We start from the raw sequence: 63,186 nt of genomic DNA, 5'->3' as shown, positions 1-63,186 counted from the left end.
AGGCAGGAGGAGCAATGTGCCAGGTCTCAGAGATAAGTGGCCTGTGGTGATGTGTGTTTTGCTATTAGGTATCTCTTGAATCTAAGTAAATTGATATTTAATTATGATTGATATGACTGTGTTTGATAGTGTTAACTCCATTTTGAGCTCTGTGCCTGTCTAATCCCTTGTCCCCTCTGGGCTGCCAGGGACCTCACTCTAGAGAAGAACTCCATCTGCCAAAGCCCAGATTTCCAGGAGGAGACGAGCATGAGCATCCCAGTTTGTTGGTGAGACAAGAAATAATTCCTCAACCAAGCACCCTGGCCCAGACATAGTCCCAGGGGACAATGTGTTTACATCTATATTCATTGTATGTAATTCTGATGGAGAATGTGGATATGGGAAGCCCAGGATTGAGTATCAAGGAGAGAAATGAAAGTAAGACTCATATGTGTGTACCATAGAGCACTAAGCAACATAGTGAGGAGGAGCCTGGTGCATGCATGCTGGGAGGGACAGCAGGATCACCTGAGAGCAAAGGTTGGGTCCGTTGGCTTTCTCACCTCCCAGAGCACTGAGCCCATCGTTGACCCGATAGCTTTGATACTGAATAATAAAATACACTTTCTATTATTGTATCAGAAAGATTTCATTATGTCATTCCTCAGAGTGGAAAGTATATCCTGGGGATACATGAGACTTTCAGAGGTAGATTTTTTTTAGAAAACTTTTATTTAATAATTATAAATTTCAAAAGTACAACTTTTGGCTTATAGTGTTTTTTTCCCCCATAACCACCCTCCCACCTGCAAACCATCCCATCTCCTACTCTCTCTCCCATCCCATTCTTCATTAAGATTCATTTTTAAAGAGGTAGATTTCTATAGTTGATTCTTTCACAGACCATATGCCAGATATTGTCAGACAATAGTGGAAAAGTTAAAACAAATAGTTTGCATTGTTTTCCCCTGAAATATTAATTCCAACCGAGACAGAATTGAAAATCTTATTTCATATCTGATCCTAATGAAAAGGAATAAATTTTAGTTCCGTGTGCTCAGAGGTGTTTATTTTGTTATCCATGTGATTTGAAACTATTTATTAGTTTTACAATAGCCAGGATCAACACACAGGGGATGTACTTCATTGGTGCAAAACTTCAAAAGACTGGTTTGGAAGACTTACATTCCGCACCTGCCTTATTTACATGAAAATCTTCATTCATCCACAGGCGGCTTCCTCTGGCTGCCAGGCTGCAGGAACTTTTTCATGGTGGGGAGGCTGCTGATTCTAATTTTCAGGACTTGTAGTGCATAAATCACAACCTTAGAGAGGAGCAAAAGTCCACCCCATCATTAGCACAGCCCAGGAAGTCTGATCCCTCCTAGACAAAGACCAACCGAACCCCTCCATTAGCACCAGTGTGGAGGGTGGGATACAGGTGGCAAGGAGAATGAAGATAAAAGAAAGAAAGTATTCCCCAACACATCATTAAGACTTTGCATTTCAGTTGTTCCTAAATTCCTCCTTACGCAATAACTCTGTACTTTCATAGCTCTTTTATAATAAAGATCAATGTGTCAGATATCAGCACATAAAAATCCCCAACATGACAAATGGAAAAGTTTGACCAACCCACATTCTAAATGTGACCTTTCAAGTGGGAAATGTGAGCCCTGCCCTCCAATGGTTATGAGATACATCACCTTCAGCAAGGGAAGTTGGTGATTGTGGTGGGGTCTCTCCCACATGGTACTGAAGTTCAACCAGGTGGATATCAGCCTTGTTCCATATGTTACCAACAAGGTAACATTTACCTCTGGTAAATTTCAGCTGAATTTTCTCTCTGAATTTCAAACACTGTAGTAAAATGTTAAGATTATTCTAGCTTTAAATAATATTTATTTATTTGAGAACTGGAGTGACCCAGAGAGAGAAAGAGAAAGAGATCTTCCATCCTCTGATTCACTCCCCAAATGTCTGCAACTTCCAGGGGTGATCCACGATGAAGCCAGGAGCCTTGAACTCCATCTAGATCTCCCACATGGGTCTCAACAGCCCAATTAGGCCAGCTTCCACTGCTTTCCAAGGACATTAGCAGGATCAGAAGCAGAGAAGCCAATACTTGAATCCACTTCACCACAACACTGGCCCCAAGATTATTCTTAAAAACTTTCATTGTTGCTGAGTTTGGAATGGAAATATACTTATACTTGTCTTTCCAAACAGATTCACTTTTTCAACAGTATTGTGAGTTGAATTTTAACACTAAAATGTTCAAATGTCCACATTTTTAAACATGGAACTCAGGGCAATTGTTATATATTACACGAAAAATGCCACTGGGACTCCCATATCCTGTATTGGAGTGCCTGAATTTGAGTCCTGGCTCTGCTGTCAATTGTAGCTTCCTATTAATGTGCACCTGAGGAAGTAGTAGGTGATGGCTGAAGTACTAGTGCCTCTGCCTCCCATGTGGGAGACTCTGATTGAGTTATGGGATCCTGGCTGCAACCTGGTTCTGCCCAGGCAACTTTAGAGCCCTGAAAGTCCGAGAGAGCTAGCAACTGCCCACACCACATGCTGTGTGATGCTGGGTCAGTGGGAGCTCCTCCTTCTGATTCCAGGTCCAGGGCTTTTCTGCTCCACCATGGAACCTCACCCACCCTCTGGGCTTCTCTCTCAAGAACTGTTTATGTTTTATGATCCAGAGTCTATTAGCAGCTGAAGGATGGAAGGGGAAGGGGAGCGAGAGGGGAGAAGATCTAATTCATGAGTTCCCCTCTGTTAGGATCCCTTTAGAAGGTGAATTGAAAGAAAAAAAAAATTATCATGTCTTGCTTTGTCTTGACAACCTAAAAATCTGTAAATTAAGGACTAATAAGAATGTAGTTAACTCAATGTGAAATGGGCTTGTTTTGAAAGGTATATAATCTATGATAATCTCAGCAGTAATTTAAAGAAGTTATATTGCCAGAATGATGCTAATTGCACTATTAGCAGAGAGAAGGGAGGCTTACAGATAAATCACAACTCCTTCATTTAGGAAATGCATAAACTTGGTAGATTGTTTAATATGAGTCTCATTTTCTCTGTTGAAATAAGACATGATTATATCTCCTTTTTTTAAAGACTTTAACATGCAGAGAGAAAAGAGCACTCCTATCTTTTGGTTCACTGCCAAAATGACCATATGGCTAGGACTAAACCTGGACAAAGCCATAATCCAGGAACTCAATCCAGAGTTCCCAAATGGAGGTAAGGACCCAACTACTTGTGGCACTGTCTGCTACCTCCAAAGGGCTATATTTGGAAGAAGCTGGAATTTGGAACCACATCAGGCTTCAAATCCAGGTCCTCTGACTCTGGATATGAACACCTTGACCAGCATCTTACCTTCTAGGCCAAAATCCAGCTCTAATATTTACTTCTGAGTGAAACTGAGAACGTTTAATGAGATAATGCATGTAAAATTCACAATAGTGACTGAGCAAAAAGTGGTCCCTCTTGCTCCATGTCCTGGGAAATTGATGAATCTCTGAACACATTGGATAGCATGTGTGTCCTCTGTGTCTATCTGTCTGTCTGAACATCTTCTGTCTATAATTCTATCTCTTCATCATTCCATCCATCCATCCATGAACCCATCCATTTTTCCATTATTTTTCTATCTACCTATCTGTCTAAGTACCTACCTACTTATGTATCTATCCATCCTCCATTAACCCCTATCTTTCTCCCCGTAATTTTCCTATAGAACTCCAGCAGGAATGAGATTTACTTGAACCTGGAGTTTTTTCAATGAAATTGTATACTCACTATTCTTTTATAGGTCCTGTAAATATCATTAGCAGGAGCTAATGATATTCATTAATAGCAACTTAGATGAGGAGATTTTTTGCAAAGGTTTGTAGAGGTCTGACACATATTAACACAGAGCTGCTTAACTCCAACACTGCACCAGATCCTTAATTTGGATTCCAAACATCCATTTGGCCAAATGTTCTTTTCAGGCCTGCTCTCTGCTACCACTGATCCTCTCTGCCCACATTGAACCATTCTTAACGGTTCATTAGTGTGGAGTCTAGCCAAGTGACTGGGAGGCTCACTGCATATCTTCCTCTAACTAACCAAAGCTCCTGTGCAGGGTCTCACATTCATCACCTGATTAAAGTGATCACTTCTCTCCAACACCTGTTCCTTACTCGAAGAAGCAGACATTTCATTAATCCTTCTACAATTATTTTTTCTGCAGTACATGTGAATACAATTCTTTCTTTCAAAGTGCCAGTCAAATCTACTAAGTAACACTCACTGTCTATCAAGTAACTTTCTGTCTATCAAGCCATGACAAAGATTAGTAAGGAATAGGATACCAATCTAATCTGAGCCCTTTCCTAAAGGGATTTAATCTGGTCAGTACCACAGGCTTGCAGACAACTGTCTGCCGTACAGCAACTTTACTCTGTGGGTTCCAGAAAACTCTAGTCCAAGAATCATGATTCTTTAGGAAAGCAAATCAGAGCAAGGTAGCAAGGTGAGAAGGCTTCCAGAGTAGGAGGACCTACCCTACCAGACTTACCAGACTGTGCCCCATCTGCCCAGATGGTTCTAACCTTCCAGGGTAGCTTTGCAAGCTCTAGCATCAGCGGATTTTTGCAACGCCTAAGCGTTGCCTTCCTCCTCTTCAAATTAGGATCTCTCGTCATCTTCAACCAACCAATTCTCCCCTAAGTATTTTACAACTGTTTTTCTTCATTGTCATTTCAATGTCTCTATTCTTTCCTGTGAATTGTCAGATTTTAGTTGCTCTGACACTTAAATTTTCAGAGAATTTCATGGATACCCACAGTGTTTTCTTATAAGAAATTTTTTTCACAATATTATCAGTTATTTTAAGATATTCTAATCCTATAAACTGCACATTCCAGCACAAGTTTTTTAATGAATTTTAAAAGTAGTTACATGCTCCAGTAGTTTTCTGCTTCTCTTTTCAACTATTCTGAGTCTGAGCACTTGAGTCCTATAGTCCGGTGATTCTCAGCAAGGGGTGACGTTTCTCCCTGATGCCAGAGAACATTTGGCAATGGCTGGAGATATTTTTTATAAGGCAGAACTACAGACAGAAAGATAGGGAGAGACAGAGAGAGAGAGAGAGAGATACATGCCTTCCATCTAGTTTACTGCCAGGGCAAGGCCATGCTGAAGGCAAGAGCCAGAAATTCCATCTTGGTCTCCCACAAGAGTTGCAGGGGCCCAGATACTTGGGCTATCTTCTGCTGTCTTTCCAAGAATGTCAGCAGGGAGCTGGATCAGAAGTGGAGCAACTAGGGCATGAACAGATGCCCATAGAGGATACTAGCATGAGACACTATGCCTCAACCCAATCCTCCTGAAGATATTTTTAGTTGTCATAACATGAGGATGGGCATGAGTGCAGCACTACAGCATTAGGGGAGGAGAGGTCAGGGAAGAACTAAATATCCTACAATGGACAGGTCAGCCCTCCACACAAAGAATTAACCAATCAGATAAAGGTAGTAGTGCCAAGCTTAAGAAACACTGCCTTAGCCATTCTCCAGGTTTGCCCTGAGTTAACTGAACCTCAGAGAGAGGTTGTGATTTGTTGTCTAATTAATTTTAGTATTAAAGCTGAATTTGAATCTAGTTCTTCAGAAATTTAGGCTACTTTATTCCTATTAGAATTAATTTTTTTTAAACTTTTATTTAATGAATATAAATTTCCAAAGTACAGCTTATGGATTAAAATGGCTTCCCCCCCATAACGTCCCTCCCACCCGCAAACCTCCCCTTTCCCACTCCCTCTCCCCTTCCATTCACATCAAGATTCATTTTCGTTTCTCTTTATATACAGAAGATCAGTTTAGCATACATTAAGTAAAGATTTCAACAGTTTGCTCCCACACAGAAACATAAAGTGAAAAATACTGTTTGAGTACTAGTTATAGCATTAAATCTCAATGTACAGCACACTAAGGACAGAGATCCTACATGAGGAGTAAGTGCACAGTGACTCCTGTTGTTGACTTAACAAATGGACACTCTTGTTTATGGCATCAGTAATCACCCTAGGATCTTGTCATGAGCTGCCAAGAGTTCACTGACTCTGATAAGTTTTAGACAAGGCCATGGTCAAAGTGGAAGTTCTCTCCTCCCTTCAGAGAAAGGTACCTCTTTCTTTGATGACCCGTTCTTTCCACTGGGATCTCAATCACGGAGATCTTTCATTTAGGTTTTTCTTTTTTCCCCAGAGTGTCTTGGCTTTCCATGCCTGAAATACTCTCATGGGCTTTTCAGCCAGATCCACATGCCTTCAGGGCTGATTCTGAGGCCAGAGTGCTGTTTAGGACATCTGCCATTCTATGGGTCTGCTGTGTATCTCACTTCCCATGTTGGATCATTCTCTCCCTTTTTTATTCTATCAGCTAGTATTTGCAGACACTATTCTTGTTTATGTGATCCCTTTGGTTCTTAGTCCTATCATTATGATCAATTGTGAACAGAAATTGATCACTTGGACTAGTGAGGTGGCATTGGTACATGCCACTTCGATGGGATTGAATTCGAATCCCCTGGTATGTTTCTAACTCTACCGTTTGAGGAAAGTCAGCTTGAGCATGTCCCGAATTGCACATCTCTTACCTCTCTTATTCCCACTCTTATATTTAACAGCGATCACTTTTCAGTTAAGTTTCAGCACTTAAGAATTGTGTATTGATTACAGTATTCAACCAAAAGTATTAAGTAGAACAAACAAAAAAAATACTAAGAGGGATAACATATTAAGTTGCTCATCAACAGTCAGGGTGAGGGCTGGTCAAGTCACCGTTTCTCATAATGTTCATTTCACTTTAACAGGTTTTCTTTTTGGTGCTCAGTTAGTTGTCACCTATCAGGAAGAACAAGTGGTAATTGTCCCTTTGGGATTGGCTTATTTCACTCAGCATAATGTTTTCCAAATTCCTAACAGGGATCACTTTTCGGTTAAAATTTAAACACCTAAGAATAATTGTGTGTTAATTACAGAGTTCAACCAAGAGTACTAGAACAAAAAAAATACTAAAATGGATAAAGTATTACATTGTACATCAACCGTCAGGACAAGAGCTGATCAAGTCACTGTTTCTCATAGTGTCTATTTCATTTCAACAAGTTTCCCCTTTGGTGCTTAGTTAGTTGTCGCCGATCAGGGAGAACATATGATATTTGTCCCTTTCGGACTGGCTTAATTCACTCAGCGTAATGTTTTCCAAATTCCTCAATCTTGTTGCAAATGACCAGGTTTCGTTGTTTTTGACTGCTGTATAGTATTCCATAGAGTACATGTCCCATAATTTCTTTATCCAGTCTACTGTTGATGGGCATTTGGGTTGGTTCCAGGTCTTAGCTATTGTGAATTGAGCTGCAATAAACATTAATGTGCAGACAGCTTGTTTGATTGCCAATTTAATTTCCTTTGGGTAAATTCCAAGGAGTGGGATGGCTAGGTTGTATGGTAGGGTTATCTTCAGGTTTCTGAGGAATCTCCAGACTGACTTCCATAGTGGCTTAACCAGTTTGCATTCCCACCAACAGTGGGTTAGTGTCCCTTTTTCCCCACATCCTCTCCAGCATCTGTTGTTGGTAGATTTCTGCATGTGAGCCGTTCTGACCGGGGTGAGGTGAAACCTCTTTGTGGTTTTGATTTTCATTTCCCTGATTGCTAGTGATCTTGAACATTTTTTCATGTGTCTGTTGGCCATTTGGATTTCCTCTTTTGTAAAATGTCTATTGAGGTCCTTGGCCCATCTCTTAAGTGGGTTGTTGGTTTTGTTTTTGTGGAGTTTCTTGATCTCCTTGTAGATTCTGGTTATCAACCCTTTATCAGTTGCATAGTTTGCAAATATATTTTCCCATTCTGTCGGTTGTCTCTTCACTTTCCTGACTGTTTCTTTTGCAGTACAGAAACTTCTCAATTTGATGCAATCCCAAATGTTAATTTTGGCTTTGACTGCCTGTACTTCTGGCATGTTTTCCAAGAAGTCATTGCCGCTATCTATATCTTGCAGGGTTTTTCCAATGCTCTCTAATAATTTGATGGTGTCAGGTTGTAGATTTAAGTCTTTAATCCATGTTGAGTGAATTTTTGTGTAAGGTGTAAGGTAGGGGTCTTGCTTCATGATTCTGCACGTGGAAATCCAATTTTCCCAGCACCATTTGTTGAATAGACTGTCCTTGCTCCAGGGATTGGTTTTGGATCCTTGATCAAATATGAGTTGGCTGTAGATGTTTGGGTTGATTTCTGGTGTTTCAATTCTGTTCCATTGGTCTATCCATCTGTTTCTGTACCAGTACCATGCTGTTTTGATTACAACTACCCTGTAGTATGTCCTGAAATCTGGTATTGTGATGCCTCCAGCTTTGTTTTTGTTGTACAAGATTGCTTAAGCTATTTGAGGTCTCCTGTGTCTCCATATGAATTTCAGCATCATTTTTTCCAGATCTGAGAAGAAGGTCTTCGGTATCTTGATTGGTATTGCATTCAATGTATAAATTGCTTTTGGGAGAATGGACATTTTGATGATGTTGATTCTTCCAATCTATGAGCATGGAAGATTTTTCCATTTCTTGGTATCCTCTTCTATTTCTTTCTTTAAGTTTTTGTAATTTTCATTGTAGAGATCTTTAATGTGCTTGGTTAATTTTATTCCTATTAGAATTAATTTTAACTTTGAGTCTTCCCCACTTAGGTACTATTACAAAATTAGAATTCACTACAATATGTGTTGACTATGCCTTCAGAGAACTCAATTTTAGTATAAACTGCCACAGTCTTCTTGTTCTGGTCATATTCTTAGTTGTCTAAAATGCTGCCATCTCTTTTTCTCCTTCTGATGTTAATATTCTCATGCTATTTACTGCCCGATGCTCTAGTTTTATAACTTTTACATATTTACAATTCTATTAAGGTGTATTCAACAGAGTAATAAAAAAAGCAATGCTTTAACTATCATCAAACCACATCAAGAGGATACAAAGTGAGTATAAAATGACTTTTTCTTGTGCTAAGAACTTATTTTAAAGTATTTTTCCAAAGAGGAAATACTGGAAGATTCTATGGTCAGTTCTCACCTTGTAATAATGAGTGTCTCCCTCTTGGCCCAAAAACTTAATACCAGTTCCTGATGTACTAATGGGCTGTTTATTCATTTCAATAACTCGTTTCCTCTGAAAGCAGTGGATCCAGTTAGGTTACAGCCACTTCCACAGAGTTCAGAGGCCACAGAGTTCCTCACTGGACTAGAAGGAAAATGCTATCCATGCTCCTATTGGGATAAAAGTCATTAATTGTTTCTTCAAAAGGTTGGCAGTAAAAGCTGGGACAAAAATTTCAGATAGATTTTGCAGCTTTTTCCAGTTAGAAGGGAATTGCTTTTTTGAAGAAACTTACTTTGGGTTTTCATGAGTTGGATAATTGGATAAAGGACAAAGATGAAAAATTACAACCATGAGGTAGCTTGGGAGGTGGAGGTCTGTAAATAACAACTGACCCATTGCTGGAGAACTGATCGTGCTGGTCTCCCAAGTGAAATGACAGACACTCAGCTGTAGGTTATATCAGCCATATGATGAGACGTTTTTTAGTATAACAATGTCCCTAACCTTGCATGGCAAATGGTTACACTGAAGGCTACTTTATGTTTAGTTCAATTCAGATTCCCTAGTGGCCTCTATTTGTCTGCTAAATCTAGCAGTATTGCTTACATGGTTTGTCTTCCTGCCTCACTCACACTGGCCTTCCTAGTTATTGGGCATTTGCACATGTTCTTTATTCTGATTAGAATACTTTACTTACATCTCCTGTTATATTTTCTCTATTATGACTTTCCAAGCATTTTCTTGCCTTTATGTATTTCATATCAGCCTCTTCCACAGAACTTGAGCTCCCAAGAGCAGAGTCTATCTTATTTGTGGTCCGTCCTCACGGTCTGAACACAACCTGAGAATAGTAGTAACTCTCTATATACTTCAATACTTTTAATAATAAATTTCTAGAAAATGTTAGGAAAAGAGTTGTAGATTGGTGCCTCCTCACACGGGGCAACAAAATGTTAGGAAAAGAGTCGCAGGATAGAGAGGAGGCAATGCATGAATTTACAGCCAGACTGAATTTATTCAGCGAAAATAAATCTGCAGAGGTGGGTGACCAACTGCCTGTGTGTACAAGATGGAGCAGAAGGCCCTGACCCCCAGGGGCCAGGCCTTTTTAAGGAGGGCTAGGGCTGGGGTGGGGGTAGGGGGCAGCAGGGAGGGGAATTCCAGGACCTGGGCAGGGGCCTTGGGAACCTGAAAAATAATCAAGGGTGGGGTATGAAGGCAATAGGGTGTGAGACTCAATTGAGTTTCAAGGTCAAGGAATACATCCCAATGCTTATCTCCTTTAGGCAATGAGGGAGAAGGGCTGAGGCTTATGTCCTTGTTCCATCAGAAAATACAAAAGTGGGGAAAATGCATAATACCTCTAAACTACTCATTAATCTACATCAGCAGCTGCAAAGATATTTTTTCATTATATTATGGGGTGGGCTCAATTATAGTAATCTCTTAAATGATAGGTCCATGTCAAAATTCTTTGATGCTTTAAATGTGACCTCATTTGGAAAAAATCTTTTCATTTTATTTATTTAGAAAAATAAGATAATAGCATCCTGGATTTGGAGTGAAGATAGTAATTCAAATAACATCCACAATCACTGTAAGCAGATCTCATATAGAATCTGTATCAGGGAAGCTCAGGCTTCAGTGTCACAGACAATACGACTCCATTACCAGGGCGGCACCATGGCGCACTAGGTTAATCCTCCACCTGCGTTGCCGGCATCCCATATGGGCGCCAATTCTAGTCCCAGTTGCTCCTCTTCCAGTCCAGCTCTCTGCTGTGGCCTGGGAAAGCAGTAGAAGATGGCCCAAGTGCTTGGGCCCCTGCACCCGCATGAGAGACAAGGAAGAAGCACCTGGCTCTGGGCTTTGGATTGGTGTAGCTCTGACCGTTGCGGCCATTAGGGGAGTGAACCAACGGAAGAAAGACCTTTCTCTCTGTCTCTCTCTCACTGTCTGTAACTCTACCTGTCAAATAAATAAATAAAAATCTTTAAAAAAAATGCTCCATTACCCCCCTGAGCATTAAAGGGCATGATGAGGAGGAGCAAGGTGTACACCCACCATGACAGACAGCAGGATCAACCGGAAGCAAAGGTTAGGTGTGTTTTGTTTCTCACCACCTTGAAGAGTTCATGGTTGCCACAGTAACTTTTTGAAACTGAATAAGAACATTTTCCTTATCAGTAATAAGATAGCTCTTCAAGAAAAAAAAAACTTCATTATGCCATTCCTCAGAAAGGTAAGTATGCCCTGGGCGCATCTGAGAATGTCAGAAGTGAATTTTGGGGCCACTTATGTGGCACATGGATTAAAGCCCTGGCCTGAAGTGCCAGCATCCCATATAGGTACAGGCTCAAGTCCTGGCTGCTCTACTTCCCATCCAGCTCTCTGCTGCAGCTTGGGAAAGCAGAGGATGGCCCAATTCCTTGGGCCCCTGAACCCACGTAGGAGACCCTGAAGAAGCTACTGGCACCTGGCTTTGGATTGGCCCAGCTCTAGCCATTACAGCCATCTGGGGAGTGAACCAGCAGATGGAAGACCTCTGTCTCTATCTCTCTCTGTAACTTTGCCTTTCAAATAAATAAATAAATCTTAAAAAAAAAAAAAGAAGTGAATTTCTAGACTTGATGCTTTCTTAGACCATAAGACAGATAAGACAGATACTGTCAGACAAAATTTTGAAAAGTAAAAACAAATAACGTGCATTTTCTTTCCTCCTTCAATATTTAATTCCAAGATAGAAAAAGGCTACAAGGACATTAGAAATTTAATTTCATATGAGATCCTAATGAAAAGGAAGAAATTTTAGTGGTCGGCTCGGAACAGTGTTACTACTTCATTATCAATATCATTTGAAACAGGTTTATTAGTTTCACAACAACCAGGATCAGAATATAAGGGATATACTTCATTCAGAAGACTGGATAACATGGGCTTATTTCTACACCTGCTTTATTACATGAACATCTTCTTTGCTTCCTCTATCGTTTTCTCATCTGTAGGAGGCTTCCTCTGGCTGCCAGGCTGCAGAAACTTCTTCACGGTGGGGAGGTTGCTGATTCTGGTTTTCAGGGCCTGCAGTGCACAAATCACAGCCTCAGAGAGGAGCAAAGACTACCTCCTAATTAGCACAGCTCAGGAAGTCTGAGCCCTCCTAGACAAAGATCAACTGAGCCCCCTCCATCAGCACCGGTATGGAAGCTGGGGAACAGACCCTAGTTAGTATGAAGGTAAAAGAAAGAAAATATAGTTCAATAACATAGTCCCCAGGACATTATTAAGACTTTGCATTCCAGTTATCCTCAAGTTTCTCCTTACACCCTAACTCTATACCTTCTTGGGTTTTTTAGAATATAGTGACGATCAATATGTATGTCAGGTATCAACTTACAGAAGTTTCCAACAGGACAAATGAAATGTGGGGAAATTGATTAGCAATTGGAGATACAAAAGATTAAAGGCTAATCAAGGGCCAGTCACAGTCAATTTCCACACTATGATATAGCAGCAGGGGTTGTGGGAGAGGAGGGTGGGGAGAGAACTGTGCAGATAGCAATACAAAGTCTGACAGTTAGAGGCAGAGCTGAGAAAGGGAATTCACACGGAAAGAGACCTGCTCAGGTGGACTCAGTTTGGACAAACACAGACACACCTGGGATGAATGGAATCACAGAGAAATCAGGAATAGCACAGGAGAAGAGGGGACTTGAGAGAGAGGACATGATGGGTTTCGGGTCCTTTTCTAAAAATGCAAATATTCTCCAGTGGTGTTTATCTGTGATTTTCTTGCTTAACAAGATGATTTTTAATGTACTAGATCTAGAGCCTGGAAACCCCTGACCCCAAGGGAGGGATGAAGAACTTGAGAAGGCTCAGACTCAGAGCACCTTCAGTCCAGAGTATAAATATTAGATTCCAAGTGGGACACATGGGTTGTTCCCTCTGAGGGCTGTGAGTAGGTCACCTGCAGCTGAGGGAAGCTGGCGATTGCACTGGGGTCGAGCTCTTCCACGTTGTAGAGAAGTTCAACCAGGAGAATGTCAGCCTTGCTCAGCTTGTTGCCAACAAGGTAGTCTTGTCCGTGGCTCTTCAACACCTGGTGAATTTAAGGAATTAGATCATGGTCACAGGCAGTCAGGCTGGAGCCCTGCTCCTCCCTGAGCCTCTCCAGTCCAACTCTCCCAGCTCTGCTGTCTTGTTGTGTGTGTTGGGGTCGGGGTGGTGACATGAAGAGAAGATTCAAACCTTCTTCCAAAACTCTTGGGTCATGGAGGAGAGCATGAAGTGTGGATCTGTGTACTCCTTGGTTAGAGCCCGGGCTCCCATTTCCCTCTCATCCCCACATCCCTGTGGCATCCACACCATCCACTCTCATTTGCAACTTCACCATGTCCCAAAGGCTTAGCCCCTGCTGCCCCATATTGCCATGTGCCCCACACTCTGAAGTGTGCAGCCCTGGCATTTCCAGTTGTGCTTCTCTACTCTGCTTTGTCTCAACTCCAGATTTGGGCAACAGCTCCACCTTGATGACAGCTTTCTTCCAAGGAGGAGACTATTTCAGCCTCTACAGTTCTCGTCTTCCTACTCTGTGTGTCTGGGATCTAAAGTAAACTTGGCTGAACTTGAATTCATCATCTCTTTTGAAGCGTTGGTTATGACTCCTAACTCACCAGTGTTATAATCTTCAGTTGAAGTATCTACATTGGGGAGAACTGCACTGATGTCTGCAACCTACTTTGTAGCGCATGAAAGAAATGACATTTGGTGGACAGAGGGGTTGAGAGGTGAACAGGTATGACAAGCAAAGATAATAAGATATCAAGCTTGATATCCTGGTGGTAAGCATATATATATGTTCATTTTATATTTTGTTCATCTTTTGTGGATTTATGAAATTTTGTATACTAATTTTGTGGCTGTTTGTGACATTAATTAAAATATCCCAGTAATATTACAATAATAAATAATGAGGAGAAGAAGCACATGTGGCACATCAATTAAGGATAATATCTTGGCAAATATTCTCTAAGATATACATATATTTACATATACATGTAAAAGCTGGATGACTACCTGGTACAAAACAATATATCAAACACTATATTATTGTAATAAACTTTGCTCATGTATATTCATGAGCTTTTCAATTTCCTAGGAATTAAACAGATCAAATGTCTGTGTCAACCTACAAATCCTTATGCTGAGATCCTAACCCTTAATGAGATGCTGTAGTAGGTGGAATCTTTGGGAGGTGACTGGGTTATGAGGATGGAACATCCATGAATGGCATTAGAGCTACTATAGAAGGGACCCCAAGAATCCCCATAATCATCTGTCATGTGGGGACACAGCCAGAAGAGGGATGTCTGTCAACTAAAAGCAAGTCCTCATCAATTCCTGGATCTGCCATTGCATTGATCTTGTACTTTCCATCCTCTAGGACTGTGAAAGACCTCTGTTGTTAGACTCCCTCACTTTATGGTATATTGTTACAATAGCACATTCAACTGCTAAGATTCCCTCCATATTTTTGTGCCCTTTGTAAGTTAAAAAGCAGAGGGGCCAGCATCTTGGGACAGCAGGTGATGCCAACATCTGATATGAGGGCTGGTTCAAATCCCGGCTGCTCTGCTTTCTATCCAGCTCCCTGATAATGCACCTGAGAAAACAGTAGATGACGCCCCTAGTACATAGTCCCCTGCCACCCTCATGGGAGACCCGGATGGAATCCCTAGCTCCTGGCTCTGGCTTTGACCTGGCTGAGTTCTGGCCATTGGGACCATTTGCAAAGTGAACCAGCGGATGAAAGATGTCTCTCTGTTTGTCCTGTCTCTAACTCTACCTCTAACTCTGACTTTCAAATAAATAAATAAATCTTTTTACAAAAAACTTTAAAAGCTTCCACTCACCTTTTCAAAGGCAGGAAAATAGCGATTCTTTGCTTTGTCTTTGATCTCAGAAAGCTTTGTTTCTTTTACCCCAGGTGGATGCACGGGGAAAACAATGGTCATTTCATTCAAATCTGCCACACCTTCCACATACATATCAATCCTGGGAGACACAAGCAACCAATGGTCAAATGCTCCTGCCTTAGATCTTTTAAATTTTTTTTAGAACTATGGATTTAAATAATTCATTAAATTCTAATTTTTCTAAAGTGTTGAAATTCTGTCTTCCATTTAACTGTTTATAAGATAATTCTATTACTTGTTAGCCCTTAAGGTTCTGACAAAGGCACCCCAACTTTACTCATGTTTCTCTGAGTCTTTTTCTCAAGTGGAATTTGTCTTTGGGACAGACTTTGGTCAGCCTGTCTTGTAGCATGAATCCTCTTGAGTCATTTCTATGAGAATCCCCTCTCCCTTGATATCTGCTCACATTTGATATTTAATCCTCACCCTCCACACTAGATATATAATCATTCTGGCCTGACTTGAACAAGAATTCTGTTAAGTTAGGCTTGGCAAGGATCTTCATCTCCTGGATGTAGTTCTAAGTAGCTTTTTGAATTTTGCATTAACATATAATACTTATACAATGTATGGGGTTCAGTATGATATTTTAACAGAAATAAACAGCATAAACCAAGCATATGGCAACTAGCCATTCCAATTCATCATCTTTTCTTCATGTTTGGAGTCTACCAGCTCCTCTCTACCAAATCTTTAGACAGCATACACCATTGTAAATTATAGTTGCTTTCACTGTGCTGCAGAATGCCAGAATCCATTCCCTTCACCCAAATGTTGGTATATATCCTCCAGGTTCACTTATCCCCCCAGCCTTCCCACATCTCCATAAGACTTTGCTACCATGGACCTCTTCATACCCATGTCACGGTCCTGCTCACTCAAAGCAGGACCCACATCATCCCTGTGTCATTTGCTGATGTGAGAACAAAAAATATACCGTACAGGGCTCTCTCTTTCATGTCTTTCCCATAGAGGTTGTGTTTGTTGGCAATGTAGTTGATAATAGCCCTGGTCTGCACCAACTTCATCCCATCAATCTCAACCATGGGCACTTGCTGGTACATCAAACTCCCATCTTTGGATAGAAGAAAACAAAAAGAAGAATGAAATGTCTATGATTCCCACTCTTTGAAGATTTAAAAAGTGCTTTGGAAATGACTGAATATGTAAAATTAAACTAAAATTTTTAGTTGTTAGCTTTGAAGCAAGCTAACATTTTTAGTTTCCTGTAATCCTTTCTCTTATTGATTTTCCTTTAGTTTCTACCCTGACATTCAATAGACATTTTTTCCAACCAGATATATTGCACATCCTAATATGTTTTGTGCTTACTTTGTCTTCATGGATATTGTAGAAAGAATTTGGTGGGGTCTTTACTGGAGCAGCCAGGTACCATTTAAGGTCCCACATTCCCAGTGTCTTGTGATGTTCATGACACAAAGAATGGTTTTGAGAGAGATTTCTGTGTAGGGTCCTTTGTGTTCTCTTTGGATAACACCATTGGACAATGTGGAAGGCCTGTATGCTTGATCCCACAGATGTTGGTCCTTGCTCTTCCTCTCCCTTCTCCCCCATGCTGTTACCTGAGCTTGAAAGTAAATCAGCACCATCTCATTATCAAACCCACAGTATTGCTGGGCAATCACCTTGTCAAACCAGGGAGAGGAAAGAACACAAGAAAGTTGCCTGACTTGAGGGAGTTGCTTCCTGCTCCAGGAGTCTTGCCTTTTGCAATATAAACACTCTCTCTGTCCCACCACCCATAAAACCACAGTAAAAATGGATAGGCATTGCCTGGTATTTAAACTGGATACCCTCATCAGAGTCATTTAAATAGATGGTCTTACCTTTTCTTATCCTATCCCAGTCTTCTCGAGTTTCTATAAACTTCTCTTCAAACTGAATATAGAAAGAGTAAATGAGTTTGTGTTAGTTCATGTCATAGTATTACCAGGTATTACATTTGAATAGGCCCTGCGTGGTACATAAAGAGGAGAAGGTAAGATTTCTGAACTTGGCAGGTCCACAGAGGAGTCGGGTGATGGTCATTTGGAAAATTAGATCAATCAAGAAAAGGGTCCTAGAACACAGTTGCTCATTCTTTTAAGTTCACTTTGTTTGCACCTTTACCTTATACCCTTATATGCCTTTGAGGGAAGGGACTGTGAAGTTTTTCTAATAATTTAGTTGTGGTACCTCAGGAAAGCTTGTGTGTCACATGAGGTAAGAACAGACCTTGGTGTGCCCCCAGCAGATTTGCCAGGGGCTATTGACCATTTAAGATTCTGAAAAAAGGGGCAGCACTAAACAGAGTCACACAAACAACTGTTAGCATTTCATGTTCAAACACAAAGAAAAATGGCCTTTTAATCCTTGAATCTTTCAATTCAGCCACAGATTTACTTGTCTGCTCCTCATAGATATACAGACAAGCCAAGGGCATGGACTGTGTCTTTCTTGTTCACTGTGTATCCCTGAGACAGAACATGGGACTTACTAGGGACTCAACAAAATAATTGCAAGTGAATGATTTCCTCCTTAGAAGGCAGTTTATTACAACCCATTCCTCCTGCTTTTCATTCATGATTTGTATGTTAACTTTAATTTCCTCTGCTGCCTTGTATTAAACATTTCTGTTCACTTATTAGGGAAAATTTTAACATGTACAAACAAGAAAGAATAATGTTGATCTTTGTATCCTTACCTACCTTCAATTATCACAAAAGTCAATTTCCTTTCACCTAGCTGCATACCCAATCACTTCTCACTTGTCACAGTTTGATGGGCATCCAAGATATTCAATATAGTCAAGTTCTGAACAGCAACATTTCTGTCGATCACAAACTATGTCTTCAATAAGTTCATGGAAAATATAGATCCATACTTCAAAAATTTTTTGGAGTTGAAAAATTTTTGCACCAGAATAACTTATCTCTTAATTTTGATTTTCCATATGGTTTTTGAAGTTTGCTCATACAGTGGTTTTCCCATAAGATTACAAAGCAACTAGAAATACCTGTCTCTTAGGAGCAGGAGACTGGTGCTGAGCCATGAGGAAAGAAAAAAATGCAAAGAAGAAAAAGATGAAGAACCTTCAAGAAAATTCACAGTAAAGGACTTAGTAGAAAGTTGTGCAGAGGTTAACAAGTTCTTTAAGAAGTTTATAAACATAGAACTCAACACTAAAATATTTTCATTAGTGGAGAGGACTGATCATAGTGCACTGTTTACAAGCAGATTTATGACAAAAAATGAAACAAACCAAGCAAATCAACATGGACATGTCCAAAAGAATGGCACATCCTCAAGAAGAACCTCAGAGGGCCCTTCAGAAGCGACCCAGGAGAAGGCACTGTAACCACAGAGGCGACTGCTCCACGAGTGTGCTGCAGTTGGAGATCTTCTAGTGGAAAGAGATGTGGAGCTGCCGACAGTGATGTTGATAATCCTGACCCTGGGTACACCTGCCCCAGTGTACGTGTTTCTGTTTCAGGTTTAAAAAAAATTTTTTTTAATTGAAAGGATACAAATACCTAAGAATATTTAAAATAAAAAAAAGCTTACAGAATTGGGATAAAAGGAAAAATATTTTGTATAGCTGTACAACTGTTTATGTTTTAAGCTTAGTGTCATTACAAAAGAATGAAAAAGTTTATAAAGTTATAAATTTTATAAAGTTATAAAAAAGTTAAATTAAGTTGAGGTTATTTTATTATTGAACAAAGAAATATTTTAGTGAATTGAGTGCAGCTCAGATCCAAGTGTTTGTAGGTCTACAGCAGTAGATAGCAATGTCCCATACTTTCACACTCACCCTCTTCTACTCACTCACTGACCCACCTAGGGCAGCTTCTAGCATCAAAAGATTCCACTCATGGTAAGTGGCCTTCATAGGTGTACCTTTTTAGTCTTTAATATAATATTTTACTGAATCTTTTCTATATTTATAAATGTTTAAATACACACTTTCCGCTAATTTCCAATTACCTGAATGATTAAGCAAAGTAGCATCCTGGACAGATTTGTGTCCTAGTAGCAATAGACTAAATTATATGGCCTAAGTGTGTAGTAGCTGTGCCATCTAAGTTTGTGTGGGTACACACTACCATGTTCTCCATATGAAATCACATGATGACACATTTCTCAGGATGTATCTGCTACTAAGAGACACATAACTGTATTCTATCCTTAAATATTCAATGTTTCTACAAACTATAAGAACTATTTCACACACTATTATCACATGTTATCAATAATAATTCTCTAATATCAATAAATATCCAGATTATTTCTAAGTGTTGTGTCAATGACATAAATTATTCTAATGGTTTTTAAAATCCAAATACACATTATGATTAGTATCTTAAATTTATTGTAATTATTATGCTTTTGTAAGAGAAACATTTTAACAATTTATTTCCACGTGCAGAATCATGAAGCAAGACCCCTACCTTACACCTTACACAAAAATCCACTCAACATGGATTAAAGACCTAAATCTACGACCTGACACCATCAAGTTACTAGAGAACATTGGAGAAACCCTTCAAGATATTGGCACAGGCAAAGAGTTTCTGGAAAAGACCCAGGAGGCACAGGCAGTCAAAGCCAAAATTAACTATTGGGATTGCATCAAATTGAGAAGTTTCTGTATTGCAAAAGAAACAGTCAGGAGAGTGAAGAGACAACCGACAGAATGGGAAAAAATATTTGCAAACTATGCAACAGATAAAGGGTTAATAACCAGAATCTACAAGGAGATCAAGAAACTCCACAAAAACAAAACCAACAACCCACTTAAGAGATGGGCCAAGGACCTCAATAGACATTTTTCAAAAGAGGAAATCCAAATGGCCAACAGGCACATGAAAAAATGTTCAAGGTCATTAGCAATCAGGGAAATGCAAATCAAAACCACATTGAGGTTCCACCTCACCCCGGTTAGAATGGCTCACATTCAGAAATCTACCAACAACAGATGCTGGAGAGGATGTGGGGAAAAAGGGACACTAACCCACTGTTGGTGGGAATGCAAGCTGGTCAAGCCACTATGGAAGTCAGTCTGGAGATCCCTCAGAAACCTGAAGATAACCCTACCGTTCGACCCAGCCATCCCACTCCTTGGAATCTACCCAAAGGAATTTAAATTGGCAAACAAAAAAGCGGTCTGCAGCCTAATGTTTATTGCAGCTCAATTCACAATAGCTAAGACCTGGAACCAACCTAAATGCCCATCAATGGTAGACTGGATAAAGAAATTATGGGATATGTACTCTTTAGAATACTATACCACAGTAAGAAACAACGAAATCCAGTCATTTGCAACAAAATGGAGGAATCTGGAACACATCATGCTGAGTGAAATAAGCCAGTCCCAAAGGGACAAATACCATATGTTCTCCCTGATTGGTGACAACTGACTGAACACCAAAAAGGAAACCTGTTGAAGTGGAATGGACACTATGGGAAACGGTGACTTGATCAGCATAGCCCTGACTGTTAATGAACAACTTAATACATTATCCCTCTTAGTAGTTTTTTTGTCTGTTCTACTTAATATGACTGGTTTAATTCTGTAATTAATACACAGTTATTCTTAAGTGTTGAAATTTAACTGAAATGTGATCCCTGTTAAACACAAGAGTAGGAATAAGAGAGGGAAGAGATGTATAATTTGGGACATGCTCAAGCTGACTTGCCCCAAATGGTAGAGTTAGAAACATACCAGGGTACTCCAATTTAATCCCATCAAGGTGGCATGTACCAATGCCATCTCACTAGTCCAAGTGATCAATTTCAGTTCACAATTGATCATAATGAAAGAACTAAGAGTCAAAGGGAGCACATAAGCAAGTCTAGTACCTGCTAACACTAACCGACAGAATAAATAAAGGGGAGAGTGATCCAACATGGGAAGTGAGATACTCAGCAGACTCATAGAATGGCAGATGTCCTAAATAGCACTCTGGCCTCAGAATCAGCCCTAAAGGCATTCGGATCTGGCTGAAAAGCCCATGAGAGTATTTCAGGCATGGAAAGCCAAGACATTCTGGCAAAAGATCTCTGTGAGTGAGATCTCAGTGGAAAGAACAGGTCTTCAAAGAAGGAGGTACCTTTCTCTGAAGGGAGGAGAGAACCTCCACTTTGACTACGACCTTGTCAAAACAAGATAAGAATCGGAGAACTCAGAGGGCTTCCATAGCCTTGGAAACTCATGACTGGAGCATAGGGAGATTACTGATGCCATAGACAGGAGTGTCAATTGGTAAAGTCAACAACAGGAGTCACTGTGCACTTACTCCTCATGTAGGATCTCTGTCCTTAATGTGCTGTGCATTGAAATTTAATGCTATAACGAGTACTCAAACAGTATATTTCACTTTGTGTTTCTATGGGGGTGCAAACTGTTGAAATCTTTACTTAATGCATACTAAACTGATCCTCTGTAAAAAAAAAAAAACAAAAAACTATCAACTCCCAACTTGACTCTCACTGGGATTAAACATGACAATAGGTCTGATCTGATTTCATCATCATTAAAAAAAAATCATCTATTATTTTTCACTTTATGTTTCTGTGTGGGAGCAAACTGTTGAAATCCTTACTTAATGTATACTAAGCTGATCTTCTGTATATTAAGATAATCGAAAATGAATCTTGATGTGAATGGAAGGGGAGAGGGAGTGGGAAAGGGGAGGGTTGTGGGTGGGAGGGACGGTATGGGGGGGAAGCCATTGTAATCCATTATTCGTACTTTGGAAACTTATATTCATTAAATAAATAAATAAAAAAAATAAAAAAAAATTTATTTAATCAAAGTTGTTAATCTCTTTCTTCATAACTGGCAATTTATATTTAAGGGACCACTTTTTTTCAGGTCATCCAATAAGACACATCTTCCAGTTTATTTGAGAAAAGCATCTGATGCAGTCAATATTAGATTCAACTGAAGATGATCTAATACAGAACCTACCTCTACCCCAGCTGCAGCCAAGAGCCACCGGATGGACTCCATCCTTCCCCTTCCATTGAAGTAATGAAGCTTGGGCTTCCCCGCCATTGTAGTGGTGTCTTGGTTTCTCTAAACATGAATAAATGGATCAATGAATGAAACCATGAAATAAAAGCATGCATTTTATGATGTATGGCTAAATAGCTCTAAAATACTAAAGAGGTATCTTCTTTTATTTCTAAAATTTTGCTTATTTGAAAGTCAAACAATTACACAGAGAGACAGACATCTTCCATTCGCTGATTTACTCTCCAAATACCTGCAACAGCCAGGGCTGGGCCAGGCAAAAACCCAAAAGTGCGAATTCAATCTGTTTCTCCAATAATCATGGCAGGGACCACCTACTTGAGCCATGACCTACTGCTTCCTAAGGTGAACATCAGCAGGAAGATAGATTCTGAAGTGAAACTAGGACTGGAACACAGGAATTCTGATAAGGGATGTAAGCATCCCAGATGGTGTCTTAACTTCTGTGCCAAACACCAGCCCCAGTGTCTGCCTTCTTTATGGCAGGATTAGAAAAGCTCCTGGAAGGCCTTATTTGGCTAAAATTGTTACCTATCAGTAGTCATCTTCACAAGCACCAAAACCAGTCTCAAGTCCCCACTGGCTAAAATGTGACTGCTCTTGGCAGACTAATAATGAGAATTCATTGTGCAAGGTCTATATGGAAGTTTTTGGGAGGAGGAAGAACTAGAGAATGAGACTGATTGTGCATCTCTTTAATGATACTATACCAACCCTAATTCTTCTTGGTGTATTATGTGTTTAATCCTCATAATAGTTCCTGAACTCATAATTATCTCAATTGTTGTTTATACATCCAAGTGTAGAAGAATCAAATGCAATGTGCATAGTCACCCTCCATCACAGATGGACGTGAGAATCCACATCAAGACTAACAAGAGGGCAAGTTTGGAACCCACATAATAAAAGGCCTTGGGACTTGAATGTGGCATTGGAACTAGAGGACATCACTAAATGGGAGGATCAGAAAGGGAACAAAGTTTCACTTCAGCTCTTTGTGAGGTTACATATGACCAAAAGCAGAAATTAGGTCCCAGAATGGTTTAATAATTTATAGCTCAAAAGATGCAAAAACTTTCCATCAACAGAGGATTCTGATTACTTGCTTCTTCTGGTATTATATATTCTACTCTGCTCTGGGCATTTTATTTTGTTATCTGGAAACAAAATGCTGCTGCATTTGACTTTATAGCAAATGAAAAGGAGCTAACTTTTGATCAGTGTCTGTCACACATTGGCAGTCTCAAAAATGTAGAGGTAGAATTCTGCTGCAATTCTCATTTTAGATGTGGGTACTAATGATTCAAAGGTGGTTTGCTCAATGTAAGTTTTGTACCAAACCCACTTCTATTTAAAATCAAAGATTGAGATTTATTTTCTCTGCTAGTATCTTCCAAAGTATGTATGACCAGTCTTCAGTGTATTGTAAAAGCCATTATTTTTAAATAAAATAGAAAATAAATTGTTCATTACATATAGAAAGAGTAAGTTATGTTTCACAAATGTTTAGTTTCAGTTAGGAGGATTTGTGTATACATGTGTGAACCATACACATGTTGATTTTTTTTAATTTTTTATTTAGTAAATATAAATTTCCAAAGTACAGTTTATGGATTACAATGGCTTTCCCCCTCCCATAACTTCCCTCCCACTCGCACCCCTCCCATCTCCCGCTCCATCTCCCATTCCATTCACATCAAGATTCATTTTCAATTATGTTTATATACAGAAGATCGATTTAGTATATATTAAGAAAAGATTTCATCAGTTTGCACCCACACAGAAACACAAAGTGTAAAATACTGTTTCAGTACTAGTTATAGTATTACTTCACATTGGACAACACATTAAGGACAGATCCCACATGAGAAGTAAGTACACAGTGACTCCTGTTGTTCACTTAACAATTTGGCACTTTTGTTTATGGTGTCAGTAATCTCCCTAGGCTCTTGTCATGAGTTGCCAAGGCTATGTAAGTCTTTTGAGTTTGCTGACTTCGATCTTATTCCGACAGGGTCATAGTCAAAGTGGAAGTTCTCTCCTCCCTTCAGAGAAAGGTACCTCCTTCTTTGATGGCCTGTTCTTTCTGGGATCTCACTCTCAGAGATCTTTCATTTAGGTCTTCTTTTTTTTTTTTTTTTTTTCCAGAGTGTCTTGGCTTTCCACGCCTGAAATACTCTCATGGGCTCTTCAGCCATATCCGAATGCCTTAAGGGCTGAATCTGAGGCCAGAGTGCTACTTAGGACATCTGCCATTCTATGAGTCTGCTGTGTATCCCGCTTCCCATGATGGATCGTTCTCTCCCACATGTTGATTTTTTGATTGTCAATGGTAAGAGGCATACTGATTGTGCCTGGTCGGTAAAGTCTGATGCCCTTGCTCTATCCCAGGTGGGTAGAACATAGCAGAGAATAAGAGGATGTGACACAATCAAATTAAATAACCAGTTCTATCATGGGTATGAAGGAAAACATGCAGGAGTCATTAAATGTAGGAGTCTCAGTGCTAGAACTTAGGGAAGAATGGTTGCATTTTCTCTCTAAATATCAATCTCTGTTATAAAATTGCCCAGATCATGTATTGTTGTGCTTGGATTTGAGTCCCAGTCCCACTCCCAATTTTAGCTTTCTGCTAGTGTGCACTCTGAGTGGCAGCAGATGATGGCTCAGGTAGTTGTGTACTGACAACCCATGTGTGACATGGTTTTGCCTTGCCCAGTTAAAGTTGTGGCAGGTATTTAGGGAGTGAGCCAGAGGATGAGGAATGTCCTGTCTTTGTGCCTGTCTCTGCCTTTCAATTAAAAAGGGGGGAGGGAGACAGAAATTTAAACAGAAACCCAATGTGGGGTTTAATAATTTGGCTTTTAGAAAGTAAAAAGCCTTTAAGAAGCAAACTTACCTAACTCATTTGTCTTACAATGGATGTGGTGTATATTGTGTTTTGCTGTTTGGGAAACAGAGGTGGCACAAACCAGCAGAATGAAAAGGAGAGTGAGGCTTACACCAGGGAGACAGATGTGTAATTGTTAGGGTCCAGAGTGCACAGAGTTAAGTAGTTTTGATCCTCACCTTAAACTCCCTTAGCTGTTGACGTAGGATCTCATTTCAATGAGAAATGAACTTTGATCTCACACAGCATTTGTGATAATGCTCTTCCTGGTAAACAACTTTCTCATTCTCTTTAATACAAAGTTTCCAAGACTGAGGCAAAGGTCACCACAAAGCCCTGCTAGGTCAACAGGGAATGAGAATAAGGGAGACATGATGACTTGCCGTGGGGTCACCCACCTGTGTTCCTCCTTCACATTTAGCACCTAGGGAGGGGGTCTCATTTCTACCATGGCCCTGGGAAACAGCTCCCAGTGCCCTCCTAACAGAGGAGCCCTGAAGGCTAGTGAGAGAGCAGCTTCCCACGCCCCACTCTGTGAGATTCAGGGTCAGTGGGAGCTCCTCCTTCTAATTTCAGATCCAGGCTTTTCTGTTCCACCATGGAAACTCACCTATCCACTGGGCTTCCCTTTGTGGACCTGTTTTATATTTTCTCAGTGTCCATTAGTCAACTAAAAGTGGAGGTGAGAGATGAAAATATCTAATACATAAGTTCTTTCATGTTATGAGCTCTTTAGAAGCTTGTTTGAAGTTATCAAATTCATAAAAGTATGCCTTGCTTTATTTAACTTAACAACCTAAAACACTGGGAAAATTTTCAGGACTGAAACCCAGGCACGGTAGTACAAAATGAAGGTACCCCAAGTAGAACCTTAACTGCTACATTGAGTAGATGTCCAAAAATACCCTACATTAAAATGTGAATACTTAAACAATATTTAATTCAACTTGTAAGTAGGCTTATTTTCAAAAGCATTTAATCCATGACAGTTGCAGTGATAGTTTGCATTGCCTGGGTGGTTCTAATTAGCCTCTCTCTTGGCAGAGAGAAGGAGGGCCGAGGGCCGGTGCCATGGCTCACTTGGCTAATCCTCCACCTGTGGTGCCAGCACCTGGGTTCTAGTTCCGGTTGAGGTGCCGGGTACTAGTCCCAGTGGCTCCTCTTCCAGTCCAGCTCTCTGCTGTGGCCCAGGAGGGCAGCAGAGGATGGTCCAAGTGCTTGAGCACCTGTACCCGCATGGGAGACCAGGAGGAAGTACCCAGCTCCTGGCTCCGGATTGGTGCAGCACTGGCCGTAGCGGCCATTTGGGGAGTGAACCAATGGAAGGAAGACCTTTCTCTCTCTCTCTTTCACTGTCTAACTCTGCCTGGCAAAAAAAAAAAAAAAAAAAAAGCAGGGAGAAGGAGCACTTAGAGGTAAATCACATCCCTTTTTAGGAGGTACATAAACTTGATAGGCTGTTTAATCTGAGTCTTATTTGCTATATAGGTATACCTCCTTTTGCTATATAGGTATACATCTTTTTGTTTTAATTTGAGAGTCAGAGAAAGACAGACACTGAGAGCACTCCCACCTGCTGGTTCACTTCCAAAATGCCCACATGGACCACAGCTAGTCCAGAAAGCCAGGAACTCAATCCAAGTTTCCCTCATGGGTGGCAAGGACCTAACTACTTGTGATGTCATCTACTGCCTTGCAATGTGTGCATTAGCAAGAAGCCAGAAATGGGAGTTGTACAGGGTTCAAACCTAGGTCCTCAGATATGGGATGTGGGCATCTTAACTAGCATCTTCCATGCTAGATCAAATGCCTGCTCCCATATCTATTTTTGAATGCTGTTGAGAAAGTTTAATGAGATAACCATGCAAAATTCACACTCAGGCTCAGCAAATGAATGTTCATTTTTGCCCCAGATCCAGGGAGATCAGTGAGTCTCTGAGCACACTGGTAATATATGTGTTCTCCCTTTTCTTTCTCTCTGACCACATATCTGTTTGTCCATTTTATCTATCCATCATTCCATCCACGATCTTTCCATAATTCCATCTATCATGTTTCTATCAATAGTATACCTAATTATATATCTATCAAGCCATCCATCATTAGCTCTCTCTCCTTTCATAATGTGCTCATAGAACTCAAGTAGGCATGAGAGTTTATGTGGAACCTAGATCTTTTTGATGAAATCATGTCATGACTCTTCTTTTGTAGCTTCAGTGCTCAGGTTACTGATATTCATTAATTGGCAACCCAGATGAGGACAAGTTTTTGGTGAAAGTTCAGGGAGACAGGGCACAGATTAACACAGAATTGCTCAGACCCTAGATCGGTTTCCAAATCATCCACCAGACAGGGTTTGTACTTCTGGCTAGGTCTCAACTGCTTCTGTTTTCTCTTTCCCTCCTTGGAACCAGAATCCCAGACCCCCTTTTTCTGGATCCCAGCAAAATGACTGGGAAACTAACTGGATCTCTCCCTCCAGCTTTTCAAAGCTCCAGTGTCGGGTCTCACTGAAAGTGATCACTTCTCTCCAACAACCTGTCCCTTACTGGGAAATGCACCATTTCATGGACCCTTCTACAATTCTTTGTTTCTGCTGTACACACGAATACATTGTCTTCCTTTATGAAGTTCCAATCAAACCTCCTAAATAACACTCATTCAGTAGTTTCTGTGAATCAAGCTTTAATGAATATTGGTAGGGAACAAGGCACCAGTCTAATCTGAACCTTTCCCTAAAGGGTTTTAATCTGGTCAGCGCCACAGGCTTGCAGACACCTGACACAGAGTGTGCCTTCCAGTGACATCACTCTATGGGTTCCTGGAAACTCTAACCCGGAAATCATGATTCTTCAGTAAAGCAATTCAGAGCAAGGTAAGAAGGCTGCCAGGCTGAGAGAATTGAGGACTCTGCCCTTTGTGCCCAGATGACTCTTACCTGCGAGGGGAACATCTCAGTTTGCAGCTTCAGCAGATTTTGCACCCTCTAAATATTAGCTTTTCTTCCTTTCAGGTCAGAACCTCACCTCATCATCATCCATTGCTCCCTGAGGCATCTTACAGCTACTTTTCTTCATTGCTATATCAATGTCTTCCCCCATGGGTGCTCTCTTTCAGAGAATTTCACTGATTTCCATGGTAGTTTCTTGGTAAGAATTTCATTTTTTCCCATTATTACCATTCTTTCAGGGCATTGTTGACACCAACATTCTAATCTTATTAGCCTGTATACTATAGCTAGATGCTTGCATGGTTTGTAAAAATAGTTATATGTTCCATTGACTATTTTTAATTCTCATCAACTATTTTTTTTGGACAGGCAGAGTGGACAGTGGAGAGAGAGACAGAGAGAAAGGTCTTCCTTTGCCGTTGGTTCACCCTCCAATGGCCGCCGCAGCCGGCACGCTGTGGCCGGCACACTGCGCTGATTTGAAGCCAGGAGCCAGGTGCTTCTCCTGGTCTCCCATGCAGGTGCAGGGCTCAAGAACTTGGGCCAACCTCCACTGCACTCCCGGGCCATAGCAGAGAGCTGGCCTGGAAGAGAGGCAACCGGGACTAGAACCCGGAGTGCCAGCACCGCAGGTGGAGGATTAGCCTATTGAGCCGCGGCACTGGCCAATTTCTCATCAATTATGATGAGTGAATGCTTGAGTTAGCCTCTAGTCCAGTGATTTTCAATCAATGCTCCCTGATGCCAGAGAACACTGAATAATGTCTGAAGACATTTGTGGTTATGAGTATGAGTATGGGTATGAGATTAGGTATAGTGCCAGAGCATCAGGTGGGGAGAAGTATCTAAACATCTTACAATGGACAGATCAGCTCTCTACACAAAGAACTACCCAAACTTGAGAAACCCTGCCTTAGCAGTTCATTAGGTTTGCCATGAATTGATTGAATCCCAGAGAGAGCATGAGGTTTGTAATCTAACACATTAGTAGCTAAAACTGAATTATAATCTAGTTTCCTACATTCAAGTTAATATTTTTCCTATAACAATAAAGTTCAAGTTTTCCATCACAATTCACAACAAATATATGTTAACTTCTCTATCAAAGACAACAATTTCAGCATAAACTACCATATTCTTCTTGTTTTGATTATATTCATAGTTGTCTAAAATGCTACCATCTCTGTTCTCTTCATGCTATTAATTTTTTCTTATACTACTGCTATCTCATGCTCTAGTTTTCTAGATTTTTCATTTTTACATTTCTGCAAAGGTATGTTTAAAAGAGAAAATAAATAAGCTGAACTATCAACTAAGTACAGAAAGAGGGTTAAAAGTTAGTATATAAAGGCATTTTCTTATCCTAAAGTATTTTTTCCAAGTATCTGAGAGGGAAGTATAAGGAAACATAAGATCTGTAAGATCAGTATTTACCTTGTAAAGTGTTGTCACCTCTTAGCCCAAAATTCAGTACCAGCTCCTGATGTGTTATCAGCTATTTATTCGTTTCAATAACTCATTCCCATTGAAAGGAGAGAGTCCAGTCAGGGAAAAGACACTCCCACAGAATCCAGGGGCAACAGAATTCTATACTTGATTAGAAGAAATTGCTTAGTCATAGGCCTGTCAGGACACAGTTGGTTAATATGTTACTTTTTAAGGTTGGCAACAAAAGATTAAACAAAACTTTCAGATAGGTCACTCCTTTTGCCAGTTAGAGAAGAACCATTAAAAAAAAACTCCAGGGTTTTCATAAATTGGAGAAAGGACTAAGATGAAAAATGCCACTGTGAGCCAAGCCGGGAGCTGAGGGTGTGTAAAAAGCAGCTCATGGCTTGCTGGAAAATTCCATATTGGTTTACCAAGCAAAATAATGGGCACTTGGTTACAGGTGAGTTTCAACAATATAATAAGTAGCTTTATGGCATAATTGTGCCCTTACGTTGCATGGTAAATAGCTGCACAAAAAAATATACATACTTTATTTGAAATTCACATTTACCTGAGTGTCCATTTTATCTACTAAATCTAGCAATACTACTTGCATGGTTTAACTCCCTGACTCACTCACATTAGCCTTCCTAGCCTATGGACCTCTTTTCACACACTTTGTTCTGATTGGAATATTCTATCTACATCTCCTGTTATGTTTTCCCTAAGCTGTATTTCCAAACATGTCTTTGCATTATGTATTTCCTATCAGTTTCCTCCATAAGCTTTTTTTCAATTTCTTCGAACTCCACCTTTAATTTGAAAAACATAGTTGCATATATATATAATAAAAAGAAATACGATCTCAGAATAGATGAAGACTAGACTTCTGAGAGTTGTATATTAAAAATTATACATACACACTTTAATTTTATATTTTTGTCACTTTTGTTTTATTAATTTCTAATTTCAGAATGGTTTTAAATTTAGAAAACAAAAATTGTGAGGTAGTACAGAGTTCTCCTATACCTCTACAGACATGGAGTTCCTAGAGGCAAAGACATCATCTTGAGTCTAGTCCCCATGATCTGACACAAGCTGAGAATAGTAGCAACTGTATAAATAAGATAATTAAATTTTTAATAGAAAACTTGTAAGTAATGCAAAATAGGGAAAATAATGTAATGACCTTAAAACTACTCATTATTCTGCTTCAGCATCCAGTGAGTGGGCTCTGTTACAGTAGCCCCTGAAAAGTAGATCTGTTTGCAGATGCCTTGATCCTATGAACATGATCTTATTTGAGAAAAGTCTTTTCTTCTTGTGTAAATTACTGAGGGAACTTAACATAAAATCCTCCTCTATTGTCCATGAAAATCCTAAATCAAATAACAAATGTCCCCATAACAAGAAGAAAGAATCAGGCGAGTGTGAGGAGGTGGAAGTGTGATGTGGTCATAGCTTCAGAAGCCATGGAATGCAGAGGCCACCAGAGCCTGGGACAGGCTGTGAAGGATCCTCCAGAGAAGCGAGGCCCCATGGACACCTTCCCCTCCGTATTCTGGCCTTCACAGAGTGACAGATCACAGTTCTGTTGTCTCAGCCCTGTTCTGCAACAATCGGTGACAGGAGCTACAGGAAACTGATAATTACTCCCAGCTACTCCCTGCACAGCCATGAGATTATTTTCAAGCAAATTCCTTACATCCATAGCCCTTTACCTACAAATAGTAATACTTAACTGAAAAAAGTAAACATTCATTTTCTAAGCATAATCACATTATTATCCCATCACAACAATATTTGGTATCATTAAATATTCACCATTCTAATTCCATCTATTATGTCTTACAGACTATTTTGCAATTGTCTTATTAGCATTGGATTCCAAACAAGGTGCCCACATAGCATTTGAAGTGTGTGAATAACTACATGTTGTAGAGTAGGTGGGCACTTAAGAGTCAGACAGGGTACATGGATCATGTGGGGGGTTCTCAATGACTACACACACGTTCCTAGGTCCTTCAGGTGTGTATGGTCTTACATATGGCATCATTATCTATTTGAGAAGAAGCGCAGATGATACAGCCGTCCATGACCCACACCACTGGCCTCACAGGACAGTGGAGGAGACACAGTGGCCTGTAGTTGCTATTAGAGGTTTCCTGGTGCTTTGTGGGAAGCACTGCAGGGACAGCAAGACTCCCTGGGAAGTAATGAGATGGGCAGTTAAACGTGGCCATGTAAGAAGGACCCACTAGGCAGTACTAGCAATGTATTCAGTCTCAGAGAGGAGTGACCTGTAGTGATGTGTGAATTGCTGTGTTTGATTCTTGCGAAGCTAAGCAAGTTGGAATTTTAATTATGATCAGTTTGGTGATGGCTTGACAGTGCTAACCCTATTTTGAGATTTTTCGTGTTATATAAACTGTAACAGAGCCCAGTAGCTATCTGATGAAATGGGGGCCCATTGCTGCACACTGGCGCTGACTGACAGCCACATTTACAACCATGTGCCTGTGTGCAAATGAGATACTTTGGGTCCAGGGCATTTCTCTTCAAGGTTGATATCTCAAAGCTAAAATAATTTCCCTTCTGGGGAAATACATACTAGAATCTTGCTGACTCCACCCCCTGAGAGAATTCACTCTGAAAAGGCATCAGCTTCCAGAGGCTCTGCAGGAGTGAAAGTTCTTTGGCTTCACTGCTGATGACTTGCTGGCACCTGGAATCACAGGATATAACCTTGAAGGAAGATTTTGTCCCAGAACACTGGAAAATGTCTCAACAGAAGTGTAGTGCCTGACTCATTATTAACACTGAATTCAAGAGATTTTTCTTATCTACTTTTGTCTATCATTTCATCAATTCCTTTTGCTTATAATGCTTTTCTGTGCATTGCAATAAATTGATTAATTTGTTACTTATCTTTGCTTACTTGGATTATTATTTGATTAAAGGGTAAAAGGACTTGACCATCTTGGAAAAACTACAATACCTGAGTAAGATTTGGGTTTTTTTAATTTCATTTAAGTATTTACAGATTTAGGAACATAGTGATACTTCCCATCCTACCTCCCTCCTGCCCACACTCCAGCCCTTCTTCTTTCTCCCTCTACTATTCCCATTCTTAATTTTCATAAACATCTACTTTCAGTTTACTTAATGATCAGAAATTAACCCTACACTGAGTAAAAGAGTTCAACAAATACTACGAAGGAAAAAAACACTGTTCCTCAACAGAAGAGACAGGGCTGTAAACAATCATCAAATCTCAAAATGTCCATTTCATTCCAATACATTACATTTTAGGTACTCTATTATTTACCTCACATCAAGGAAAATATATGATATCTTTCTTTCTGGGACTGGTTTATTTCACTAAGTATAATGGTTTCCAGTTGCTGATTTCATAGAAGGAGTCTAGGAGGATTCCCTCACTTTCAAGTGTTTTGAATAGCTTGAGAAGAACTGAAATTAGTTCCTTAAACATCTGGTAGAACTCAGCAGTGAAGCCTTCCGGTCCTAGCTTTTCTTTGTTGGGAAGGTCTTTATTACTGATTCAATCTCTGTTTTGGTTATTAGTCTGTTGTAGTAGTTCCTGATGATTCTTCTTATTTCCGTGGTATCCATTATTACATTTCATTTTTCTTCTCTGAATCTATTGATTTGGGTCTACTCTCTCTTTTTTTGGTCAGTTGGGCCAATGGTGTATGAGTTTTATTTTTATTTTTTTCAAAAAACCACTGATCTTTTGTATTGTTTTTTGGTTTTAATTTTTTATTTCTTCTCTAATTTTAATTATTTCTTCCATTCTACTAATTTTGGGTTTATTTTGTTATTGTTTTTCTAAGTCCTTGATATGCATTGATAGCTCATTGATTTGGTGTCTTTCCAATTTCTTGATGTAGGCACCAATCATAAACTTTCCTCTTAAAATACTGCACTTGCTATATCCCATAAGTTTTGTTACATTGTATTGTCATCTTCATTCATTTCCAGAAACTTTGTGAATTCTCTTTTGATTTATTCTATTAAATACTGTTAATTCAAGAGCATATTGTTCAGTCTCCATGTGATTTCAAATGCTCTAGAGATTCTCGAATTGTTGGTTTCCAGCTTCATTCCACTGTGGTCAGATATGATGCATGGAATGACTTTGACTCTTTTGGATTTGCTGAGACTTGCTTTATGGCCTAGCATGGCATCTACCTTAGAGAAAGTTCCATGCACTGATTGAGAAGAATGTTTATTCTGCAACTGTGGGATGAAAAGCTCTGTAGATATCCGTTAGGTTCCTTTGGTCCACATTGTTGATTAGCTCTGTTGCTTTTTTGTTGATTTCATGTCTAATTGAGCCATCCATTAATGAAAATGGGGTATTGTAAAAAAAAAAAAATGGGGTATTGTATTGGAGTCTATGTCTCCCTTTAGGTCTATTAACATTTTTTGAATTACAAGACACCCTGTGATTGGGTGCATAAACATTTTTTATAGTCACATCTTTCTGTTGAATTGATCCCTTAATCATTACATACTGTCCTTCTTCATCTCTTTTAACAGATTTTGTGTTAAAGTCTATTTTGTCTCTTACTAGGATAGCTACACCTGTCCTTTTTCTGCTTTTAATTAACATGGAACATCTTTTTTCCATCCTTTCACTTTCAACATGTGATTATCTTTGTTGGTGAGATGTATTTCTTGTAGGCAGCAAATAGATGAGTCTTATTTTTCAATCCATATGTCCAATCTGTATCTTTTAAATGGAGAGTTGAAGTCATTTACATCCAAGGTTAGTATTGATAAAAAGCGACTTGGCTTTACCATTTTTCCATAAATACTTCTATTGTTTACTTTGGATTTCCTTTGACGTTTTAATGGGAGATTTTCTACTTTCACATTCTTTCATGATTATAACTTTTTTCTGTGTTTCTGTGTGCAGCACATCTTTAAGCATCTTTTGTAAGGCTTGATAAATGGTGAAAAATCCTTTTAATTTCTATTTGTTATAGAAGGTCTTTGTTTCACCTTCATTCATAAATAAGAGCATTGCAGGGTATAGTATTCTGGGTTGAAAGTTTTTTTTCTCTTAATACTTGGAATATATCTCTCCATTCTCTTCTAGCATGTAGAGTTTCTGATGAAAAGTCAGCTGTAAGTCTAATTGGAGATACTTTGAAAATAATTTGACATTACTCTTGTACACATTTTAGAATCTTTTCTTTATGTTTCATTGTTGAAAGCTTGATTACAATGTGTTGTAGTAAAGATCTTTTCTGGTCATATCTATTAGGAGTTCTTTCTTTCTCCAAATTGGGGAGCTTTTCTGTAATTATTTCACTAAATAGGCCTTCTAGTCCATTCTCTCTTTCTATACCTTCAAGACTCCTAAGACCCATATGTTTGGTCATTTGATTGTATCCCATAAATCTCCAACACTGCTTTTAAGCTTTCTAGTTTATTTTGTTCTACTGAAAGATTTCCAAAGATTTGTCTTCTATCTTGGATAGTCTTCCTTCTGCCTCACCAAGTCTGTTAAAGTTTTCCACTGCATTATTTATTTAATCTATTGCATTATTCATTTCTAACGTTTCATTTTGATTTCTCTTTAAAATCTCAATTTCATGGGAAAATTTTTCATTCATGTCATGTATGGTTTTTTTTAGTTTGTAGATTTACTCCTTATTGCTTTTGAGTAATCCTATGATTAGTCCTTTGAATTCTATTTCCAGCATTTCATCAATCTCTCATCTTCACATTCTAATATTGAAGTGTTGTTGAATTCCTTTGGTGGGGGAGTCATGGTGTCTTCCTTCTTCTTGTTTATTGAATTTCTGTGCTTATTTTTAGAAATTCGTAGAGCTGCTTGTTGGGTTTTTTTCCTCTGATGGCTTTTGTCTTTGAGCTATGCCTCTGTGGTTTAGTGGAATGTCTTCATGTTAGGTGTGTGCTGGGTGTGGTGAGGAAGCTCTTTTCTGTGTTCCAAGGTGGGGCAAGTATCCAGGGTAACACCCAAATTGGGCATAGTAGATCTCCTCTTGTTAACAGAAAGGAGGGAATGGTCACCTCTGTTAGTGTGATAACTTCCACACTTCTCCTCCAAACTGAGCAATGACTGAGCGTTAGCGTCCAGTGATTCAACACTCATTTGCACCACTATATGTACAGCACAAATGAGCTTCACAGTCCTCACTCTGAGCATGATTCCCATGCAATGATCTACCCCAGGCAACCAAGGAGCTCTGAGTGTGTGGAGCCGCACCCAGGGATTTCCCAGAAACCTGTTATATCCTGCACCTTCTCATGTGGCTTCTGAGTCCCCATGGTCTCAGCACACAAGGTTCTCATAGTTGCTGGGTGAGACTCCAATAAATTGCTCCTATAAGTCACTGAGTTCTGCTCTGCCCTGCCAGCCTATACAGCCAACATTGAGGCAGATGTCCCGCAAGGCAGCTCTGCCTATGTGGCTTGAGCCCCAGAGCCTGTGGTATGTTGGGAGGCTGGGGGCATCTCACAGTCCTACATGGGTACCCAGCCACCTGTCAATCCTCCCAGCCAGGCTCAAAGTCAGTGGAGACTGCAGATTTTTCTCTCCACTAGAATCTCTGGATCACACACTTACACAAGAGTCACTAATCGAATGTTTCCCCCTCTCTGCCACTGTCACCAGTATTGCTGAGAAGATGGCATTCTGTCTCAGCCAGTCGCTGTGCAGGTGCACAAATGCTTCCACAGCTGCTTCCCGAGCCCAGAGTGGCACCCTCCATTTCGCAGCTAGGCAGCTGGTGCTGTTGTGGTGAGGAGAGGTAAGATTAACATGCCCTTTTATTGCCCTTGGGTCCAAGGGCAACCAGTAGTAAACACTAGCCCCTAGGGCTCCAATCTGGACTCACACCATGCTCTCCCTCTGATTATATCACCATGGGTTGCTACAGGTTGGTCTCACCAGTGTCTCCAATTGATGCCTGCTCCAGCTATCAGCTGCTGCAGTCATGTGTTGTTCATATTCGTGCTGCAGTCCTGCACCTTCAACACAAGTCTACAGAGTCCCTCTTCCTATCATAGATTTTCCAGTGTGGTTTTCTCTCAATTCTCCCCTGAGAGTGCGAATCCTACACTTTTTTTTTAAACTATTTATCCCTAGCCTAGCACAGCACATTGTTCCCTAATCTGCCATCTTGGAATACTCCCCATAAACCAGTAAAATTTCTGAGTTTAACAAGTACACAGAGGAGTCTGGTCATGGTCACTTGGCAAATTAATATAGATTCATCAATAAAAGGGCATGGGGCAGGGTGGCAGACAGTATTGTGGCACAATGGGTTAATCCACCCCTACAAACAGGCATCCTGATTGATGAGTACTGGTTCAAGTCTCAGATGCTCTGATTTTTCTCCAATTCCCTGCTAATGCTCCTGAGAAAGCAGCAGAAGATGGCTTGTGGTAGTACCCACAAGGGAGTCCTGGATGAAACCACTGTGTCCAGGCTCCTACCTGGCCCAATCCCAGCCATTGAGACCATTTGGGGAGTGAACCAACAGAAGGAAAATCTCGCTATCTCTCCACCTTTCAAATAAATAAATCTTTCAGGAAGGAAGGAAGGAGGGAAGGAAAAGGAATGGGTTACAGTAGACAGCTGCTCATCTTTCAGTTTCATTTCATTTCCACACTGTCCCCACCAATGTTAAAGATTATGTCATCACTTTGAAGATGTCACAGGATAAGGAAAGAACTGGCATATTTCTCTAGTTATGGAGTTGCAGTATCCAAGGAAAGCCTGTATCTTGCATGAGGTGAGAACAGATCCTATTGTGTTCTTAGCATGGGTGTGCCATGGGCCAGTGACAATCTAAGATTGCCACCAAGAAGCTTCTGCCATAATTTTCATCACTGCATTCCTCGGGATATCTGCTGTGGGTGAAATGGGTCCTGATCGTTGCACGGCTTTAACATTTGCAACTAGAATTTCCAAATGTGAAAAATATGAAACACACTAGATTGAAATTCCCAATTTGAGGAAAGAATTAGAGTCCTCACACTAATTTTTCTTCAGTCAAAATCTTTGCTTTCTGAAAGAGCTTCTTGGGTTAAATATCACATTTTTCATGTATTGGCTTCTTGGACCTGGATAAATCAATGAATCTTCTTGTTTCTCAGTGCAGTAATCTATAAAATGTATATGCTTATGATGTATGTTATAGGTGGCTTAAGGATTAAATCACTAAGGCATTCAAAGCACTTAAAAATTCACATTTGTTTAAATGATTAACAGATGCAGTTTATTATGATGATTTTAACAAATGACTTCTGGTTCACTTTAGCAGCCTTTTATTTTTTAAAAATTTCAACCCATCTAATAGTGATGAAACATAATTTGTACTTTGCTCTTGATCTGTGTCTAATAACTTAAAACCTGTCCTGGGAAAAATAATTTTGGTTTAAGGAGTAGCCAATAGCAAGGCTGTGTCAGTCACATCAGAGGTTCTGAGTAGTTTACAGTATTGATACAAATGTGAAACTCAGCTTTTACATAATGATATATTATGCTTAATATGAATAATCTATGAAATCAAATATCTAAAGAGATAGTCCAAGATTTCCTAGAATTTGATACTGATTATTCAGTTTCAATTCTGAGTCTGTCTCATAATAGCTATAATATCTGGGCATAATCACCTAATCAATGATATTTCAATTCTTATCTGTAAAGTAAATAGTACATTTTTGGATAGATATTATTAGAAGTATTCTAAAAGTTTATTGAAAGTGTACATTATTATTTCACCCTATTTCCATGAACTTCTTAGAATATTTTAGTAGAGTTATTAAAATGCATAGTACAGAGCCCAACTAGTAAAGGGTAGTGGTGTTTTCAATGCCTTTTATAATTTAGTGGACTTCTTCACAGTGAAGATGTCATGGTCCTTTTGTTTTCTACCACACTCATGGAACAGTTTATTGAAAATGTACACTACCTCAGATGATCAGGCTGTAGAAACAGGAGGTGGTATGTGCCTGCAATTGACACAACACCCAGTTGATGAAACAAATAAGACATGTTGAGTTGGGGTTGGCATTGTGGCACAGCAGGTAAAGCCACCGTCTCCAGTTTCAGCATCTCATATGGGCACTAGTTTGAACCCTGGAGGTTCCACTTCTGATCCAGATCCCTGCTAATGCACCTGGGAAAGCAGCAGAGGATAGCCAAATGCCTGGACCTCTGCACCCATGTGGGAGACCTGGAAGAATCTCCTGGAGCCTAACTTTGACCTGGCCCAGCCCTGGCAGTTGCAGCCAATTGGGGAGTGAACCAGTGGATGGAAGGTCTCTCTTTCTCTCTCTTTCTCTGTGCTTCTGCCTCTTCCTCTCCATAAATCTGACTTTCAAATAAATCATTAAATATTTTAAAAAGAAGAAGAAATATTGGGTGGTCACCACAGGAGAGTGGCTAAGGTATTGCTTCTGACACTGATGGCAACAGATGGGACTTTAGGGATCAGCCTTTGAAGCCAGAGAACCCATCATCTCTGAGCAAAGAGTCCAGTCAGCCCTTTGCTATCACCCTCTTCCATCAGGCTAGTGAAGAGGAAGACCTGGGCTTTGGATATCTCCCCTACCTTACTGTCCTGCGCTGAGCTCATCCTGCCCAGAGGTTCTGAACATATCCCTGATCCACAAAGCTAAGGACTGGATGATGTAAAAACATGATTATCCATTTATAAGAGGACAATCATCTATAATGGCATTGCAGTTTTGATTGTATCTGTTCTGGATTCTCCAAAAACTGAGAAAGTTTCAAGCAAGTGTCTTATACTTTAATGAGTATTGAGAAAGTACAACGCCAAAGTCTATATGGACACCTTGCTGTGAGGCTGAAGGGAGTTCACTAGAAGTTCCCTTCACAAAATGCAACTTTATCTGGAAATCCTCCTTTTCTGCTCCCACCAGAGGAACAAGATCTCCCGCCCAGGAAAAGCCCCCACTTAACTGCTGGGTCTGAACTGAGAAGTGTTTTTCTCAATGGCACCTCTAGTGGGCAGTACTCAACAGACTCACACAAACTCCAGCCAGCGTTTTCTGTTCAAACACTAGGAAGAGTGGCCTTTCGACATTATAACATGCCTGGCATTCTCCATGCTCCCACCCTTTCCTCTCAATCACCTATTTCCTTGTTTGCATCCTGAAATATTTGTAGGCTGCACAAGGACTGTCTTGTTAACTATGGAGCCCCAGGACCTAACACAGAACCTGGAACTTACTAGGTGATCAGCAACTAAGTTACTGAATGATGGTATTCCATCTTTAACTTTTTGTTTGCCATCTAGGGAACGAACCAACAATGACAGATTCTCTCTCTCTCTCTCTCTCTCTCTCTCTCTCACTCTGCCTTTCAAATAAATAAATAATGTTATTTTAAATGTGAAATGCCATAGTCTACCTTCAGGAAATAACTATTCTCATAGAAGCATACATAATCACCTGTCTTGTTATCCGAGTTCCTGTACACTGTACTATCTTGGCAGAGAAAGGAAAGTAGACAGACCAGCAGAACAAAAGGGAGAGTGAGGTTCACACCCATGTGAGGAGCGAGTTTAATTGTGAAGGATTAGAGTTCCCCAAGCCAAGTGATTCAAATGCTCTCACTCAGCTCTGTTAGCTATTGGACTGATGACAAACGGAGATGAATTTTGATCTTAAATAATCTTAATCACAACACCCTTCCTGATAAATAACTTTCTCAACCTTTCAACACTAAGATTTGTGTGGAGGTCACCTGGGCACCTGGCAATAAAGTAGTCACTGCGGCAAATCTCCAGCAATAAAGAAATTGCTACTGATTAAAAGAAAAAGCCCCTAACTAATGGCAATGTGCCTAGATATCTATCTCCTAGATTGTGATCCATGTTGTAGCAGCAGTTAGCTTCCATCTAGATTGCTGGCCTGCTGCTCCCTTTCAGTGTGTTTTAACAAATCTAATTCTACTCTCTGGCTGCTGGTAAATTCCTTCACCATTGCTAAGCTGTCTGCAACGCCAGGCCAAGACTGGGATAAGGGTTGCCAAAAACCTCACTGAGTCAACAGAAAATGAGAAAAGAAACTGCATGATTCTCCATTCTTACTTGGAACCTCAGGCATTCCCTCTGCTTCTCTCTGAAAACATATATGTTACATGTGTCACAGGTTTCCATTAAGACTCTATTAGCAACTGAAGGTGGGAAGACAAGAAACTGGGAACAACTAATTTACTAGTTCCTTTCTATTGTTCTTTAGGAGCTTGAGTCATAGAAGAAATTTAATGAAAGCATGCTTTGTTTCACCTGGACAACCTAAGAAATAGCACATTGAGGCCTAGCAGAACCATTTGTATCTCAATTTGAAAGTGCATTTTTAGGGCCGGCGCCACAGCTCAATAGGCTAATCCTCCGCCTTGTGGCCCTGGCACACCGGGTTCTAGTCCCGGTCGGGGTGCCGGATTCTGTCCCGGTTGCCCCTCTTCCAGGCCAGCTCTCTGCTGTGGCCAGGGAGTGCAGTGGAGGATGGCCCAAGTGCTTGGGCCCTGCACCCCATGGGAGACCAGGAGAAGCACCTGGCTCCTGCCTTCGGATCAGCGCAGTGTGCTGGCCATGGTGGCCATTAAAGGGTGAACCAGCAGCAAAAGAAGACCTGTCTCTCTCTCTCTCTGTCCACTCTGCCTGTCAAAAAAATTAAAAAAGAAAGTGGATTTTTGGAAGGTATATAACCTTTGATAGTTGCAGTGGCAATGTAAAGATATTATCTGTCTGGTGTGGTCCTAATTCCACTATTTTTAGGCAGAGTGAAGGAAGACTTCGCACTAAATCACAACTGCCTTCCTACACATGGAAGATTAGATTATGAGATAAATTTTCAAATCTGAAAATAAAAAGAAATTAAAAGCATGCTTTTCCATTTGATAAAATACAACACACTTTCATGGTGAAAACTCTTAAGCAAATGGGTATAGAAGAAACATTCCTCAACACAATCAAGAAATTTATGACAAACCATGGCTAGCATCATATTGACTGAGGAAAACTTGGAAGCATTCCCACTGAGATCCCATACTGGACAGGGATGCCCACTCTCACCATTGCTATTCAATATAGTTCTGGAAGTTTTAGCCAAAGCCCTTAGGCAAGAAAAAGAAATTAAAGGGATACAAATTGGAAATGGACATGTACTTCAGGCCATTATTCACTCTTACATTCTAAATCTATTGATTTGTATGTCTCACCACATGTTTGGAAAATTTAAAAGGTAGTTTTAGGGGCCGGCACTCTGTCATAGCAGGTAGGGCCGCCGCCTGTGGTGCTGGCGTCACATATGGGCACCAGTTCGGGTTCCAGCTGCCCCACTTCCGATCTGGCTCTCTGCTATGGCCTGAGAAGGCAGTGGAGGATGGCCCACATGGGAGACCCAGAGGAAGCTCCTGGCTTCTGGCTTCAGATTGGCCATGCTCCATCCATTGTGGCCATTTGGGGAGTGAACCAACGGATGGAGGACCTCTCTCTCTCTCTCTCTCTCTCTGCCTCTGCTTCTCTGTAGCTCTGCCTTTCAAATAAATAAATCTTAAAAAAAAAGAAGCTAGTTTTATGCACCAGTAGTCATCTAGCCTTTCCAAGATTTCTGATTTGTAACCTGGTGGTGCCCTGGAGGCCAGTGCTTCTCAACCAGAGATTTTTGTCGGCCACCTCAGAGGACAATATCCAATGTTTAGAGATACTTTTGGTTGTAACATGGGGATGAGGGTGGGTAGTACTAAAGCTTCCACTGGATAAAGGCCAGAGAAGCCTTTCAACTTGGTGCAATGGACAGGAAGTCGTTCATAGCAAAGTGTTATGCTTTTCTAAAAGCAGCAGTGCTGAGGGTGAGAGGTTAAGTCTGCCTTAGCCATTCTCTAGGTTTGCTGTGAGCTGATTGAACCTAGAGAGACAATAGGACTTGTTATCTAGCTTGTTAGTGGCAAAGAATGAATTAGAATCTAGTTATGTAGACATTCAAACTGACTCATTTCTATTACAGTACATTTTAATTTTGAGTGGTCATAGCTTGTGTGGTATTGCAGGATCACAATATACAACAATTGTGTCTTGACTATTCCTATAGAGAGAGCACCTCTAGAGTAACCTCCTACCCTCCCTCTTGCTCTGGTCATATTCTCAACTGGTCTAAAATGGTACCATCATTTTGGACACAATTTAAGTTATTTTTCTAGTGACCTACATGAAAGAGTGTATGGCAACATAGGACATTTTATAAGATCAGCATGTACCTTGTTGACTCCACAAATCAATATGAGGTCTTGACCTGCTTATCAGTTATTTATTTATTAAATGACTTCCTCCCAATGAAAGGGGATAGAGTCCAATCAGGTAAAAGTCACTCCTATGGTCCTCAGGGGCCACAGCGTTCCATACTAGATTACAAGGAGAATGATAAATTGTCCCTCAATAAAGAAACAACTGGTTAATATGCTACATTTCAAGGTCAATAGTAAAAGCTTAAGAAAAAAATTTTAGCTGGATTTTACTGAGTTGATGGGGACTGATTTAGGAAGAAACTTAATAAGTAGGGTTTTCATCAGCTGGGTGGAGGCCTGAGGCAGATGAAAAACCTTCATGTGAGTGGACCCTGGTAGGCATGTCTGGAAACAGCAAACTGCCAGCTCTCTGGGATACTTTCTTAGTGGGATGCCAGATAAAATGCAGGATACCCCGATAGTGGAAACCGCAGACAAACCATGAATAACTATTAGTACAAGGATGCTCCAAGCGTCGTATACAACATGCTAAAAGTAAAAATTTATTGTTAATCTGAAATGCATAATGACCCAGTTGTTCTGTACTTTCTCTATTAAATCCAAGAAATCTGCTAGCACACTCTTCTCTCTCCGTGTCCCTCAAGTTGGCCTTCCTAGCCTGTGGACCTTTGTACTTGCTCGTGGTTGTGATTGGGACACTCACCTTCAGCAGCTACTGTCTTTTCTTTTATGACTTTCCTCACTTTATTTCTTTTTTATTTTTTATTAACTTTTATTTAAAAAATATAAATGTCAAAAGTACAACTTTTGGATTATAGCAGCTTTTCCCCCATAACCTCCCTCCCACCCGCAACCATCCCATCTCCCACTCCCTCTCCCATTCCATTCTTCATCAAGATTCATTTTCAATTTTCTTCATATACAGAAGATCTACTTAGTATTTACTAAGTAAAGATTTCAACAGTTTGCATCCACACAGAAACACAAAATATAGAGTACTGTTTGAGTAGTAGTTTTACCGTTAATTTGCATAGTACAACATATTAAGGACAGAGATCTTACATGAGAGCAAGTGCACAGTGACTCCTGTTGCTGATTTGACAATTGACACTCTTTTTTTTTTTAAACTTTTATTTAATGAATATAAATTTCCAAGGTACAGCTTATGGATTAAAATGGCTTCCCCTCCATAATGTCCCTCCCACCCGCAAACCTCCCCTTTCCCTCTCCCTCTCCCCTTCCATTCACATCAAGATTCATTTTCAATTCTCTTTATATACAGAAGATAAGTTTAGCATATATTAAGTAAAGATTTCAACACTTTGCACCCCCATAGAAACACAAAGTGAAATATACTGTTTGAGTACTAGTTATAGCATTAAATCACAATGTACAGCACATTAAGGACAGAGATCCTACATGAGGAGTAAGTTCACAGTGACTCCTGTTTTTGACTTGACAAATTGACACTCTTGTTTATGGCATCAGTAATCACCCTAGGCTCTTGTCATGAGTTGCCAAGGCTATGGAAGCCCCCTGAGTTCACTGACTCTGATAATTTTTAGACAAGGCCATGGTCAAAGTGGAAGTTCTCTCCTCCCTTCAGAGAAAGGTACCTCCTTCATTGGCTTATTTCACTCAACATAATGTTTTCCAAATTTCCTAACAGGGATCACTTTTCAGTTAAAATTTAAACACCTAAGAATAATTGTGTGTTAATTACAGAGTTCAACCAATGGTACTAGAACAAAAAAAAAATACTAAAATAGATAAAGTATTACATTGTATATCAACCGTCAGGACAAGAGCTGATCAAGTCACTGTTTCTCATAGTGTCCATTTCACTTCAACAAGTTTCCCCTTTGGTGCTCAGTTAGTTGTCGCCAATCAGGGAGAACATATGATATTTGTCCCTTTGGAACTGGCTTAATTCACTCAGCATGATGTTTTCCAAATTCCTCCATGTTGTTGCAAATGACTGGGTTTCGTTTTTTTTGACTGCTGTATAGTATTCTATAGAGTACATATCCCATAATTTCTTTATCCAGTCTACCGTTGATGGGCATTTAGGTTGGGTCCAGGTCTTAGCTATTGTGAATTGAGCTGCAATAAACATCAATGTGCAGACAGCTTGTTTGTTTGCCAATTTCATTTCCTTTGGGTAAATTCCAAGGAGTGGGATGGCTGGGTTGAATGGTAGGGCTATCTTCAGGTTTCTGAGGAATCTCCAGACTGACTTCCATAGTGACTTGACCAGTTTGCATTCCCACCAACAGTGGGTTAGTGTCCCTTTTTCCCCACCATCATCTGTTGTTAGTAGATGTCTGTATGTGAGCCATTCTAACGGGGGTGAGGTGAAACCTCATTGTGGTTTTGATTTCCATTTCCCTGATTGCTAGTGATCTTGAACATTTTTTCATGTGTCTGTTGGCCATTTGGATTTCCTCTTTTGAAAAATGTCTATTGAGGTCCTTGGCCCATCTCTTAAGTGGGTTGTTGGTTTTGTTGTTGTGGAGTTTCTTGATCTCTTTGTAGATTCTGGTTATTAACCCTTTATCTGTTGCATAGTTTGCAAATATTTTTTCCCATTCTATCGTTGTCTCTTCACTCTCCTGACTGTTTCTTTTGCAATACAGAAACTTCTCAATTTGATGCAATCCCAACTGTTAATTTTGGCTTTGACTGCCAGTGCCTCCAGGGTCTTTTCCAGAAACTCTTTGTCTGTGCCAATATCTTGAAGGGTTTCTCCAATGTTCTTTAATAATTTGATGGTGTTGGGTCGTAGATTTAGATCTTTAATCCATGTTGAGTGGATTTTTGTGTAAGGTGAAAGGTAGGGGTCTTGCTTCATGTTTCAGCACGTGGAAATCCAGTTTTCCCAGCACCATTTGTTGAATAGACTGTCCTTGCTACAGGAATTGGTTTTAGATCCTTGATCAAATATAAGTTGGCTGTAGATGTTTGGGTTGATTTCTGATGTTTCTATTCTGTTCATTGGCCTATCCATCTGTTTCTGTACCAGTACCATGCTGTATTGATAACAACTGCCCTATAGTATGTCCTGAAATCTGTTATTGTGATTCCTCCAGCTTTGTTTTTGTTGTACAAGATTGCTTTAGCTATTCAAGGTCTCCTGCGTCTCCATATGAATTTCAGCATAATTTTTTCTAGATCTGAGAAGAATGTCTTTGGTTTCTTGATTGGCATCGCATTGAATCTGTAAATTGCTTTTGGGAGAATGGACATTTTGATGATATTGATTCTTCCAATCCATGAGCATGGAAGATTTTTCCATTTTTTGGTATCTTCTTCTACTTTTATCTTTAAGATTTTGTAAATCTCATCATAGAGATCTTTAACACCCTTGGTTACATTTATTCCAAGGTATTTGATTGTTTTTGTATCTATTGTGAATGGGATTGATCTTAGAAGTTCTTTCTCAGCCGTGGTATTGCTTGTGTATACAAAGGCTGTTGATTTTTGTGCATTGATTTTATATCCTGCCACTTTGCCAAACTCCTCTATGAGTTCCAATAGTCTCTTAGTAGAGTTCTTTGGATCCCCTAAGTAAAGAATCATATCGTCTACAAAGAGGAATAGTTTGACTTCTTCCTTCTCCATTTGTATTCCTTTAATTTCTTTTTCTTGCCTGATGGCTCTGGCTAAAACTTCCAGAACTATGTTAAATAGCTTGGTGAGAGTGAGCATCCCTGTCTGGTACCAGGTCTCAGTGGAAATGCTTCCAGCTTTTCCCCATTCAATAGGATGTTGGCCATGGGTTTTTCATAAATTGCTTTGATTATATTGAGGAATGTTCCTTCTATACCCAATTTGCTTAGAGTTTTCATCATGAAAGGGTGTTGAATTTTATCAAATGCTTTCTCGGCATCTATTGAGATAATCATATGGTTTTTCTTCTGCAGTCTGTTAATGTGGTGTATCACATGGATTGTTTTGCGCACATTGAACCATCCCTGCATACCAGGGATAAATCCCACTTGGTCTGGGTGGATGATTTTTCTGATGTGCTGTTGTATTCTATTGGCCAGAATTTTATTGAGAATTTTTGCGTCTATGTTCATCAGGGATATTGGTCTGTAATTTTCTTTCAGTGCTGCATCTTTCTCTGGCTTAGGGATTAAGGTGATGCTGGCTTCATAGAAAGAATTTGGGAGGATTCCATCTTTTTTGATTGTTCTGAATAGTTTGAGAAGAAATGGGATTAGTTCTTCTTTAAATGTCTGGTAGAATTCAGCAGTGAATCCATCTGGTCCTGGGCTTCTCTTTGTTGGGAGGGCCTTTATTACTGTTTCAATTTCTGTTTCAGTTATGGGTCTATTTAGTTTTTTGATGTCTTCCTGGTTCAATTTAGGTAGGTTGCATGTGTCCAGGAATCTATCCATTTCTGATAGATTTCCCTGTTTGCTGGCGTACAATTCCTTGTAGTAATTTCTGATGATTCTTTTTATTTCTGTGGTGTCTGTTGTTATGTTTCCTTTTTCATCTCTGATTTTATTGATTTGGGTCTTTTCTCTTCTGTTTTTAGTTAGTTGGGCCAATGGGGTGTCAATTTTGTTTATTTTTTCAAAAAACCAGCTCTTCATTCGACTGATTTTTTGTAATGTTTTTTTGGATTCAATCCTGTTGATTTCTTCTCTGATTTTAATTATTTCTCTTCTCCTACTAGATTTGGGTCTGGTTTGCTGTAGGTTTTCTAGATCCTTGAGGTGAATTGAAAGCTCATCTATTTGGTGCCTTTCCAATTTCTTGATATAGGCACCTATTGATATAAACTTTTCTCTTAACACTGCTTTTGCTGCGTCCCATGAGTTTTGGTATGTTGTGCTGTTATCCTCATTTACTTCCAGAAAATTTTTGATTACTCTTTTAATTTCTTCTATGACCCATTGTTCATTCAGGAGCATGTTGTTCAATCTCAATTGACACTCTTATTTATGACGTCAGTAATCACCCGAGGCTCTTGTCATGAACTGCCAAGGCTATGGAAGCCTCTGGAGCTCACAAACTCCTACCTCATATAGACAAAGCCATAATCAAAGTGGAAGTTCTCTCCTCCCTTCAGAGAAAGGTACCTCCTTCTTTGATGGCCCCGTTCTTTCCTCTAGGATCTCACTCACAGAGATTTTTCATATAGATCATTTGTTTTTTTGCCACAGTGTCTTGGCTTTCCATGCTTGAGAAACTCTCATGGGCTTTTTAGCCAGATCTGAATGCCTTAAGAGCTGATTCTGAGGCCAAGTGCTGCTTAGGGCATCTGCCATTCTATGAGTCTGCTGTGTATCCTGCTTCCCATGTTGGAGCGTTCTCTCCTTTTTAATTCTATCAGTTAGTATTAGCAGACACTAGTCTTGTTTATGTGATCCCTTTGACACTTAATCCTATTTTTATGATCATTTATGAACTGAAACTGATCACTTTGACTAGTAAGTTGGCATTGGTACTTGCCACCTTGATGGGATTGAATTGGAATCCCCTGGCATGCTTCCAACTCTACCATTAGTGTAAGTCTGAGTCCTCCCTTTATTTCAACATTATCCATCTCATATCAGTTTCCCTCACAGCCTTTGATCTCCTAGGGGCACAGCCTTCATCTTATTTGAATCTAGTCCCCACAGTCTGGAATAAGATGATCATGGTTGCAGTTTAATGAATGTTAGTTTTACATTTTTAAGAAAGATTTATTTATTTTTATTTGAAAAGCAAAGTTAAAGAGAGGGAGAGAGAGGAAGGGGGGAGAGAGAGACAGAGAGAGACAAAGAGTGACAGGGGGAGAGAGAGAGAGGTCTTCCATCCACTGGTTCACTCCCCAAATGGCCACAGCGAATCAGCGAATAAATGGAGCCAGGAGCCTGGAGCTTCATCCACATCTCCCACATGGGCACAAGCACTTGGCCCATCCTCCGCTGATTTTCCAGTGCATTAGCAGGAAGCTGGATTGGAAATGGAGCAGCCAGGACTCGAACCAGTGCCTAAATGGGATGCTGGTATCAGAGAGAGTGACTTTACCTACTATGCCACAATACTGGCTTCAGTTTTAAAATTTTAAACAGAAGGCAGCTAATAAATTACATAGGCCCAGAAAAACAATACAACAAACCCCAAAGTGCTTATGACCCTGATTCAGTAATTGCCTACAGTCTTTTTTTCATCTAAAGCGTAGTGGGGGATCAGTTTTAGTGATCGCTCAGAAAGACTGGTCTAGGTCCAAATCCCTGGATCTTGTGAATTTTATCTTATTTGGGGAAATGATCTAAGCAGGTTTAATTAAAGAACGTGAGGTGAGATCATCTTCTATTGCCTGGGAAGGTCTGACATCTATTGATGAGTGCTCTAACCACAGAAAAGACACAAAGGGTGAGGAGGCAGCAGGCAGAGGCAGAGATTATGGTGATGTGGCCACAACCTCAGAAGCAAAAGCCACAGAATGCAGAGGACATGAAAACTTGGAGAGGTAGGGAAGGCTTCTCCTCCAGAGCTTCCAGACAAACGAGGTCCTATTGACCCCTTCCCCTTGGCCTTCTGGCCCTCACAGGATGACAGAGCTTATTTCTATTGTCTCAGCCCTCCAATTTGTAGCAATCTGTGACAGCAGCCACAGAAATCTCATACCCCTCCCGATTACTCCCTCACTACCACGACATTTTGTTGAAGCAAATGCAAGACACCAAATGACTTTGTCTATAAATAACAATGCTTATTACTAACAAGTATAGACACCTTTTCTAAACACAATCACTTGATTCTCCTACCACTCCAATATGTATACTTCATTAATATCATCAACTAATCAGCCATATCATTTCATCAGTTGTCTGACGAATGTTTCTTTGCAGTTGGATTATTTGCATCTGCATTAGGCAAGGTCCGATGACAACATTGGAACCACAAGAATCCATACACTTTGTTGAAATGGGTGAGTGACTACAGATTAAGACAGGGTTGTGGGTTGTGTGATGAGTAGGCAAAACTCAAACCCACACTCCTCAAGGTGTGCGTGGACTTATGCATGGTACCAATAACCATTTATGACCCACACCACACCATGGTCACAGAATAGCTGAGGAGACACAGAGATCTTCAGACATTATCGGAGGTTTCCTGGGGACTCTGTGGAGGCCACAGAGGATACTCCAAGGCTCTCTAAGAAGCAATGGGGTGGTAAGTAAAGTATCCATGTGGGAAGGACTGGCCTGGCAAGGTGAGCAGGTGTGCCCAGCTGAAGGAGGCAGCAGGAGGCAGAAAAGCCCCCACATGCTCAAGGAGTGGATTGGGTTCAGCACATTGGGTTCAGGCAGTTAGGAGGTGTGTGAGGAAGCATTTTGTAGGAAACTCTCACTCACTGGAAGATGTAAAGAAAAGCAGTGATATTCAGATTGGGATTTTAGAAAAACCTCTCTTGTTGTAAGTAGAGAATAGATCGGAAGGAAGTGAAGCTGCAGTCAGGGTGCCCTGTGTGCCTGTTTGCTCCCTCGGCCTCTCTGCCACCATGGGGAAGCTCACTCTAGAGAACTTCATGTGCCAAAGCCCAGATTTCCTGGGGAACATGAACATGAACATGAACACGGAGGGGCCTAGTTTGTTGGTGAAGTGGGAAATTGCTCCTACCCCTGCAGTCTGGCCCAGTGACATTCATATTCATTATTTCATAGAGACTCTGCATGAGGGAAGCCCAGGCCTGAGTGACACTGGCAGAACTGGGAGCACACTCATGTCTGTGCTCCACAGAGCCATAAGGAGCAGAATGGGGGTGCACACGCCTTGTAAGGGACAGCAGACTCCCCTGAGAGCAGAGGTTGGTCTGTCTTGTGCCTTGTGAGTCTGTAGCAGCACAGTAACTTTTCAAAAAGCAAAAGAAGAACCATTTTTTCATTATCAGAAGAAACCTGGATCTCAAAGAAAATGAGAAAGTTTTGTTTTGCTGTTACTCAGAAAGGCAACTTGGGGCCAGAGCTGTGGCATAACAGGTTAAGCAGCCACATGCAGTGCCAGCAACCCATATATTTTATGGGTGCTGGTTTGATTCCACACTGCTCCACTTCCAATCCAGCTCCCTGCCACTGTGCCTGAGAAAGCAGCAAAAGATGGCTCAGGTCCTTGGGCCCCTGCACTCACATGGGAGACCCAGATGAAGCTCCTGGCTCCTGGCTTCAGCCTGGCCTAGCCCTGGATTTTGCCACCATTTGGGGAGTGAATCAGTAGATGGGAGACTTCTTTCTGGCTCTGCCTCACCCTCTCTGTAACTCTTTCAAATAAATGAATAAACCCTTAAAATTTTAAAAAGAAAAGTAACTAGAGGCCAGTGCTGTGGCATAGCGTGTAAAGCCACTGCCTCCAGTGCCTGCATCCCATAAGGGCACCAGTTCGAGACCCAGCTGCTCCACTTCTGATCCAGCTCTCTGCTATGGCCTAGGAAAGCAGTAGAAGATGGCCCAAGTCCTTGGGCCCCTGCAGCCACGTGGGAGACCCAGAAGAAGCTCCTGGCTCCTGGCTTCGGATCGGTGCAGCTCCGGCTATTGTGGCCATCTGGGTAGTGAACCAGAGGATGGAAGACCTCTCTCTCTCTCTCTCTCCCTCCCTCCTCTCTCTCCCCTCTCTTCCCTCCCTACCCTGTCTTCCCTACCTCCTCTCTCTCCCCCCTCTCCCTCTCTCCCTCTCTCCCCTCTCTCCCTTTCTCTCTTTCTCCCTCTCTCCCTTTCTCTCTCTCTTCCTCTCCCTCTTTCTCTCTCTGCCTCTCCTTCTCTCTGTGTGTAACTGTGACTTTCAAGTAAAAATAAATAAATCTTAAAAAAAAAAGAAAAGTAACTAGTTTCCTAGGTATACCAGGATTGTCATAGGTGGATTTCTACCATGGATATTATAGGTCAATTTTTGGAGAAGATCAAACAGGCTACATTATTTACATTTTCTTTTCTTATAAAAGTTTTAATTTTAAGGGGTTCGAAGTCTTATTTCCATATAATTCAATTTTCCCATTGGTGTTTTATTATTTAATTAGCACGTATAATTTTTAAAAGTTTAATAGCTTCCTGAGAAGCTATGAACATTTAGGTTAGTATTTCAACATTTCAAAACTATATAATACTGGTTCTGCATTTTCTTGGCATCCATGTCTGCTTTTTTAGTCTTCAAAACCTTCCTTGCTTCTTCTGCACTTTTCTTATCCACAGGAGTTTTTCCTGGCTGCAGAAACTTCTTCACGGTGGGGAGGCTGCTGATTCTGGTTTTCAGGGCCTGCAGTGCACAAGTCACAGCCTCAGGGAGGAGTTCAAAGACCAAACCATCATTAGCACAGCCTGGGAAGTCTGACCCATCTTAGACAAAGATCAACTGAGTCCCCTCTGTCAGCAGGAGTATGCAGACTTGGAAATGGAAAATGAGCAATGATAATAAGAAGAGAGTATCTGGCCCGTGCCGTGGCTCACTAAGCTAATCCTCCGCCTTGCGGCGCCGGCACACAGGGTTCTAGTCCTGGTCGGGGCGCCAGATTCTGTCCCAGTTGCCCCTCTTCCAGGCCAGCTCTCTGCTGTGGCCAGGGAGTGCAGTGGAGGATGGCCCAAGTGCTTGGGCCCTGCACCCCATGGGAGATCAGGATAAGTACCTGGCTCCTGGCTTCGCCGCTGGCTGCGGCGGCCATTGGAGGGTGAACCAATGGCAAAGGAAGACCTTTCTCTCTGTCTCTCTCTCTCACTGTCCACTCTGCCTGTCAAAAAAAAAAAAAAAAAAAAAAAGAGCATATCAACATTCTTTCCTGAAGTCATCAATTTCGAGACTTTACTCAGTTGTAGTCTTCTTTTCTTATTCTTCACCTGTTAACTGGATATATTCATGACTCTTGTGCAGAATATGGAAAAATAATGAGTCTGTCATGTATCTATACGATGTCATGTATCTATGTGAAGTCTCCAAATAAAATAGGAAAATTAAAGTGGAACTTAAAACAGAAAAACTGTAAAAGTTAAACCATGAGGCAAACCAATTTCCTTACTTACAGATAGAGAGACTGCTGGACATGCAGTGGACACTTAAATCTAATGTGCAGAGGACAATTAGGCTGAGGCTGTCTCTTTTTTTAAAGATATTTATTTATTTATTTATTTGAAAGGTAGAGTTACAGACAGTGAGAGACAGAGACAGAGAGAAAGATCTTCCTTCCTTTGGTTCATTCCCCAAATGGCTGCCACGGCCAGAGCTACGCCGATCCAAAGCCAGGAGCCAGGAGCCTCCTCCTGGTTTCCCTCTTTGTCTCCCATGTGGGTGCAAGGGCCAAATCTCTTGGGCCATTCTCCACTGCTTTCCCAGGCCATAGCAGAGAGCTGGACTGGAAGAGGAGCAACTGGGACTAGAACTGGTGCCCGTGTGGGATGCCAGCGCCGCAGGTGGAGGGTTAACCTAGTGTGCCACAGTGCCGGCCCCAAGACTGTCTCTTCATTTTCAGTTCCTTTGTAGCAAGTTGCAACTTACCTCAGTATTTGAAGAAACTAAAACCTCAATTGGAATATTTTTGGTAAAAAATAAATGTGAGGCCAGTATTATGGCACAATGGGTTAAGCCACTGCTTGCAGTGCAAGCATTCCATATCAGAGTGCCAGAGTCCCAGCTCCTTCACTTCCAATCCAGCTCCCTGCTAATGTACCTGGGAAGGCAGTGGAAGATGAACCAAATACTTGTACCCCTGTCACCCATGTGGAAGACCTGGAGACCTGGACGGAGTTCCTGGCTCCTAGCTTTGGCCTGGCCCAGATTTAGCTGTTGAGGCCATCTGGGAAATCAACCAACAGTCAGAAGTGCGCTCTCTCGCTTTCTCTCTCTCTCTCTCTCTCTCTCTCTCTCTCTCTCTCTCTCTCCTCTCTCCCTCACTCTGTTGCCTTTGAAATAAATAAATTTTTAAAAATGAATAGATGGGCTTCAGACAATCACAAAGAGCTGCACTTCAGCTAGTCCCAGGCAACAACTCCTCTCACCAGTCCCCATGAGGTAGGTAATCAGGTGATTCTTTATTTGGCATCAGTGTTTGGCCTGTAAAAGCTCACTGCTCACATTCCTGAGTCAAGCTATCTGAACTTGCTTCTGAGTGCTGCCCAATTTGTGAATCATTGATCAAATACACTCTGTTAAACTTTCAAAAAAATTTAAAGCTTCTTTTCAGAGCAGCTTCATAGAGAGGAATGCATGTAACACAAAGAGGAAAAAGAAGCTAAGGTTGAGAAATGAGATGCAAAGAGACCTGCCTTGCAAAGACTGAGCAAAGACAGGGCAGCAACAAAATTAGAAAGAATTTAAGAACGGGGTGGGTGTTGTGGTACAGCAGGTTAAGCCACCACTTACAATGCTGGTATCCACATCAGAATGCCGGTTCAAGTCCCAGCACTTCTGTTTCCCAACAAGCTCCTTACCATTGCTCCTGGGAAAGCAGCAGATGATGGCTCAAATACTTGGGGTCCTGCTACCCACAGGGGAGACCAAGATGGAGTTCCTGGCTCCTGGCTTTGGCCTGGATAGTCCTGGCTTTTAAGGACATTTAGAAAGTGAACCAGCAATATGTACAAGCACACATGTATTGCCTATACACAAATCCTTTTAAAATGTGGCCAGGTTTATGGTGTAATAAATTAAGCCCCCATCTGCTATGCCAACATCCCACATGGATGGAGTCGCATTCCATATATGTAGTTCCTGACTCCTGGTTTTGGCCTGGCCCAGCCCAAGTTGTTGTGGTCATTTGGAGAGTGAAACAGCAGGTGGAAGATAGTTTCTCCCCACTACTCCGGAACTCAGCCTTTCAAATAAATAAAATAAATTTTTTTTAAATGCGAGCAGAGTCTATAACAGAAAGGGGGGGTTTTCTCTTGAGAGTATCCTCCTCCAACTTATATATTATAACCTAGCAAATTCATACAGCATAAATGAAGGCCAGATAAAGCCTTCGCCAGATCATAAAACCTGAGGGAATTCATCACAACTGTGCCAGCCTTACAAGAAATGTTTAAGAGAGCTCTATGTCTAGAAACAAAGGAAAGAAAAACATCTTCATAAAAACATGTGAAAGAATAAAACTCAATGATGAAGCAGACATACAAAAGAAACAGAGAAAATAATCCAATTTCAACACCACAAAAAACCATTAAACCAACAAAAGAAACAATAAGAGAGTCATAAAGGATCAAAGAATACACAAAACAATCAGAAATCAATGAACAATTTGACACAACTAAGTTCTTGTGTATCAATAATAACTGTGACTGTAAATTGATTATATCTCCCACTCTAAAGATAAGGACTGGCTGAATGAATAAAGAAACAAGACCCAGAATTTCAAGATAGTGGAATAGGGAGCAGTGTACTACACTAGGCTAGGGGTAAATAGTAAAAAGCAAAAAAGTGTAGAAAGTACATTCTCAGGGGGAGAGTTACAGAGAAAAAACACAGTGGAAATTCTATAGGAGGAGGAATGCCGTAGATCTGTGTGCAAAGTGTGGAGACTCAGCACAAACACAGACATGACACATGACTCAAACAGCTGAGAGCCAGAGAAAGCGTCTGCTTTGAAGACTGAGGCGAGATCAGACTGTAGCAACATCAGCCACTAGCGACATAGCCAGAGGGAAAGCATGGCATGAGTCCAGCCTGGAGCCCTAATGGGGAGAAGGTACTTGCTAACCAGTTTTAAAAAATGGGCACATTTCTCTCACCCCATCCCCCTCCACAACAATGCCCAGCAATTGGCTGAGAGAGGGCAAGCCCTGTTTTGGGCATAAGCAGCAGCTGCGGAAGACCTTGTGCACATGGACAACAACTGGCTGAGACAAAATGCCATCTCAGCATCTCAGTTGTGGTGCTACAGCAGGGAGAAGGCAACGTTCTGCCAGCAGCTCTTGTGTACACCTGTGATTCAGAGATTCTAGCAGAGGGAAAAATCTGCATTCCCCACTGACTTTGAGTCTGGCTGGAAGGATTGACAGGGGCTGGGCACCCATGTAGGACTGTGAGGCCACCCAAACTCCTAATGTACAACAGTCTCCAGGACTTAAACCACCTAACAGAGCACCCACAGGCAGCTAACTCTGGGAACATCTGACTCTCTATGGACAAGACAGGCTAGCAGGGTGGTGCGGATGCTCTGTACTCCATGACTGTGGGAGTCCTGTGTGCTAGGGCTGTGGGACTCTGTGGCTATACAACATGGCACAAAGTACAGCTGATTCTCTGGGCAATCACTATGTGTGGCTCCACATGCTCAGAGCTCTCTGATTGCCTGGGGTGGTCCTTGCAATGAGTTCTGTGCTCACAGCAAGACTGCACAGATCCTTTGTGCAATTCATTCAGCAAATGCAGCTGAGTGTTACACCTGCTATGGGCTAACATCCAGGCACTGATCATCTTGCAAGAAAGGAGGTGACCATACCAACCATCCTGTAAACAAGAGGAGATCAGCAACTTGGGGGTCACTCTGGATACTTGCCCCACCCTGGAGCACAGATCAGAGCTTCCTGACCACACCCGGAACACACCTCTGGGTATTCACTGAAAGTGAAGACATTCCACTAAGCCACAGAGGATTAGTTCCAAGATAAAGACATCAGAGGAAAAAACCAACAAGTATCACCACAAGTGATGAAAAATAAATGCAGAAATTCAATAAAGAAAACATTATGCCCCCTCAAAGAATATAATGACACTTCAATATTAGAATATGAAGATGAAGAGATTGATGAAATGCCTAAAATGGAATTTATAAGATTAATATTACAATTATTCAGAAGCAATGAGAAACAAATCCGCTGATTAAAGAAATCCATACATGACATGAATGAAAATGTTTCCCATGAAATTGAGATTTTTGAAAAGAAGTAAAAATGAAATATTAGAAATGAAGAAATCAATCAAACAAAAAATACAGCAGAGCCTTAACAACAGAATCAGTGAAGTAGGAGAATAATATTCAAGACAGAAGTCAAACCTTTGGAAATTTTTCAGTCAGACCCCCAAAAAAGAATAAAAAATTAAAAAACAGTGTTCAAGATTTATGGGATACTATCAAATGAACTAATATATGGGTTTTAAGTTTCTGAAGGTCTGGCAAGAGAGAATGAATTAGAAAGCCTCTTTAGTGAAATAATTACAGAAAAGTTCCCCAATTTGGATAAAGAAAGGAACATTTAAGTGTAGGAAGCACATAGAACTAATAGACATGACTGGACTAGATCTCTACCATGACACATTGTGGTCAAACTTTCAACAGTAAAACATAGAGAAAATGTTCTAAAATGTACAAGAGAGAAATGCCAAATTACTTCCAGAGGATCTCCAATTAGACTCAGAGCTGACTTCTCATCAGAAACCTTGAAGACTAGTAGAGAATGGAGAGACATACTCCCAAGTCTTAAGAGAAAAAAAAAAAACTGTCAATCCAGAATACTGTACCCTGAAAAGCTCTCATTTATAAATTAAGGTGAAATAAAAACCTTCCATAACAAACAAATTGAAAGAATTTGTCACCACTCATTCAGCCTTACAAAAGATGCTTAACGAGGTACTACACACAGAAACAGAAATATAGTCATCATTATGAAAGAATGTGAAGGCAGAAAATATCCCAGTAAAAGCACAAAGCGAATCCAAAGTAAATAACAGGAATATTTATTTAAAAATATTACTTATCAATAGTAAACTTGAATGTAATTGACCTAAACTCTCCAGTTAAAAGATACAGACTGGCTAACTGGGTTAAAAAAAAAACTATCTATTTTTGATTACAAGAAGCACCCCACTTTCATCAATGGACAAATCAACTTGAAAGAGAATCAAAAAAAAAAAAAAACAACAGCTAATCAACACTATGGACTGAATGGACCTAATGGATAACTACAGAATCTTTCATCCCACAGTGACAGAATACACATTCTTCTCAAGTGCATGGGGTTTTCTCTATGATAGGCCATATACTAGGCCATAAATCAAGTCTCAGCAAATTCAAAAATATCAAAATCATGCCATACATCTTCTCTGACCACAAGAATTGAAGCTGGATACAACACAACAATTCAACAATCTCAAGAGTATATGAAAACACGGGGGGACCGAACAACAAGCTCCTGAATTAAGATTTGGCCATAGAATAGACCATGTAAGTGAGCTAACAATGCGTCTCAAGGACCTAGAAAAGTAACAGCTAAACCCAAAATAGTAGGAGGGAAGAAATAATTAAAATTAGAGAAGAAATAAACACAATTAAAACCAAAAAATAATACAAAATATCAGTGAAATGAGAGCTGGTTTTTGAAAAAAATAAACAAAATTGATACACCATTGGCTCAACTAACCAAAATAGAGGGAGTAGACCAAAATCAATAGATTCAGAAATGAAAAATGGATAGCTTCCTGGACACATACAATCTACCAAAATTGAGTCATAAGGACATAGAACACCTAAACAAACCAATAACCAAGACAGAGATTGAATCGGTAATAAAGAACTTCCTGGGGCTGGAGCTGTTGCTTAGTGGGAAAAGCCACTGCCTGAAGTGCTGGCATCTCATATGGGCACCAGTTTGAGTTCTGGTTATTCCACTGGCTCTCCAGCTCTCTGTTATGGCCTGAGAAAGCAGTAGAAGATGGCCCAAGTCCTTGGGCCCTGCACCCACGTGGGAAGAAGCTCCTGGCTCCTAGCTTCAGATCAGCACAGCTTCGGCCACTGTAGCCACCTGGGGAGTGAACCAGCAGATGGAAGATTCTCTCTCTCTCTCTCTCTCTCTCCCCTCCCTCTGCCTCTCTGTAACACTGCCTTTCAAATAAATAAGTAAATCTTAAAAAAAAAAAAAAAAAGACCCCAATGAACAAAAGCCAGGACTGGAAGGCTTCACTGCTCAATTCTACCAGAGATTTAAAGAACTAATTTCAGTTTTTCTCACACTATTCAAAACAATTGAAAGGGAGGGAATTCTCCCAAACTCCTTCTATTAAATCAGCATCACCTTAATTCCTAAACCAGAAACAGATACAACAGGAAAAACAGAACAATAGACCAATATCATTGGTCTATCATTCCCATATCCCTGTGTCATCCACACCACCCACCCTTACTTGGGTCTTCCCCACGTGCAAAGGGCTTATCTCCTGCTGCTCCCAATAAATGGTTCACTCCTCAAATGTCTGAAATAGCTTCAAGTCACTGAGCTGAAGCTGGGAGCCAGAAACTCAGCCCAGATCTCTCACATGAGTGGCAGGAACCCAATCACTAAAGCCATTACCACCACCTCCCACAGTTTTCATCCGTAGGAAGCTGGAGTCAGGAGCCAGAGTCCAGAGTTGAATCCAGAGGTCGTTTACATTATCTTGGCAATGTGACAGGAGGCCAGTTGTCAAGCTTGTCAGCAGAGTTCTCAGTAGCAACAGAGACTCATACACAAAAAGAGATAAAAGATGACGATGCCGAAGACAGCAACAGTCAAAATGGATTCCAGGGAAAAAGTGGCAAACACAGCATCAGACCACAACTGTGGATGAAAAAATAAATGTCGACTAGGGGCCAGTAATGGCAAATTTGTACTGCCTAGCAAGACGATACCTACAACAGCCTCTCTGTTAGTCAACATGGCAGCAGCAGCTGGGGCCTGCGTGGTGGGACACATAACACACATAGATCAACAGCATAGTCCATCAGCGATGCCTAATACTATGGTGAAATGGCATGCCATACCAACAGGCCAATTTCCTTTAGCCCACTCAGGACATAAATGACAACCATTGGTCCAGAGTCCAATCAATGTATCAATGGGAACTGTTTTATGTGAGTTGTATCCCCTTCAATCTGTGTCAAGGAAGAAAATAAACAACTTGAGCCCCTATTTAAGGGTCCCCTTCCTGGGCTAAGTGTTTATAATTTTTGAAACATCAACACTCTGTCCTTGTATCAATACTGGGAGCATAGTATCTAGATACAGAGCTTGGACACGGGGCTGGCACCAGATTCCTCAAGAGTTCATAAAGGAAAGGTATGCCAGATAAATGGACATTTAAGTGTTCAATGCTTCTCCAAGGACTTCAGTACAGCCAGCCAGAGGGTTTACCTAATGAGGCCTCTCATGTTTGCTTTAATACAGTGTTTTTTTTTTACTCCATCAACTCTGCTCCCTGGGGATTATACAGTAACTAGAAGTATTTGAGGCCATTCTTGGGTAGCATTATCTGTAGAGTGGGTATCTTTACAAATATCAGTGGGGTGAGAGTACCCATGTAACCCACTTAACTGAGATCCTTGATGGTGGAAGTTTGGTTGCTTTCTTTCCAGCAAAACCTGGCTTAAGGCCAGCAGCTCTATTTATACAATGAGCATGTGACTTTGTCCTTTACTGTTTGACAATAGGCCAAAGTCATCAACCGGTCAATATTATACAGGTTGAATGGTTTGTTGTCTCCCTCCCTGAATGTGGTTTGAGCACTGGGGCTGCAGGTACAAGCACACCTGACATTGACCTGCAGCTGTCACCAAGGCATTCTATTTTAGGAGTGATTGCATTCCCCTAGCCATGGTCCATGTTACTTTAGCCCACCTATGTCCTCTCTTGCTATGTATCCACAAAACCAGATCAGCTGTGTGAGTTGAGACAGACTCTGTACTTTATAGTCAAGGCATCTGCCTCCATGCTTCGTGTTAATGCAAGTGGGTTCCTGATTAAGCAATAAATTGTACTTCAAGTTCGCAAAACCGTTCCTATCTTTGTTGCAAGATTGGGGTTCCCCAGAGTGGCATTTTTCTGATTGCCATTGTGTGTTTTTTTTAATGATTTTATTTAATTATTTGAGATGTAGAGTTACAGAACGTGAGGGATAGAGACAGAAAAAAAGGCCTTCCATCTGCTGGTTCATTCCCCAAATGGACACGATGGCTGGAGCTGAGCTGATTTGAAAACAGGAGCCAGGATTTTCTTCTGGGTCTCCTACATGGGTGCAAGGTCCCAAGTGCTTGGGCCATCTTCTACTGCTTTCCTAGGCCATAGCAGAGAGCTGGATTAGAAGAGGAACAGCCAGGTCTAGAACCAGTAATTATGTGGGATGCTGGCACAGCAGGCAGAGGATTAATCTATTGTGCCACAGTGACAGCCCCAAGACTTTTTAAAACTGATATGAACATTAATTTACCACAATACAATTACATGCTTAATAATAACGTTATCGGCTCTGAATATAAATTTAACAAATGAATGAATACAAAGTAACAAAAATAAATATCATAAATATCAAAAATTCCAAATATTTTCACCATGTCACGGCTGTAAATTCTCTCCTTCTGTTCCCCTCTGACCATTCAGCGGCAGGCTAATGTGACTGTCTTCCTGAGGCTGAACTGGCTCATTCTCACTTCTAGCACAATTTAACCTGTTAACGATGTCACGCCACTATAGGTGACAAGCTGTTTTGCTGGTTTTCAAAGTGGACTACGATTTACCTATCTTTCTCCATCCCCAGTATCCTTTAAGCTGGTATCTTAGGCTACAAACAGAAGAAAGCATCCTGGCATGCCCAACACCAACAAGAGTGTCAGTGGTTCAGGAGCCCCTGGGTCAGCGGCACTGCTCCACCTAGTGGTACTGGTACGTGAAGTAGAAATTGATGTCTGGTACATAGAAGTACAGCAGAGGATCATGATGTAGCCATGCTAGGCCTTTTGCAGCATGAAGTCACATCCCTGATGCTGCTCCTCATCTTCACACACAGGCACCTGGCACATACCTGGGAAGCATGAATCCAGCCTGTTATATCTTAATGTTAGCCGTCGCAAAGCACACCGGACACCAGAGTAAGGGAAAGGGCTTATTGGGGAACAACCTACAGACTGGAGTGAAGGGGCGGCGAAGGAAAAAGGGAGAAGGAGACTGTAAGAGAGAGAGACAGAGGAGAGAAGCTGAGAGAGTGCAGGAGAGAAGGACCAAGAGCCAAGAGACCAGAGGAGGAGGCTAGAGAGAGGAACCGAGAGAGAGAGCAGGAGAGAAGGGGCAAGAGAGAGGGGGCAAGAGCAATTGCCATTGTGTTATCCACCATATAAGACCTTGCTTGGTTCACTGCCCAATTGTCAGTACAGGCAGCAGCCTTGACTCCTGAGTCAGTATCAACCAGATCACCTGTTGGAAAGAATGCTTTGTATTTGTAACTATTGTGCCACTTATTCAAGGTAGGGGTCTGTGCTCTTGTGGACTGAGGCTGATGGAATAGGCCATTAACATGCAGGCCAGCGCACACTGTAGTTTCATTTGTAATGGGGCACTGCACACTGCTAGGAGTGGCTGCTGTAAAAGGGTGCATCTAGCTTCAGCTCTCTTTAAGAACTATGATCAAAAAACTACAGGAAACTTTTATCCTTGTTGTCCTTGCTAGAAGGTTCAACTCATACTATCTGCAATATGAGTGACATTTAATTATATTGGCATGACAGAGGGGCTCCCAAGGCCTTTGCCTGTGCTATCAACATCTCTGTCTTTTTGAATGTTTCCTTTGGGGAACATTCATGCCCCATATGGCCTCCTTTTAATTAGTCAATATTGTAGGTTTAGACATTGAGCTAAATGGGAAATCAAAGCCCAGCAATAACCAAAGAGCTGCCCAAAAGCCTGTATGTCCTATATTATATGGGGTATTGGGAAAGTTAGCATTTTGTCTCACACTATCCCGGGTGTTAAATGGTTCTTACTCGGGAGGTGGAGCCAAGATGGCGGAATAGTGAGGACGTGCACTGATAGCCCGGGAAAAGATAGGTTGATAAAAGAGGAATTACAGTAATTACAGGGAAAGGCTCAGGGGAAAAAATGCAGAGGAAACTCTTCTGGATCTAGTGGATGTGACACAGACGACCAGCGGGGAGAGCAGGGATGCCCACGGCTCCGAGTCCACACATCGGCACTGGAAGGGGAGGTGAGACATTGGCAGGGGAAACAGCGGACAGAGCCTAGAGGGAACTGGCCTTGAGGCCCTGCTGGGGAAAGTTCACCAGACTGACTACAAGAGAGAAGAGAAGAAAAAAAAGGGGGGGGGGGGACTGGTATGGACGAGTTTTTATCTCCGCCGACCTTGCAAAGGCTAGCAAGAGACAAAGAGTAGGCGCCATTCTGGATATACGTAAAAGGTGTGCAACCTCAGCACAGTGCACGACCTCAAGACTGTGCACGACCTCAGGACTGTGCATGACCTCAGGACTGTGCGCGAACTCAGAGCTGAGCGTGACAGACCTGCGCCTGCCTTCAGTCAAACAGAAAAACCTGACTCTGGGGGGGTGAAATACCAGGAGGTTAGGATTTAGTGAAAGGGTAGAGCTAATGGTGGGGGAAAAAAGAGACAGTGGGTAAGAGAACTCACAGAGTTCATGTGAGTACTCTGCAGAGATGCTACAATTCGGTAACCTAGGCAACCTGGTGGAAGACTGCAGGAGAAATTGAGCCCGCACTGAGGGCAGAACAGATTCTTTGGGTG

At 40.9% G+C, this 63,186-nt stretch overlaps 1 protein-coding gene and 1 long non-coding RNA gene across 2 annotated transcripts; both read right to left on the bottom strand.

Annotated features, from left to right (window-relative positions):
* Positions 1–11,845: 11,845 nt before the first annotated feature.
* On the bottom strand, positions 11,846–29,470 carry LOC100353927 (glutathione S-transferase alpha I). The gene is made up of 7 exons (XM_002714388.6): positions 29,430–29,470; positions 22,090–22,197; positions 16,964–17,015; positions 16,059–16,191; positions 15,054–15,195; positions 13,109–13,240; positions 11,846–12,219 (listed from the first exon to the last, which is right to left on the bottom strand). The coding sequence occupies exons 2-7, from the start codon at positions 22,174–22,176 to the stop codon at positions 12,100–12,102; spliced, it is 666 nt and encodes a 221-aa protein (XP_002714434.1). The 5' UTR covers positions 22,177–22,197; positions 29,430–29,470; the 3' UTR covers positions 11,846–12,099.
* A 22,194-nt stretch (positions 29,471–51,664) lies between these two features.
* Positions 51,665–58,895, bottom strand: LOC149126623 (uncharacterized). Its single transcript, XR_016233439.1, has 3 exons — positions 58,807–58,895; positions 54,120–54,231; positions 51,665–51,957 (listed from the first exon to the last, which is right to left on the bottom strand). It is a non-coding gene; the product is annotated as an uncharacterized LOC149126623 (long non-coding RNA).
* Between the last annotated feature and the right edge of the window lie 4,291 nt (positions 58,896–63,186).

Source organism: Oryctolagus cuniculus, chromosome 5, assembly GCF_051225735.1.
Source record: "Oryctolagus cuniculus isolate XC-2025 breed Fujian yellow rabbit chromosome 5, ASM5122573v1, whole genome shotgun sequence".
In the NCBI taxonomy this organism is placed as follows: domain Eukaryota; kingdom Metazoa; phylum Chordata; class Mammalia; order Lagomorpha; family Leporidae; genus Oryctolagus; species Oryctolagus cuniculus.
The sequence above is the reverse complement of the archived record's forward strand: the minus strand, read 5'-3'. Positions and strand labels throughout refer to the sequence as shown.

Excerpts from the sequence above, each read along its gene's own strand:
- LOC100353927 (XM_002714388.6), bottom strand. The coding sequence starts at position 22,176 with ATGGCGGGGAAGCCCAAGCTTCATTACTTCAATGGAAGGGGAAGGATG. Across the intron at positions 15,196-16,058 it reads GACATGAAAGAGAGAGCCCT|GATTGATATGTATGTGGAAG; the intron begins GTACGGTATATT and ends TGTGTCTCCCAG. Across the intron at positions 12,220-13,108 it reads CCAGCTTCCCTCAGCTGCAG|GCCCTGAAAACCAGAATCAG; the intron begins GTGACCTACTCA and ends TGTGCACTGCAG.